Source organism: Larus michahellis, chromosome Z (assembly GCF_964199755.1).
Source record: "Larus michahellis chromosome Z, bLarMic1.1, whole genome shotgun sequence".
NCBI lineage: Eukaryota > Metazoa > Chordata > Aves > Charadriiformes > Laridae > Larus > Larus michahellis.
The window spans coordinates 38,851,721-38,923,500 of NC_133930.1; the positions used below are offsets into that span (position 1 = coordinate 38,851,721).

General features: G+C 41.5%; 2 protein-coding genes across 5 annotated transcripts; one reads left to right on the forward strand and one right to left on the reverse strand.

Annotated features, from left to right (window-relative positions):
- The first annotated feature begins 1,813 nt into the window (after positions 1-1,813).
- GDA (guanine deaminase) lies at positions 1,814-30,439 on the forward strand. 3 transcript variants are annotated; one of them, XM_074569653.1, is made up of 14 exons: positions 1,814-2,072; positions 7,388-7,476; positions 9,125-9,296; positions 11,100-11,187; positions 12,448-12,553; positions 15,724-15,751; positions 17,172-17,279; positions 18,308-18,415; positions 20,526-20,623; positions 21,437-21,504; positions 22,056-22,202; positions 24,557-24,675; positions 25,791-25,818; positions 26,842-30,439. In XM_074569653.1, the coding sequence occupies exons 1-14, from the start codon at positions 1,950-1,952 to the stop codon at positions 26,910-26,912; spliced, it is 1,353 nt and encodes a 450-aa protein (XP_074425754.1). In that variant the 5' UTR covers positions 1,814-1,949; the 3' UTR covers positions 26,913-30,439. The 3 variants fall into 3 exon arrangements, with proteins under 3 accessions (XP_074425754.1, XP_074425753.1, XP_074425755.1); XM_074569652.1 differs by having other exon boundaries at positions 28,371-30,439; XM_074569654.1 differs by lacking the exon at positions 26,842-30,439 and adding an exon at positions 26,178-26,812.
- Positions 30,440-51,193: 20,754 nt separating this feature from the next.
- On the reverse strand, positions 51,194-67,784 carry ZFAND5 (zinc finger AN1-type containing 5). Of its 2 annotated transcripts, none has more exons than XM_074569914.1 (6): positions 67,515-67,784; positions 63,870-64,027; positions 63,356-63,467; positions 62,837-62,934; positions 54,077-54,202; positions 51,194-53,819 (listed from the first exon to the last, which is right to left on the reverse strand). In XM_074569914.1, the coding sequence occupies exons 2-6, from the start codon at positions 64,018-64,020 to the stop codon at positions 53,671-53,673; spliced, it is 636 nt and encodes a 211-aa protein (XP_074426015.1). In that variant the 5' UTR covers positions 64,021-64,027; positions 67,515-67,784; the 3' UTR covers positions 51,194-53,670. The 2 variants fall into 2 exon arrangements, with proteins under 2 accessions (XP_074426015.1, XP_074426016.1); XM_074569915.1 differs by lacking the exon at positions 67,515-67,784 and adding an exon at positions 65,877-66,023.
- Between the last annotated feature and the right edge of the window lie 3,996 nt (positions 67,785-71,780).

The window sequence follows — 71,780 nt, forward strand, 5'->3', positions numbered from 1 at the left end:
AGCAAAAGACAATTCTCCTTGCCTGGGGTCACAGCTTGGAATACAGCTCATTCCAGTTGCAGCCTTAATAAACACAGCAGTATCACCCTCAGAAACATCTTTGTAAAAGGGCTTTTGCGAGCGCTAATTTAAAAAAGAGTCTTGGTGCTATTTTTTTTAAATTTATTACCTTGCTGTTCAAGGAAGCAGGAAGTACTACTGTGTTGTAAGCAAACTGAATTGTGTGAAAGAGTCTCATGCCACTTTCTTCTCCAAACTAGATTAACCTGAAAGACCAACCTGTGTTTTGTTTTGTTTGCTAGATTCTCATGTCAAAGATATTAGAAATACAATTAAAAAAAAGTCTTAAAAATCCATTTTATCTCATTGGGAGTCTTCTTAAACTACAAGATACACAAGACGCACATTTCTCTCACAAGAAATTACCGATATCAGCACGTAACAGTCACTTTCAGATGTCCGCATTACTTTGTACATTCTTTATGGCCTGACTAGATTGATAGCAAAGTCAAGGTAAGATCTTTCAGTTGAAATCAGTAAGTCCTCTGTTTTTTAAACTTGCTTCACAGTAACCTAAAGCATTCGTATGCAAAGAAGGCAAGAAACAGGCCGATGACATGCCCATAGCAGACCAAAATTAAACTCATTCTGTGCTTTCCCACTGTGTTTTTCTCTCCTCCCACCATTGATCTGGAGAGCCTGTAGGAAAGATAATCTGCTATGCATTTGTATAGTGTCAGCACAGTGGGAAGTGCAAAGGTCTTTTAATGATAAACTACATAACAACAAATTTCGCAATCCAGCTTTGAGAAGGACAGAGTCAGTGCCCTTGCTGCCAAGTTCATTCTTCGCTTGACAACCTGATGAAGACAGGTGTCGTCAAACGAAAATTTAGAGGACAGTTGTCATGTTATCCTTGGTGTATATCATTCTGTCCCCATGAAGCCTTATCCTAGTATTTTTAATAGCAACCCTCTTAGCATGTGTTCATGATGTACTTTGACTTAGGTTGTTGGAGCAGAATATGGTTCTGGAAGTGCAGTTCTTTGGGTTAACAAAATTCACTTTTGTCTGCCTTTCATTTTCCGGAGGCTGTTCTCTTTCTTTTTTTTTTCTGTAGACCTTCTCCACCGCACGAGGCATTTGGCTGCCTACTGCCGGTAGTTCTGGTACCTCAGGTGGCATCTATTTTCTACTCCTATACCCTACAAATGTGCAGTACGGGGGCTGAGGACTGAGGAGACAGTCTGAGAGATCAGTACTGGAGCACTGAGTACAACAGAATAGGTGAAACAAAGCAGTAACTGACACCTCAAAATAGATATTTAAGGTTTATAACATTTTAAAATTAGGTCTGTTTTTCTGAAAACATCCAATAAACTTCCTAGTGCTCCCGCCACAGACCAACAGGTTCCAAGATGCTGGCCGTTTGTGGCAGAGGAAGCTTACGGACTCAAACATTTGTAAATGAAACTCTTGAAAGTGGTTGCAGCCTTCAGTTTGGTTGCAAAAGTTAGTTGCTGGACATCGTAAAGCATGGCCAGACACCTGGTGGGAAGTAACTGGCACCCCCACGACCCACCGGGCGTTGCTCCAGGCTTTTGAGCCTCTTACGCGGCAGAGGACCCATCCCTGCAGGGTCCTGGGGATGGGTCCGACGGTAGGGGTGGCTGACGGTTTAGGTGAGGGAGGGGGTCACCCCTCGCACCTCCCGGCCGCCCGCGGTCACCTCCTGCCTCCCGGGGCGCCGGGGGAAGGGGGCGGCCCGGCCTCCCGCCCTCCCTCCGCCGAAACCACTCCCCGAAGAGAAAGTCACCAGGGGGTGGGGAAATGGTGACAGCTCCAGGAAGCCGTCGCCGGCACCGGGAGACACCGAGGGGCGGTAGCCCGCTGTGTGGAAGCTCCCAGCCGCCTCCGCCACGGCGAAGCCAGCCCCGCCGCCGGCCGCCATGGGCTCCCCACAGCGCCCGCCGCTCGCCCACGTCTTCAGGGGGACCTTCGTGCACTCCAGCGCCTCCGCGCCCATGGAGATCCTCCATGGACACCTGCTGGGGGTGGACGACAGCGGGACGGTGAGCGCGGGGGGCGAGGGAAGGGGTGTTGCGGGGGCGGCGGGTGCGGACGGCCGGGGGAGGAGCGGGGCCGCCGCCCCGGCGGGACGGTGGTCTCCAGGTGTCCCGCTCTCCCCCGGCGTCCCCCTGTCTCGCAGTGGAAAATGACCCTTTTGGGTCCCGAGTCCCGGTCCGGGGGTGGTGAGGGGCAGGGCCGTCTCCGCCGGTCCGTAGGGTGGAGGTGGAAAATTTCGGCGCTCGAAGTAGTCGGAGACTGTCGGCAAGAGGAGGGACCCGCGGGGACGGGATTTCACGCCAGTGTGGTCTCCAGTCCAGAAGGGAACTGGAGATAACTGGGATGGCACGTTACCTCCTTGGAACGACTCTGCAGGCAACCTAAATCTGTTTTTTGAAGTGTGCTTAATGTTTCCGAAGCAGCGGCGTGCCTGGACCAGGCACTCTTCCAGATTCTCTCATTTTTCTTTCAGTTTCACAAGTGGGTTTTTCATTCTCTAAGCGTCAAATCATGATTGTGAGTAGTTGCAGTGTACCCCCTGTACTCATGCACAGCCTTCTGAGGGACTTTTTTTTTTTTCTTCCTTTCTTGTCACAAGAAAAATCATGGCATATACCCACATAGAGTTACGAAGACGATGTTGGGGGATGTTGGGCATGTTAGTGGTACGAGCCAAGTTTAAAGTTGCACTTACTGATAACACAAGATTGATTCTGGCAGGAAAGCTGTATCATTCTCTTAATAGTATCACAGGTGAAACTCAGTTGTACAGTGCATGTTGTGCAGGTAGACTGGTAATTTCTTATAGACTCAATAGTATACATATAGGTACCCTATTTATGATAAAAAGAAGGTCATTTTCTTTCTTGCTGCTAAAGAACAGGCTTCAGCATGTCAGGCTTCAGTACAATTCAAAACCACACTTTGAGCCCTTACGGTGTTTATTTTATCTGTTCATACAGGACCATGAGGGTGTGTTTCAGGACAGCCTCCTTACAGCTCTTGAGGAGTCTGGTGCAAGGGATAGCAAAGTCTATGCTGTATTTTGATGTATGGGAGGACAATAAAAACCTGCATAACTATGTATTGGCTGGTGTCAACTAAAAACAACAGAGCTGAATAAAAAAAGGGTTTGGTTTGTGTAACTTGGGCGCAGGAGGGAGAAGCTCATACCCCATCCTGCTCTGTGTACTGGCAATTTCCGGAAAAGGGTCCCTATTCAGCATCCTCAGGAAATCAAGACCTTTAAGTGATTTTCTTGAAAAACAGGTGCCTTAGTAAGCTATACCTAGGGATTTGTGCTCTCAGTCACTCTCTTCCCTTCTCCTAGTGAACAAGAATTCACTGGATGCTGTTTTCCGTGCATAAATTGGCATATTCCCATGCAGTTGTTTTAAAAAGAAATATTTTCCAGTAGAACACTGTAGTCCAAAAATAAAATTCCCACCAGAGTACCGTAACAAGGACTTTCATTTTCTTCTCTTTTTAATACAAATTCTTGTCATTTTACTATTCCACGGTGTGATACAGAGAGTTTTGGTACCCTTTAGCCTATTACTCATAATTTAACCTCATGGGGAACTTCCACTGGAATCATGGAAGAGTTGGCTTTTCAAGGAGAACATGACAGTTAGAAAATTGCTTGCCTTTATTGTCCAAGTTTACACCAAAACTGTTTCAGTATTACTCCCAAAGAAGTAAGTTTAAGTAAATATTCGCCTCATGTTACTGACTCCATCATGGAAGAATCTTGGCGTGGTCTCTGATGGGGTGAACAGACTTTGTGAACAGCCAGGTCCTGTTCTCCAGAGTGAGTCCCTGTCCGAGGGGCAGGAGCATACAACCTGCGCCACAGAAACACTGCCCAGACCCCCACTGCATGTGGGGATACTTGGCTGGTAAATCCTACAGGTGAAATGTCAGCTCCGTGCTTTGCCTGTAGATGAAAAGGGAGCTTTATCAAGGAAAATGCTGCTGTCAGGTATGATGACTCAAGTTATTTTTAAGTTAGTGAAATAAGGACTGTGTTTAACTGAGTGGTTTGCAGAGCAGTGTGGTGCTGGTTTTGAGGAACAGCAAATAGAAAGAGTAGTATTCCTCAGAGTAAAGAAAATAGAGACAGGTACAAAATGTGAGTTGAAATATTGGTGTAATTAACTTAGCTGAGTAGCATATTAAGTAAATAGAACAAGTATTAAGCTAAAAGCTCCTGTTGAAGGCATGAAAAGAGCAAGAGTTGTGGAATAAGAGTTAACATTATTAAGTACCGCCAAACATGGGTGTTTGACTTAAGCCAGCTGGGAGAGCAAGTGATGCGTGTTAGCTATACAAGGAGGAAGGTACCAAGGCACTAACATCCATCTGGAGTTCGTTGCTTAGACTTTCTCAGTAGATTGGGCCGTTCGTTCAGGAGCTGGGTCTAATAAGTGCTCCTGCCTCTTATCCAACTTCACATGCCAGTTTTGGGAACTAGGCAAGCAATAGGCATCGTGTCTCTAATTGCAAAAGTCAGCTAATTGTTGTGGGAAGAGGGAAGGAAGAGAAGCATGTGGGAGGGGAGGAAGAGGGAAGGAAGAGAAGCATGTGGGAGGGGAAAGAAGGATGGACCCCTTACTCATGTTCATCTATGAATGTCATAGAAAAGAAGTAACCCAGGCATTGTTGGATCAAAAAAACCTGTGTTCCTTCAGCCAGTATCATTCACTTCCCATTCTTTTGTAGAAAAGCAACATGCACTGTGGTGCTTGGAGGCAGGCGGGATTTACTGCATCAGGGTTGATGCATAGTTTAGTGGACCAGCTATGTGTTGATGGAGGAGCTTTGGGCATCTCTTGGAATAAAAAAAAGGCCTGAGCTAGGCACCAGAGTAGGGAGGTCTCAGCTCCTCATCTTTGGATCCTTTAGCCCCATTACATGGGTGACACATCAGAACTGATCAAAGTGTTTGGGCAGTGGTGGTAGCAGCTGTTGATCCTGCCTTTTGTGAGACACCTTTCCCAAAGTGGTGGTTATCGTCCTTGACTTCCTTCTTTACAAGCTGAAGGTCTTTGTCTTGTCTGTGCACTTCTTTTGACTCTGTAATGACTCTGTCATAGAGTTTTTCCTTGCTTTTACAGTGTTATAGTCCAGAACTAATTTAATGGACCAGTGCGAGCGAATGTCCAAGCCTGGGACCTCAAAGACCTTAAAGCATTCAGTGTTAGAAAGGTGGCCAGTGCAAATGCATCCTAAAGCAATGGGGAGCATCTCTTGGGTTACCAAGGAGTTCTGTTGGGAAGTTTGTCTGAAAATAGTATAGTTGTCTTGCTGATTCATCCATAGCTGCATTCAACAGTAATTGACCAGGTGTGAGGTTTAGGGTTGATTTCACGTGTCCAGCTCCCTTGAAATATATTTTCTTCGTTCTTCTGCGATTTAAGTGTTTTATTTATCTGCACCCTAACAGTATATAATAGCCACTTCTTTTCCATGGCAACGCCTGTTTCCAGAATTTGCCATCTGGTATTTCATGTTTCTCTCTCTCTTCCCTTTTCTCTTTTTTTTTTTTTTTTTTCAGCAGCTCTAACATTACTCATTCTGCATCCATTTTGACTTCAGCATCTGAGTGACATTTTCTTTATTGCTCATCTGAAATTTCAGTAGGTCTGTATTCTAAGCCTTCTGCAGATATATAGCTAATTAAGCTGGCTATATTCCTCTTTAGAAGGAGAGAGATGCTGCTTCATGTGAAGTATTAATGGACTACAATATTCTTGCAGCTTTTGCTAGGGTGGTATTTATTTATATGATATGACTTTAATACGTTTTTTTTCTGATTAAAATTTTAAAACATCTGATCTTTAGACAGTGTAAATCATATAAGCCATATGTGCATTTAAAAGACTAGGCAGTCCAAAACTTCTTGTCTACAGTTTAGCAGCCTTTGCTTATTTTTCACTATAGAAAAAATACAAAATTCAAAAGGTAGTGTCACACACATAAAAATGGGCGTGCAAATAACTGCTAAACAGTGCTCTTTTGGTCCTCTTGATCTTCCTCCTAAGTTACTTCCTATTGCCTTTTTACAGCTATTTGATCTTGCCTTTACATGTTTATTTAATTGCTGCCTCAGAAACTGCTGTCATGAGGGTGATGCAGGCCCTCAGTGTGGGAATCTTCACAGGAGCAGAAGGATGCTGATAGCAGTAAGATTGTTCCCTTGAACTTAAAGGAATGAGCTCTTATACCAAGGGAGTTAGAACACCATGAGCTGGTTCCTGGCAGAAGCTGTGGTTCGGCAAGAACTTCTGAAAGCCCAGGAGAGCCAGCCTTTGTCTGGCGCAGGCAGCAGGGTCCTCTTACTGTGTCAAGTGTTGCAGAAACCCAAATCATAGAATCATAGAATGATAGAATGGTTTGGGTTAGAAGGGACCTTAAAGATCACCTAGTTCCAACCCCCTGCCGTGGGCAGGGAATCCCGTCTGGAGCCTGTAGTGGGCATTGCGGTTCCTAGACCCTCTGCTCTTTGTTTCTTGGGAGAGTCGTCACTCCTGTTATTGCCATACCCTAGAATTAAAGAACTGAGAACTAAGCTGCCAAGAGTCATGTTGTAGATTAAAATGCCATACAACTCAAAAATAAACAGAAAATGTGCTAAAATTCTGACTTGGCAACAGTAACTCAGCAGCGGTAGAGTTGATGTCCTCTAGGAGTCAAGTGGGTCTGAGTTAGGCTCCAGATAGCAGTTTTATTGAAATAAACAAAGATCTTAGTCATGCTTTTAGTCTGTTCTGGAAAATAAAAACATTATCTGCATTTTTTCCCTCAATTTCTTTTCTCTTCCTCAGCACTTAAAAAAAACCCAAACCCCCAACATAAGTGACATGAGCAGAAAATTAGAAAATGCTTAGCTCCCTTCCAGTCAGTCCTAGGCAAAGCAGTTAATTTGACCCCTCTGGTTTTGAATACTGTAATTGCATTCCCATAAGGCTGTTGCACACCTCCACAATGAACATAATGACTGACTGTACTGCTGGCGTGCCAGTATATTGCAGGAATGCGAGTGGACACTCAAGTCTGTGTGGTTCTGCCCGTGTATTGCTTGAGAAGGAATTAACTGTTTTCTTACAAGTTACGAAAAGGGTGCGGTTATTCACTGGATTGTGAGTAGGTATTTCAAAATCATGCTTGATAGTCAGGAGGAGCAAGTATTTCAATGCAAACCTATCACCTTTGCAGTAAGCGTGTAAAATCTGTTTCAAGATACGCCTCGTTTTGCCTTCATGTAAAGTTGATGTGGGATACAGGTTTAAAGTATCTAACTATGTTTTCTTTCTTTTAGATTGTGTTTTTGGAAAAAGCTGATCAGCAAGAGCAGCTGGCTAAGAAGTGGGGGTTCAAAACATCTGACATACGAGAACTGAGTAACCAGTATGTGTTTTGTTTAGATTAATTTCAGCAAATGCAGTTTATTCTCTGACTGAAGTAATGTGAGTTGCCGTGAATACGTTTTGATAGGGAGCACATTAACCTCAATCTCATGGGCAAAACTCCCTTTCAGCTCCGTGAGAGTTCTTAACTCAAGAGCTGCCTGTGTCCTGGATGGGACTGGAAGGGTTGGACAGTCCATGTGATTTTTGCATTCCTTGGTTTGGGACTGGAGCCATGGCTGAATTGTGCGGGCTGATTTACACTGCGCAGGACAAAATGCCATATTTAGCTTTCATACAGCACCTCTTCTTACAGAAGTAGTAAATGATGTTTTTTCTTGAGATTACATTTTATATCCATTTGGTTAGCAGAGGGCTATGCCCAGCTAGCTCCAAATTCTAGACTTAGTAAATGTAGGCAACACTAACACTGCAAATGTAAAGCCCTAATAAAATGAGAAAATCTGAATCTTCTAAACACAGAGCCTTGGATTTATAACTGTATTGCAGCCAGAGCATTCCTTTTTTCTTCAGGCAATGAAATCTTCCACCTTTCTGGTGAAGTGAAATGGTTTTGGATTGCACCTACTATGCTTTGCATGTAGCAGCACAACTGTAAATGACTTTTGGCTTAGAATCTAGGGCTGAATCATTGTTTTAGTGTTCAGTTGTTAGAAAATCTGTATGCTTTGTTGGATGGCTAATTATACAGAATATATGAGTCATCAGATGTTTTCTTCACTTGAAACAGCCTAAGGAAAATGGAAGGTGGTGGGAATATGGGTCAGATTGGGAAAGATCTTTCAGCATTTCTAGCATGCAGGAAAGCAGGAAGAAGGGGAACTACAAATCACTGTTCTTTCAATAGTCAGGGAGAAGGGAAGAAGAGTGAGAGAAATTTTAAACTGTATGTAATTCCAGCACAAAACAAAATAATTATAACAACTTCCTGGTAATGTTGGCATATTCATCCCTGTTATTTCATGAACACTACATGACAGCAAACTGTTACAGTTCCATTGTAAATATGTCTTCCCTGTCAAGATATGAGCAGAGTTTTTTTCACCAGTGTCTGTGTCTGCATTTGTAGAAGCAGTGGCAGTTCTTCCGTTAAACCTTAAAATTCATTGATTGAAAAGAAAAAAAAGCTTATATACACATATATGATGTAGAGGAAAACTGGAATATAGAAAGTTACAGTTTTGTGAATGTAATGTTCTGGCAGCTAGAGGCATTGCAAATATATCCATACTAGGAAGCAAGACTGTGCCCAAATCTTTTCTTTTTCAGGTTTATTCTATGGAGGAGTAGTTTTAGTTACTGTGAAGTCAGTTTTGCTTTATTTGTTGGTATTTAGTTTGGGTAAATATTAAAGATAATTGGATTCATCATGGTCTTATGTTGTTTTTCTTTCAGGTAGCTATATATAAGTCTGTGCAAAAGTTATTATTCAACTACTTCATACCCATACGTAAAAGGAGTATGGGTAGAGGTACAGTAGCTAATGCTGAAAGAGGAAGGTTAATCTGTATTGGCCATTTACTCTGGTGGATTTTGGTCAAACATAGTGTTTAAAGCAAAACTACTTACTGTGGAAAATTTTGTGACATTTTGTGACAAAATTTGACAATTTTCTTTTCTTTCCCTAGTGAATTCTTCATGCCAGGAATGGTTGATACACACATTCATGCCCCTCAATATTCATTTGCTGGCACAAGAGTAGATCTACCTCTTTTGCAGTGGTTGACTACCTACACATTCCCAACAGAAGCCAAATACAAAGACAGTGATTTTGCAGAAGAAGTGTACACCAGAGTTGTTGTAAGTACTGCAAATGTCATTTACTTACTGTGAAATATATGTATGTTTTCAGAAGGTCATCAGAAATAGTGAAGCATGTTTCAATGTCATGAAAACCAGATAAAAACAACGGTATAGGCACTGTTCTAATTGCCATCCAAGATTGTCCCCTACTAGTTCCAGTCTTGTTCTCTTGTTGCTGATACGATAGTTCATTTAATCTCATGGTTAACAGTGAACTTGTTTATCATCTTTTCTGATATCTGACACTATTAGTGTCTTCAGTTCAGACAGGGTGACATCCGCACAACTGAAGTGCTCACTGTGCAGGGTGTTTAATAACACCACCTGGAAAAAAACTGCCAGTGAGAGGTGGAAGTTAGTTGCAGGAGCTTCAACACAATGGTTATGCTCTCACCATGTGTGTCAAATAGGACAAGGTTAGGAAAATGTCTTCACCCCAAAATGCTGCAGAATACCAGTTGCTCTGCCCCATATTTGATGGGGCTGATGATAACATTCAACTGTTAGAAACAGAACTAAACCTGTGGGGAGCAGATACTGTTTCATATGGATCTTGGAACTTTTGGAGTTGTAATGAAAGCACAGTGAATTTTTTCAAATCAAAATTGTGTTTCCAATAAACACTTTCTATACTTGTAAAAGAAACAAATTAGGTAAAATATGCCAGATCTTAGCTGGAATCTCGTCTGGTATCTCAAATTTTAGGAAAGTCAATTCCTCATGCTGATGTTTTGGGAACAGAATGTTTTTAGATTCCATTAAAAAGTGATAGGAATCCAGAAGCAGAGAATTCTGGGGGTATAGAAGCTGAGAAAGACAAAGGTAGTTTGTCTTAGTAATAACATTGTTATTTTTGAGGCTCATTTTAGGAACCCTTAAAGACATATTTTTAACTATTGGCTTTAATTTGAATATTGTATGGAAAAGACAGAGCTTGGCTTCCTGTTTGTCAAATAATTAGTTCTAGCCATTCTCAAAAGTTGCATTTGATGTCCCACCTTCTATCTCATTAAAAATATAAAATACAATTCTCAAGTTACATTGTAGAGAGAATCCAAAAATGTAATTTAAACCTGTGTGTTGGATGGGTAGTCAATATAGTATGCATTAATCCCAAGATCAAGTGAAGCTATAAATTTCACCATGACTTAATGTAACTTTAAATGGCTCTTCATTTACTGTTATGTCCTCCAAATATAATATGAAGAGGTATTAACCACCCTCTTCTTTCAAATGGTATAATTAAATAAATAATTAAATTACACTCTGAGCAGTTGTTCTTGGTTTACTTTTACCTTGAAGTTTGCTTTTTATTCAGGGATAACAAAGGGGTTTTATACATGAAAGCCTGGCTATTTTTCCCAGCCACATCAGGTGGCCAAATGAAAACCACTACTTTTTCCCAAAAGCCTTGCTTTGCTAACATTAGGTAAACAGTGCTTCATTGTGAAAACTGGAGAGCCTTTCAAAACTAAGAAATAGTATAAATGACTGGTTGTTTGTATTTCTAAATACAGTCAGAATTTATTTCCAGTTTAAGTGAAGGAAATATAGACTAGTTTCTATGGTTTTAGCCATTGTTAAAATCCTGTATGGATTTAGAAGAGGAATTTTTGTATTTATTAACACTCAAAAAAAAGCTATTATGAAATTAAAAATCTATATTTTACCTTTCCACTTCACTGCACAATTTCACAATAACTGAATGTTCTCACAGTTTGAAATCAGACTGCCTGTTCTGCGTTTTGGCAGCTTGACTATTTTTTTTCCCAGACAGTTGAAACTGATTTCTTTTTATAGAGACGAACTCTAAAGAATGGAACGACTACAGCTTGCTACTTTGCAACGATTTACACAGATACTTCTCTTCTTCTTGCTGAAATTATAGGTAAGGCTAACAGTGAGTTTTAAAGGATGTTGTGCAGGCTGTGTTAGTTGAAGGAAACAGACACTAGGAGTTTTAGACTAGGTAGGGATCTATCTTTCTACTAATTTGTTTTTTATTCATTGTATCTGTCATACTGTGTCCCCCAAATCCACCCTAGTTACCCTTGTTCACTTAACCACCTCTGTCCTGTTATTTCTGCCAGTCTCTTCATTCCCAAATCAGCTGCTGGCTGAGCTTGAATGAGGTCTGCTGGAGTTGCGCTTCATCTGCCGTTCTCTTCTCTTTCTGGCCTTTTGCTATTTGAGGATTAAAGGGCTGAGTGACAAGAGGTGCAGTCAATGTGTTAATTTCCTGGTACTCTGAAGTTTCAGTTGAGAATCAACATCAAAAATCTCTACACACCCTCTGAAAACACAACAGTGGGACTTGTGTCAGGATCTCACCCCTCCCTTCTGTTCACTGTTGCAAATGCCTGATGTTTGAAAGTGTTGTGATTATTGCAGGATTTCTCAAGGCTCATCCAGTTCCTAAAGCAGAGCAAGTTAATGAGAGTCTCGCTTTCCATCAAAAATTCCCTAGTCTTTCTGATTTTCTAGGAAAACCTAAAACTTTGAAGCTGTTGTATTCAACAACTCAGAAAAAGTGGACAAAAGACATCTAATTCAGAGACACAATTGAAAGCTTAGAATTGAATATTATATGCATTCCTTTTAAGTCTTACACATATGTTCTCAGTCCTAGCATGGGTAAATCTCAAGAGAGATGCTCGAAGTAGCTCTGGTAATTTTCTCCATTGAACTGCATGTGGGAGGCATGTTAGGAACCCCATTCCTTTCTCTTAAGGAGAGATGGTTTGCTGACATCTTTGTGCCTTTTCTCCACTCAGGGTAATCATCTGTTACAGCTACTGTACTTTGAAGCTTGTGCTTCTTATCCTCTACTTCACAGTGATCTTCTTCCTATACTACTATTATGAATTGTGGTTGTGGTTAAGCTACAGTAATAGAGTCTTCAATTATAGCATTTTTAAAGTTGGGTACTAATGTGGAAAAGAAAAACTATTTAAATTTTTTTTTCTCTTTCCTTTTTAGCCTTAAAAGTCACATGCATTGTCACAACTTAAGAAAAGAGTATAAATTCTGTTCATCTTAAATTAAGCTGGCTGGGGTGGAATTTGCTGTTTTGATTTCAGTACAGGCTTTGGTAACAGTTTTTGAGAACGAGTGATTCTGAGTTTTATATTCTTATGCATCTCAACAGATAAATTTGGTCAAAGAGCATTTGTTGGAAAAGTCTGCATGGATATGAATGACACTGTGCCACAATACAAAGAGAATACTGCTGACTCTGTCCAAGAGACAGAAAGGTAAGGTGATTAAATTTATGGCACAACCTTTAGAAATAAGGCTTTTTCATACATCTGGAAAGTGAATGTGAAGCTGACTGAGAACTTACAAGTTTAAATTTATTAGGAACAGGTTTTTTTTCTTCCGACAGTATTGTTTCCTACAGTTCTGGCAATTCCTACATACCCAGTTGCTGCACAGCCCAAGCAGTTTCTCTCTAGCTTTTCCAAAGGGGGAAAGCTACAGCTCTAGGCTTTGGAGACAATATGTGTATGTTGTTGTCTGTTTTCTTTGTCTTTTCCCGTCACAGCTCTGAGTGTGGAGTTGATGTGACCTGACATGGGATGGTGGGGTGGCAATCAGTTCCTTTGCCCTTCTGAGGTATTTTCTTCCCTCATTTAGGATAAAGATATATTCAAGTTGCAGGAGTCAGCTTTCATATACCCCATTTTAAACATGCTGTGGTTCTCCTCTCCTCCAGCATAGCACCAGTGAAATTACTCTGAACTTGCAGCTGAGAGAATGAAGGGGAATCCAATCAAGGCAATGTACATGTCGGAGGGGACCCAAGACTGGAGTATGGCAGCCTGCTGTCTTAGGTTTCTCTTGTCTTGCACATCCATGCTCAGGAAATGCTTAAGTAGACATACAGCTTTTCTCAGGGGACTACTTGTTCACCTGTATAAATGTTTCAAATATCATGCTGAAAGAGAAAATGCCTGACAGTAATATAAACATCTTACAGCACTTGTGTGAAGTTGCTACCTTATTTTTGCAAATCATTCTAGAAGAATGCCAGTAAAAGTTAGAAATGTCATGGATTTCTAACCGTGTTTATATTTAAAGACATTTTTAAAACTTGTAGCACTCTACTACCATTTGTTTTCCTTCACGTAAATCCCTAATTTTCATAATACAGCATGAGTCCTGCTGAATGGCCTGGAAAGTGGCAGAGCTTCCAGCTCTGATATTTTTTAAAACTTCTGAATGTTCTAAATAGCTTTCTTTTAAATACCTATCGTGTGCCCCCAACTCGCTTCTCATGATTGCGTTAATAACAAATGTTCCTCAGCTTTGGATGAGACTGTGCCACATGTCCTCCACAGCTGTCTAGAGAAGAGGGCTTTGTTCTTGTTGGCGTGAATCAGGAGTATTTACCTCATCAGTACAATTGCAGAAGGATGAAAAAGCTCTTCCTTTAAGCGGGCAACCTTTTTTTTTTTTTTTTTAAAGAACCTAAGAAACATAGAATCATAGAATTGTTGAGGTTGGAAGGGACCTTTAAGATCATCGAGTCCAACCTTTAGCCTACCCTGACAAGAGCCACTTCTAAACCGTGTCCCTCAGTGCCCCATCTACCCTTTTTTTAAACACCTCCAGAGATGGTGAATCCACCACCTCCCTGGGCAGCCTATTCCAATGTTTAATAACCCTTTCAGTGAAAAAATGTCTCCTAATATCTAATCTAAACCTCCCCTGACGTAACTTGAACCCGTTTCCCCTCGTCCTATCACTTGTCACCAGGGAGAAGAGGTCAGCCCCCATCTCTCTACAACCTCCTTTCAGGTAGTTGTAGAGGGTGATAAGGTCTCCCCTCAGCCTCCTCTTCTCCAGGCTAAACAACCCCAGCTCCCTCAGTCGTTCTTCATAAGGTTGTCTGTCACACTGTCAGAAAATGTGTTACACTGATTTCAGCTCTTTACAGTTGAACTCCAGAAATATTTCTATTGTATGCATGGAAATAATATACAATTCCAAGTGCTTCATGTACTAAATCTAAATTCAAGTCAAGAATTTGAATCTACCCTTCTCCTGCAAAGAGGGTTGAATAAAACGTTAGGGAGCTGAAATCTAGAATATGTAATATGCTTCTAGTAGTAGTAGTCATCTGGAAAGACGAAGACAGATGTTCAAATCTGTTCTTCTGATATAGAAGACAATGGTTTGAACCTGAGTTTCTTTCTTCATAGAGAAGTACCTAAGCCAACAAAGTATAGGGTATTTCAGTTTTGAAACAATGGTGACACTGTTCAAAGAATGTGAAAAAAAATAAAAACAGTCATCTGGAGGTTTTGGATTATCACCTGAGAGTTACACTTGAGTTGAGTTTCTGCTCCACTGAATATTTTATTATTGTATTGGGTGAATCAGTAAGAGGAGACAGGCGATATCTAATTCACATTGCATTTTGGCTCTCAAAGTTAGACAATGGTGGGCTCAAACTCCTTTGGTCATTGCAGACGTTTAATTTAGGTCTCTCACTTCTAGCAGGTGATCTAGCACCAGCTGCAATGTTGTGAATCTAGCCTCTGGCGTTATTTTCTTTTCCATCTGAAGATATTTGACAAATTTAATTCAATGTTTGTTGTCACCAAAATTACGTGTTTTTCTGAATATAAACTATGATGTAAAAATTCACCGAGATCCTGTCCAGAACCCATCTCAAAGCAGCTTTTGCAAATTATTTGCATACGCTGTGCATTTGGGTTTTCAAAGACTTTCTTCCCTTCAAAGTCAGAGGAGGTTTTATTTGCTCCTCTGCATTACCTATATTGACTGCTTGGGGTCTTTTCGTAGAGGTCCCTGGGGTACCATCTTTTGTTTAACACAGCAGGCAAATCTATACTATATTTTCCATAAGGTAGATAATCTATACACTAACATTAATATAAGCATCAGAAAATAAAGGGTCCTTTAAGTGAATGGAGACGTAAGTAACTACTGTAAGTGAGGTATGGAATGTTGTGGCATCTTTTAAAAATAGGATTTTAAACAATAGAATATATTTAATGCTGTAATTTAAATTCATGGACAAATTTAAGTATTTTTTTTCTCTAATGTTGCATCTGTAGCTTATAATTATGTTTTCAATGAATTTAATGTAACATGTATTTGGTTTTCAGTGAGAACTCAGAGTAATTACCACGTGTCTAATGTTAATTATTGCAAATTAAAAAAATTCTGCATGTTCAGGGTCAAATTCACAACTAGCATAATTTGAGGTAATTACCTTGACTTCATTGTGTTGCTTCTTTTTATTTAATCTGAGAATCTGGCCCAACTTTCTGTAAAAAATTAATCTGGGTCTGAAATACTTAATAGTGTATCTAAGTAAATATTTTCTAAATTTTTTGTAATTTATAACACAGGTGACAGATTTATAACAAATTTTTTTTCTACCCTTTTTCAGGTTTGTTAAAGAACTACTGGAAAGGAAGGTGAGTAGATTTCTCCTTTGTATTCGCTTCTGTATTTAGAAGATGCTGTGTGAATATATGAAATAGTTAATCCCACCGACAAACTGCTGGCTTAGTGACAAATCAATAAATGCACATCTTTCTGTGTAGTATACAGATATCATCAGTCTGAAAAATGTTCTGCTAGCCATGTTGCTGAGAAATGGACTTGTAGCAGTGTAAATTCAGTCTCGTGCTCAGAGCACAGCAGAGTAGTGTTCTGTGCATGTTCTCTATTGACTTTAAAATACTCCGCTTCCTAGAAAGGACAACTTTCTGTTAAGAAGGTGGAAGTCAGTCAATCACTCTGTGGTATATAAATAGACTGGTAAAAGAAGTTCTCATCAGCAGAAGCCAGTGTCTTTACAGTACAGTTACTAATCCATTACCAAATTAGTATTTTGGGTCAGCACATGTCTTCCAGTGTGTTTCTAAAGAAATTCAGGTTTACACTCCCGAGGTAAAGGCAATGGTGTACACTCCGATATTACAAGCAGTTATACTTTTCTTATCAGCTTTTTGTCTTCAGTGGCTTAATTTGTTGACGTTTGTACCTCAAAACATTCAAAACATTCAAGAACAGATGCCTAGACTTTAATGCCTAAATCATATGTATTAGTAGAGTAAATCGGCTAATCTGAAGAAGTTCTGAGCTTCTTGTATTTGGGAGATGGTATAAGAAACTGCAAACCAAGTTATCATATACTGTCTTCTAGTGGTGTCACGTGCACAACTATTGCCTGTGTCTGAAGGCAGAGTTGTAATGCCATTGTCTATTTTTATGACAATTTTAATTGAGAAGTGCAAGGTGTAAAGCAAACATCTGTATCTGTAGTCTTGGTGTCTTCTCCACTGTTTCCTACTGCATATCTGGTGTTACCACTCATCTTCCTGTCTAGGGAGTATAGGGACAGTTTGTTGCTATCATGAGTGGAGAAAACTGAACAATATAAAGGCTTTGGTTTTACAGAACTCTGCAGTTTTGCGTGATTACACGTTTGATATTCACAGAAGCAGGGGTCAGAAAAACATCTGGTCATTCATTTGACTTACTCCTCATAATGCATACTGGACTGTCAGCAAATATGAAAAAGCATCCAGTGCTTCTCCTGAAGTCTGGTAAAATCTCAGTGGCTTGATGAAGGACTTCTAATAAGAATAACTTCTTTACTAAGGTTCATTAAAACTGTTTTGAAAATAAATATAAATTGATTCTCTATTTCTCTGGTAAAATTTCTAATAAAAATTAGGAAATGACTATATGGTTTAATCTGAGTTGGCAAGGATGCCATAAGCAATGAGTGATGGAGACAAAATGTAATTGCTGTGTAAATGCTTGTCTTAATTATGGTTACTGATATATAGACATAGAATCCCACGCATGTCTTTTTAATATTTTCAGTATCCAAGGGTACAGCCTGTAATAACCCCCCGCTTTGGCCCTTCTTGCACAGAGGATTTGCTGTCTGCACTTGGCGATTTAGCACAGGCTCGTGATCTCCACGTACAGGTAAGCTCTGAGAGCTCCACGTACAATTTAAATAGTTTGGATAGATAGCATACAGACCAGGGAGTTTTCATAATTTCAGCAAAACACTTAAACCACATTGTTTCTTACCTTGGAGGCTGTGTTTTCAATTCCTCTGAAATTACCAGTGGTACTCTGAAAGAACACTGTGACCTGCACAGGAAATGAGAAGGCTCATGGCTGGAAGGATGTGCAATTTAGCAAGCCCCGGTGCATGGTTAGAGCGACCCTTGAGTTGCTAAAGGTTGCGCTCCCTAGTACAAGGTTGTTACGTCTGTCTCTCTGCCTTCTGCTCTTTCTGTACAGAGCAGATTTCAGTAGATAAAAGAATTACTCATCTTCGTATCTTATTTAACATTGTTAGCATAACTGTAAGATTTCCGGTATGATGAAGTTTCTGTGTTTAAAAAAGACATATTTTAAAGCTTACGGGACTGTTGAAACTTTGAGATGTTTCTCTTTTGGTTACACTGTTCTAAGCATATACTGTTACAAAGCTACGCTACATTAGGATTTTTTGCCATTATGAAGTAGGCATTTGAAAATATATGCTCCAATGGGAGTACAGGAGGATCAGATTTTTATCTGAGACCAGGAATTAATCAGCCCATCTGAAGATACGTGGAGCAGCTAGGTAGCTGTGGCCCTGACCAAAGGGTCCCCTCTGTGGTAGGCTGGTTCTCTTTTACCTCCCAGTCGTATGTATTATTTTATTTATTATTTTAACATTTGCCAAATACCAAGTGGGCCATTATGTCACCAAACTACTGGGATGGACCATCCAGGCATACCATCTCATATCGCTTTTATAGGAACAAATGGAGCTACTCTTTTCGGTCCCAGGGACCTCTCCAATGAAAAGAGAAACCCAAGGACTAGATCTAACTATAGGCTTTCCAAACACTAGTTTCTGTCATTATAACTTTAGCACCAGTATGTTGCTCAGAAAGTTGTAATGTCAGGCTTAATGCTATTTAAAACACTCATTGCTATGTATTTTCTTTTTGCAGAGTCACATAAGTGAGAATGAAGAAGAAGTCAAACTTGTGGAGAACATGTTTCCTGCCTACCAGAATTACACTGAATTGTATGATAAAAACAAGCTGCTTACTAGCAAGGTAGCTGCATAAAAACCTGCACAGTATAGCCTGCATTTATCCCCATAGAGAATATGATGGTTAACTGTAGTTACCTGAAAAGTAGGTATTGTTTTGTCCAGGTTAGTGACATCTAGGGGAAAGTAAGTTGGTTTTATGTTCTCTATTGCACAGGTGTTGGTCAAGATATTGGACCTTTAGACAAGCCCACACTTTTCCTAAGCATTTTAGGGAACATGAACAATTAAGGTACTTTATGCTCCCTGATCCATTTTCCAAGGGCTCCAAAGAGTATTGGGGCAGTGGGATCAGAAAGAGACGGAGTAAAGCTGGTATTGTAGGACCTGGTAACGCTTGGGCAGTACCCAATTACCCTTGTATTACGGTGTTCTTGCACGCTGGTTTTGCCTGGAGATTTGTTCTATGACATTATGGTAGGACCAACTTCATTTTTTGGCAGTTTCCTACAGAAAAGGAGCTTGTCCTGTTGTGTTCTGTGCGTCAACCTCACATACAGACAGGTATGCTTTACTGTTCTGACTACCCAAAAGCACTCTCACATCATTAGCTGATTTTACCAAGTATTGAGAGGCACGGTGGCCTGAAGCTTTATGCTGGCAAGACAAATACAAGCAGATCTGATACCAGGCCACACTCAGCACAGGTTGGAATGCCAGGGTTTACCTTATTAGATAGCAGAGACCCCATGCGAGAGTGAGTATGAACAGCCTAGTTACGGTCAGAGTGCTTAAGCACCGGTCAAATTGATTTAAAATTCTAGGCACAAAGGACAGCTGGGAACTCCTTGGGAATTAGCTATTGAACTCCCGTTTCTGTCTTCAAAAATGTACCCCAGTAAATTATTTATTTACAGTCCTTTTTACCTGAGAAATCAATATGGACTACTTAAGTATGTACACAGTATTAAATTTTGTTCTCTTGCACAGTCCTATGCACAATGATTTGTTGCATCAGTGTACCAAAGAGAATATTGGTGCTGCAAAAACATATGTCTTAATTCTGTCAGGCTTTTATATGCACAGCGCTGAAAAAGGTTGCTGAAAATCAGGGTTACGGGTGCTTTCTGGTACCAGGCTTCTGGTTGGTTGGGGAAGCATTCTATGAAAGACAAGCATAACAAAACCACAGACATTGCCCCCTCCCCAACCACCAAAACTAAGACACCATTATTTTTTTTAATGTTTTAAAAGTATGTTTTTCAGAGCTGTGGCTGAAATATTTCCTTCTTTTTAAAAAGAAGTACACATCAGTAGAGATATGGTTCGACAGCTACCATATGTATGTCCTTAACTTAAAATGTGGCTGTTGTCATTGCAGTTTCAGTTACATTTGAGCTTGATTAGTAAGGATGGCAAGGGTACAGTGCTATTAGGAAATGCTCAGTGGAAACAGTCCCTGTGCTGTTCTCATTTTTATCAGCAGATTGCAAGGCCTGAAAGAGCTCTTGCTCTTCTCTTTGAGTGGTCATTTGGCATATAAGGTAATTCCAAGTAGATTTGTCTGGGAATAATTGGTTTATGTGCTATTAAATGATACTATCCTATACTTCTATGTTTTGTGTATACTGCTTGTGAACTTATTTTTAAAATCAGCTATGTAGGCCAAGAAAGAAATGTCATTAAACAGTTGCATAACAAATTAGATTATTTTAATTAATGGATATTCCATATATATATCTCTACCTGGTTCAAACCTTTAGAGGGACAATGGGAAATGTGCTAAGAGTACATATATCTTCCATTGTATCTGACATACTCCTAGCCCCAGTACTTAATCTCTGTATTAGCTAGAAAATATAAATCATAAGGTTACTACAGTGCTAGGGCAACTGGGGAATTCTTGCCTTTGTTCCTTGAAGCACTTAGGTCACAGCAGTCACTGCAAGAGGCAGCACCCTATCTTCGTTAATAAATGAAAAAAAAGCTGAGAGGCACACTGAAGTTAATGAGAGTTTCTCCCCTGTTGATTTCAAGGGTGTCATTCAAGAAGTGCTTTAATTTTCCTTGATGGTAACAGGTGTCCTTTTGGATATTAGAAGTAGTGCAGCAAAAATCACAGGTACTGACGTAAATGCAATGTTGAGTAAATTGGTGATTCTGTTTTTCTTTAGACAGTGATGGCTCATGCCTGTTATCTTTCTGAAGAAGAGCTGAAACTTTTTAGTCTTCGTGGAGCTGCAATTTCACATTGCCCCAATTCTAATTTTTCGTAAGTTAAAAAGAAAAAAAAAAAAGGAAAAAAAGAATGGTGTACAATTAAATAAAGCTGTTGTTCATATAGTACCCTGAATCCAACCTATCATTACAAGGCTATGTATGTGATACCCCAGAAGTGACATATTGGATTGAGAATGACCATTCATGCTCTGCTTCTGCATGGTACGCTCTGGACTGACTTGTGGTCTTTCAGTATAGTCATGTATGTATGTATGTATGTAGCTATCTGTCTACCTAGATATAGGTATACGAATTGATTTTTTTAAACTTTATTTCTTTTGACTATTGTATCAATGGCAGATTCAGGCCATGTCCCTTCCCCTCAAAGTATGCATATGTTTTGGGGAAGTGGGAATGGGCTATATAGTCTTCTTTTTATTATGCAGAAATAAGATACTGTATGGTATCCACATGGGATACTGTACTAAATGTTGACAGTCATTTTGCCTTTAACATAACCGATATCTTGTTTGTGATGACTTACTACTGCTCTTGAAATGACCTCCTATCTTCTGGAATATACTTTACCTCATATTTGGATTTTTTCACAGATAATATTGAGAGCTCATTTTCAGCAGATAACTATAAAACTATGGGAGTTTTTAACTGAGAAAAATCGCCTTTATTTTTAGTGATTAAACCCCATCTTTCAGATGTATGAATGCAAATGCTCCATCCCAGTTTGATAAACCGAATCTATTGCAAATGTTCTGAGAACCTTTCTCATGAAACGGCTCTGCAGCTCTGCTCTTCCTGAACTTTCTCTGCACGTATCACACAGAACACATTTCTTCTTCCAATCCAGGTTGCGCAGCGGTGTCTTAAATGTGCAAAAGGTCCTGAAACACAATGTGAAGCTTGGCCTTGGCACAGGTTAGTGGTGCGTTGTAAAAACGGTTACTTTTAGAAACCGTTGGGACATACAAAAACATGCCTACTTGTTTGTATTTAGAAGTCAGCATGTCTCCAGCCTATGGACCTGCTTGTTTTTCCCAACTACTTCTAGAGTAGTGAAGTCTAAAGTACTGAAATCTAGAGCAGGTATTTAAAGTATTTAAATTTATTTAAATACTTTAATTAAATTATTTAAAAGTATTTTAGAAGTATTTAAAAATATTTTAAAAAGAAAGTATTTAAAAAGAAAACCAAAACTGAATGAAGACAATTTTGTTCCTGTTGTGAGAGTAAACAGGGCTTGAATAACAACTTTGAAGGTTTCTGTTATTCTGTGTTATGTTCTATTTAGCCTAAGTTGTATGTCAGAGTGCCTTTATTAGGAATTATACATCCAGGGACAGCACTTAGCGGTAAAACTTTTTGTGTTTACAACGTCTGCCCCTTTGTAACATTTAATTAAAGCTCATAGAAGTTTAACCCAGAGAATTATTCCCAAAGCTTGTTTCTAAGAGCCTGATCCCTTCTAGATGTTGCGGGTGGATATTCAGCTTCTATGCTTGATGCCATCAGGAAAACAATGATGGCATCTAATAGCCTTCAGATCAATAAAGTGAACGAAACAGGACTAACTCTTGAAGAAGCTTTTCAACTAGCCACTCTAGGAGGAAGCCAAGGTAAGAAGAAATTTCTTTAGGATGTAGACAGAGAACTACATCTCTTTTTGGTGTTTTATCTCCCTGTCTTTAAATGGTGGCTGAATTAACAGATTTTCTGGTGCCAGATGAAGTTTAAAATGGTATCTGCTGGGCTGAGATATCCTTCAGTCTCTCATATCTTTACTAGGCTCATTACAGAAAAGTAGTCATATCGATATTGAGAGTTTATTAATAGAATCTTAATGATTTTTCAGGGTTGTACATTTTCTCTGCAAAGTTCCTCGGACTTCTTAGTCATTAGTGCGTGTATATTTATCACACCAATTCTCAGCAACCAACATTTAGAGAGAAAGCTGTGCAATTACTATAACATCATGCATCCTGTTTGTCATCAGTTTCTAATTTTGTTTCTGCTTTTTGAGCTCTCAGTGAAGCAGTTTGCCACTGCCTTTCCAGCAAATCAAAACATCATACAAATCACTCCTCAGACAGAGAAAAGCACAGACTTTAAACAGTTATGCACCATAGCTGTTTAAGACACATTTGCATCTGCAGAATATAGTCATGTAGTGTATCGGTTATTCTGGTTCACTGGGATGTTTTGCCATGATCAGTATGCACACACTGATTTGTACAATTAGCAAAGTTTTAGTGGAACTTGTATGATTTAGCAGAGAGCAAATCCGCACGTAAGTAAAAATTTACTACTATTTCAGGTAGCAGAATTGAGCTCGCTGCCTGCTGAAGATGTGGTAGTGTAACATTTTTGTAGCTGTCAGAAAACCCCATTGTGAAATATTGATGGAAGTTTGAAAGATGTAATGAAAATGTCATCAAACAGATCTTCTCAGGACTGTATTTGAATTTTGGGAGGGTGCAATGGGGAAATAGAGAAGGCAGAAAATGGGCAGGGAACAAAAAAGGAGAGGTCTTTTCCCCCACCATACACAGAGAATAATTAGCTCAGATACAGACAGGAAAACTTATAAAAATCCCAAACTCGTATATGGTTTGCCTTCCTAGCTACTCTTTTACTTGTTTTGCCTGAGTTCTTAGAATTACTTAGCAATATCTTTATTGTGTATACTGGTTTTGAACTGTTTTATCCTTACTGAATCACTTTCAAGGGTAGAAAATAAATTACTCATACAACCTTTCAGTAACCTGGACAAGTAGTTTGCGGAAATTTAAATGAGTGATTCTTCACTGCAATAATTTGCTTTGCTGAGACTCCTAAACTCTTGTCACCCTCTTGTGTTTAATCTAAAAATTGCATTCTGCTTATAAACCTGAAAGAATACGAGATCATTTTAGTTGGAACTGGTAGGTAGTCAAAATATCTTTGTGAAAGTATTGTGAAGTTCACTGAAGGCTGAAGTTCTTTTGTCAGACTGGAGCAATCTGAAAACAAGTGAAAAGGTTATTTTCAGATATTATTCCCTTTGATAACATAGTTTAACTCCGAAGTATTGGAAAACTTGGTTTAATACACAGATACATTGTACAACTTAAAACTATCCCAAATCATTTCCAAGGAGACACAAAGACCTCTCTTTAGGTATTCTAAGCACTCACAAGCACCCAGTTGCTGAAGATGAAACTGTAAGTTTTCAGTGCTTGTGGATCTGAGAACCAGAAGTTGTAATGAAGCTTTGAAATAACAAAGCTAAATGATAGACCCCAAGACAAGCCTTACAGGTGGGTATGAGATCTTCAGATCTGGCTGTGATTTTTTTTCCACACCATATTGTTCTTTGTTCCTGCTAATTACCCTCAGTTATCCGTTATCCTCTCTGCACACCTGTTTTATTATTGTATTATTATATATGTCACTCTCATAATAAGTCTATACAACCTGTTAAAGTTGCTTAAACTGTTTAAACAATTAAATCTAATACTGCCTTAGCAAAGTGAGTATTATTATATACTTTACCATTTCTCTGACTCCATTTCATTGCCCCTTTTGGAGCTTTAATGTTTTTGCAATGTAAACGATTATTATTCCACTTTAAACAGTTAGTGGCCTATACACCAGATCTGCAGTGACACAAAATCAAAGGATAACATTCAAAGAACGAAAATCAAAACAGGGCTTCAAACTTTCTCACGTTTCGTTTACCCTTAACAGATGGAGTACCAGAACCCTAACCCTTCAGAAATTCACCAAAATATACATGTCTTTACTGAGAAGTTGCGTAAGAACTCAGATGCTACAATACTCAGTGTTGAATTTGCTGTCATATTTTTCCATGTGGTCACCTAAATTCTTGTAGTTTTTCTTATGAACATCTCAAGTAAGTTGCCAGGTGCTTCCAGATGGTGGAAGCTGGCTTGCTTTGAAGAGCTGTTTGTGAGCTTATTTTCTTCCTCAGCTCTAGGACTAGATGATGTGATTGGAAACTTTGAGGTCGGCAAAGAATTTGATGCACTGCTAATCAACACGAAGGCTTCAGACAGCCCTTTTGACTTGTTCTCTGCTGATAATTTTGAGGTAATTGGAACAGGATTAATGATCAAAAAAATTACTGGAAATTATGTGGGGAAGGTCCAAGATACAGCCAGAATAAGTCTTTTGAGAGTTACTCCAGTAACAGGAGTCGAGGGTACTACACCACCGGTCTCTGTGTTTCAGCCCAAGAGGTTTGTTTGGTGATTGGGTTTTTGTAGAGTCTTGCTGTCCTTAGTGACAGTCCCCATATCCCCGTGAGCAAAAATGCATGTAACATTTTTTAATGTGTGTTTTATTATCCCAAGCTGACAATTAGAGTTAGCCTTTGCAGTGACAAATGGCAGCCAAGAAAAAGCAATTCCGTTTTCATTAACACCTTGACTTCAAACTCAAAAATGGCAACCGGTTCCCAGGTAAAGACTAGGTTGCCTTGACTGTACTGCCACTGCCAAATTCAAGCAAGAACTCAAGACAACTAATTTGAGTTGAAAGCACAGTTTTCATGCACGCAAATAAGCAATATTGGCATTATGCAATGGGCACACCTTCTCATACAAAACTCTTTTAGGATTAAAAAAAGGTAATGAACAACGGTTACTTGAATTTACTGATGTGGCCAGCCCATCTATTGCCATCTCTGTTCTGAATACCACCATTTACTTAGAAATGTGGGTATAAATGGTGAGGTAATTTTTCCTTAATCTGTTTCAGACACAATAATCTGGATTAGATTAAATTCTTTAATTTTTAAATCTTTTTCCTAATTCAAATAATTCTGGAAAAAATATTTTCCAGGTTAAGTCTAAACCTTTTCAGCTAAGTTAGCAGTTCTTAGGACTTTAAAAATGCTTACAATCTTGTCCGATTTTTCAATAAGTAAATGAATTTGAGCACTCTAAAAAAGAGGAAGGGGAAGTATTCTGTTTTAGGCATATATTTGTTTGTACTGTCAAACTTGTGCAGTTTTCTTCCTAAAACATACAGCCTCCTTACTGAAAGTTATTTATTAGAAAATGTGCAAATTAAGTTTGGATTTTACTGTTAGTAGGAATATTTGGGAAAACTATTTCTATTATTTCTTTCAAGCTTCAAATAATTAGGATCTGGGATAACAGATGCTGCTTTCTGAATTTGATTTTCTCCTGGTTTTTTTATAGGACACTCTGCAGAAGTTCCTGTATCTAGGTACGTTCTGATTCTCAACCTACATTCTCTTGCTGTTTTGTACATCCAAAATTGCCTAAATTAATGTGGAGGTTAATAGTAAATTTATTGATACATAATTAAATGTACACGTGTTTAATGTAATTATATTGATTTAAATTGTCTATAGACATGAATATCTCACTATTGAGTAATATTAGTATTTATTTACATTAATTAAATATGCATTTACTTTCATTTATTGATATTTATTTATAAATACTGAGTAATAATTAAGTGGTTTAACTGTTGTTCTTTGGGACATAGTTAAATAGTCAGTTTAACACTGCCAGATGCACGAAGTTTGCCAGATTTATTCCCACTCCTATCTTTATCTACAGTATGAGCTAAATCATATTTCACGGTAAGGCAACACTGACATGCTGATCACCCGTTCAGAACCAGTTCGGCTCAGAAGGACTTCTGCAGACCAGTTGCCGTTGTGTTTTTTTCACTCCCAAACAAAAAATGAGGCCTTTAAAAGGAACAAAGTCCAACACAACCCATCCTACCCCCCTAAGAGAACAGATACTCTTTATAGGGCATCGTCTGGACTAAGAGCTGTGTTGCCCGTTATGTTGTTCTGTAGAGGCAACTGTTGTTGTGGCCACATTTGTGTCATTCTCTAATTAGGTTTTTGCCTTTTGGAGATGGTGGCTGAGGCAAATCAGCTTTACTGCTGCTTGGTGCAACAATATGCTTTCTGTACTGATATGTAGCATTTTCAGCTTTTGAATCTACCAAATATATAGAAAACCCATGACACCATTGCAGCAGCTGAATGCTATGTTTATTTCTTAAAAAAAAAACATGGGTAATTTAAATATCCATTGATCTTTGTGGTAGCCCTGACTTTTTCTCTCCAAAACAACTTTCTCAGTCCTAGGAAAGGGTCGCTGCAAATGATGTATTCCAAAACTGATTTTGTGGTTTGCATAGTTTTTCATTCATTAAATCAGTGCATGGATTTATGTGCAAATTTCTGTTTTGACCATGTTATTTCAGGTGACGATCGGAATATTTCTGAAGTTTATGTGGCTGGAAAGCAAGTTGTTCCTTTTTCAAGTTCAGTATAAATCCATTTCCCTTTGCAAAATACTCCGCTGATCATTCTGCATCTGATTTGGAAAAGATTGATTGAGCACAGTGCCTGGTCATCAGGAATGACACCTCATTTTTGTTTAATGCTTTAAAACTTGCAAACATTAGCAATTTTGTTAGACCTGTCAAGAATTACTTTACCAAATTTGTCACAGTTCTAGAGGAAACGGATATTTAAATTCTGCTGTAAAAATAGCATGTGTGCATTGATAAGGGATTTGGTAAATACCTTAATTAAAGGGGACACCTGCAGTTCCTTTAAGTAATAGTGTAGGAATCATTATGAAGAGCAGTGAGACTCTCATTGTCTATAATACATCTGAATTTAAAAAAAAGCCAGTGCTAGTAAATTGATTTTGCAGATAATGAGTATCACAGAAGAATGCAATTTTGATAATATTGTCACCAAGTATGGAGAAATCAGTGATGTTTTGGGGCATTTAGAACATTTTTTGGTTTTCTTTTGGAGCTTTTTTTTTAAAAAATAATTATTTAATTTAAAACATTATTTTTTTAAGAGAAATTAGATAAGAAATGTTTATTTATAAATAAATAAGGGTCCTTATTATCAAAGAATTTAGATTTGTCGTTTGTAGTAGGACAGAAGCAAACTGGTGGAAGAACCAAATAAGAAACAGGGCGTTAGACACAGGGAGCCGGGCTGGGAGAGCGCGAAGGGCTGCATCGTTCCGTGATGCTGCCAGCTGAAACTGCGTTTCCGCAGATTTTGTTCCCAAATCTAGAAGTGGTCAGCCTCATCTCCCACCCACTCTGTTGAATTACCTTCAGCTGAGCGACAGCTGAAGGAAACTTGTGATAAATTAGGAGCAGGCACTAAGATATCTGAGCAGGGTACTCAGTGACAAACAAATGAAAGAGGCTTTTCTGTGCTAGAAGGAGTGCTTCATCTGGCTCAGATTCCAGCAGAACCTTCCCAAGCTCTTTGCTCCTGACTCTTCAGACAGGGTGATAGTATGTCCCTTCTCCTTTCTGCAAGGAAAGGGAATGGACTTTAAAAAAATCCAAGAGAAACAGGCTATTTATGGCCATTAGCACCTTTGACTTGAGGTGGAAGTCATCACTGGAAAAAGCAGCTCAGCTTTAACGTGCTCTTTTGTGTCTTTCAACTTGGCAACCATAATTCCAGCCCTGTTCAATTCCAGAAGAAATTGGAAATCTGTGCAATTTCCTTTCTTAAAAAACATATTTCCCTACTTTTTATCGGAGACCTTTTTTTCTTTTTTTTTTTTGAAATCAGTTTGAAGAGGGAGTTGCTTCTTTGTTTCTTTATTATGTTTTTGCAACACAAAGGATATAACCTTTAATTTCAGTGTCAACAGAGACAATATTGTATTGAGTTACTATAAATCTGTGTTGAATAGGATTTTCAGGCCTGCTTGAAAATCCTCTGATTTCACTGAGCTTTGTTTCAGACTCTCACCTCGCTGCCTGGCGATGTAAAGGCACAGGACTTCCCTCTGTTCACAACACAAGGGAGGTCGCTGCACCGAAGTCTCACTTCATGTCTGCTTCGGAGAGAGTGCTCGGCCCAACGTCACTGATAACTTTCTGATTTTAAAGTCATTTTTGGAGCTGACGTACTATTATGGTTGCTCCTATATGAGGATGCTCCTATATGGTTGCTCCACTATGAGACACTGTAGTGTCCAATCAAAGTGTAAAAGCTAGCTTGGGCACTTAAAGCAGTACAGTCTTTTCAGTGTGGTTGTTTTGTTTTTGTTTTTTTTCCAAAGCTGAGTAGCCCTACTGAGCAGCAGGGGATATTGGCTTGCACTTGAGTGCAGCTACGTGGCTTGCTCATGGAGAGCTACCTCAGGTATCTTCACAGGGCACTGCGCTGTGGCGTCGGCTTGCGGAGGTACAGCCTTCCCATCCATTATGTCCAGTGATTCCTAAGGTTTTAGGGGTCAAGATTTAAGAAGTAAGATTTCCACAGTCCATCAGGGTGTTTTCTTAACCGTTTTGTTTTTCCTGTGTCCCAATCACCTACACAGTAGCACACTTGCTTGGCAAATACAATCTTCAGCTCTTTAACTTGGTTTCCTGATTCAGGGAGCATTTTTCCTCATGAATTTTGACATGAATTTAATTGACCAAATTTCATGTTCCAAAACCAAAGATCTGTGAGACACCTGTTTTAATTCTCCCAGTTACTGTTTGAAACTATTTTTAGGGAGTTGCATGATTTTCAGCTTTGGCTTTCCTGCAAGAATGTTTTTTGGGATGGAGAAAGATTACACAGCCTAGTGGACAATGTATGTTTGTGCCCTACTACTTCGCTTCCAGAGCTATGAATTATATCAGCGCTTTTATTTTAGTGGTAGCCTTAACTGTCTCTGACTTCTTTGTTTTCACACTATTTTGTAGTGTTGTTAAGAATGGGATTCAGCATTTAATCTTAAAAGATTTACGGGGGAGAAGGGGTTGCATATTTGCCAACTGGGAATACGCTTATAAATACTGAAAGGGTATGTATCAGGAGGATGGGGCCAGGCTCTTTTCAGTGGTGCCCAGCAACAGGACAAGAGGTAACGGGCACAAACTTGAGCATAGGAAGTTCCACCTAAACATGAGGAGGAACTTCTTTACTCTGAGGGTGGCAGAGCACAGGAACAGGCTGCCCAGAGAGGTAGTGGAGTCTCCGTCTCTGGAGACATTCAAAACCCGCCTGGACGCGTTCCTGTGCAACCTGCTCTGGGTGACCCTGCTCTGGCAGGGGGGTTGTACCAGATGATCTCCAGAGGTCCCTTCCAACCCTGACCATTCTGTGATTCTGTGACAGGCTTGTTCAGTGGAAGACAGCATAAGCACAGAAATCTTAATGTTTTAGGAGACACAGAGGATATAGTAGCCACACTTCTCTGAAGCAATTTTGGGAAAGTCCCTGAGGATCCCATTGTGAAGTTGTTTCGATACTTAGGACTCTGGCTCTGCGTAGATTGCCAAGATGATACTTGGTGCAGTAGGGGAGGATCAGTCAGTGAAAGCTGAGACTCATACATCTACACTATATGCAGCTTAAGACTACATATAGTCTTTTTCCTTGGCTAAATATCCCCACTGCATATGCAGTTTGAAGCAGGCCAAATAATTGGTTCAGGCTCGTAATATCTCTTTTAGAGGCTGGACTACATTTGGCATACAGCTGGGCCTGCAGTGTGGTTTCCTCCAAAATAAACTTAATCCTTGTGTACCAAAACCACTCCGCAAAGTGAACCAAGGTTCAATAAGGGAAGATGGTTGGGAATTCACTTCATAACAGCACTACTGTCTCAAACCAAAATGCTAATAGAGGCTAGGACTGGGACTATTCCCCCTCCATCCTCATTGTCGCAGAATTTAGTGGCTGAAGACAAATTAAAGCAACCTCCTTGATCTCCCTCCCTCTTCCAAAAAAAAAAAAAAAAAGAAAAAAAAAAAGTAAAAATTAAAAATTAGGCAACCAGACAAAGGGGAGATGAGTAAGTGGAAGAAAAGAAAAGGGATCATTTTCAGTTCGTACCAATCGACACAGTGCTACTGACTTCAGATAAAACCTCTGAAAAAATGTACATGCAACTCTTTGCGGATATCACTCCCCATTAGTGCACTTGGCAGATTGTGGATGGGATCTTTGTTTCTTAATGTGTCTTTGTGTTCAACGTTAGCACACCATTCAAAGAAAAAAAAAAAAGGTAGTTTGTGGAAAGCTTGCTTGTTGGGATAATATGCTTAATGTGTTCTATGTTCAGACGAGCACTTATTTATTATAAATGGAATGTATTTGAATTACTGTTATATGTTGATCTCATTGTGTCACTTTGGATTTTGATTATTAATGGAATGCTAGTAAGTATCGCCTATGCATTATGCAGCGTTATTTGAATTATTCATGTGTGGCAAGTGGAGTTCTGCACTTTAAATTGTTGCCTTGGCCTAATGTTTATATTTATGCTGTGGTTTTTGTGCGATCAGAAAGCTTTGTAGGAGAAAAAAAAAGTGTATTTGTTCACCGAACTGAACATTTTCAGTATTGTAAGTGGACTTCCTGTTAGAAAAAGAAATGTTAAAATGACCCCGTTTAAAGGTCTGTGCCTGACTATACACTCATGAAAGAAAAAAAATTATGATGGTTTTATGAAAGCCTACATGAATAGTAATGTTTTAATTTAAAAATATTTACAGAGAAATTTATTTTTTTTAAATTTTAATAGTGATTATGCAATGCAAATTAGCAAAAGCTAGTAATTCTTGATAAATACCTACTGTTCTACCGAGCAAAGGAGAATGTATCTATTCTTGATTATACGTTCAAAAAGAATATGCAAGTCTTGAAAAATAAAAAGCGCAAGTTCTTTCAAAGAATATCGCGGCTTTAAAAGGAAAAGATATTAACAACATTGCTCAGACAAGCTGTTTAAAAATATTGCTTTAAGCATTTCCAGGAACAATCCATAACAGATGGTAAGGTGGACAGCTTTTAAAATACTGGATTTGTACGGGTAAGCAGACTGCCTTATCTGCAGTCCTGGATGTAGCAATGGTCAGCTCATCTCTGAAATGACAGTATACATGTAGACGGTATTTAAAAAAAAAAAAGCCAAGGGATTTTGAAAATTTGAGAAAGGACTGGGAAAAAAATGAATTTGAGATGAGATTTGGAAAAGGTGTTAGCAGAATACAGAACAATGCAAAGTAGAAAGAAGCTAGACGAGAGGATCTCATAAAAGCAAGATGACATGTCAGTGAAGTTTTATGTGGGAAACACTCAGGAAAGAGGATACCTTTTCAGGTAATGTTCTCTTAAATCATGGACCTCGTTCCTTCTGAAAGTCACTGAGGCCCTACAGCTGAGCAGATCTACTTACATGCTTAATAATACAAACCCAAATAATAGCAGCTATTCGTAGCATAATTGTATAATGCTTTTCAACTTCTCAACCTCTACTTCAAGATTTAAGTCAAAATTACCTGTAACAACTCCAGAAGAAACGTGATGCAAGGGCACGTTATGCTTTACCTCCACGTGTCCTTTGAAACATTTGGTATTGGCCAGGTCAGAGACTGAACTAGTCTGGTCACGGGGAAGAATCTCTGCTCCTGTGTGCCCCAGACGTCATCCCCTGTCATGTGCCTGGTGGCACAGTGATGACTGAGTCCGAGACAGGCAGACAGGCAGCTGGTGTGACTAGAGTCAGTGAAAATAAACTGGTTTAAAAATCATGTTGTTTTGAAGTTAAGCACACTGCAGAGAGCACAGCACGTCTGAAATTACACAAGCATATACCTAGTAGTGAATTTCTAGGTACTAGGAACTTTGGCTTAAAGTTAGGGGTTTTTTTTAAGCCCTTGTTACTGTATGTGCAACAGCTCATACTTGTCTCAACAGAGCAGCCAACAAATGACATCTGCAAGGCTCTCTGTACTAAAACCAGCAGCAACAGCAACAAAAACAATTCTTGGGAAGTCAAAAGGACATCAGCAATATCAACAACAATCTGTTGTGTAAAGTTAATAGGACTGCTAGTTTTTCTCAAAAGGCTGAGCAATGTTGTTGGAGGGCAGTTTCCTGGAAATTTCAGTGGAAATTCTTTCTTGGAAAATGCCCTGAATCAGAGCGTGCTCCAACCAATGGGGTCCCCTGTGGCTTCTACGGAGGCAGTCACTTCTGTAGAGTGAATGCAATAGTCATGCCTAGACTCACACTTCCTCCCCGGTCAGGAGTCAGACGTGTGTATTCGCTTTAATTCTGGCATCAGTTTGTGGTTTCTCATACTCTCGGTTTTAGTTTGAAAACAACTATGCTGAATGACTGGAGTCGAGAGAAGGATAAGCCTTAAAGGCAATCTTACACCCACCTGCCTAACACTTCATCTCAAAAGTACTGTCCCATCAGGTAGATGTTATTATGTTTGCACAGCTCTTAGACTCTGTGATTTGGCTTAATGACTTGAGTCAGCTGGTAACAATTAAACCCAGACAAAACCAGGACATAAACTGTGAGCAGCTGACAAAAACATACAAATCTTTTACCTTGATCTGCACTAAAGGCTTTGCTTGGCCAAGTGCTCCAAGGAGCATTTAGGTACAAAAACTCCCTGGAGATAAGCCTTCAGTAGAAGGGACCAGTGTTAGTGATAACTGAAGGCTTTTACCTTTGTGTCCTGTCTGGCCTTGTGGCTTCGGAGCTGGATTGTGTGTTCCTTTAACAGCTTTTGCTGATTAAGCTTTTAAAAAGTGGTTGCACAAACTCCTTAGCTGAGGAAGTTTACAGCCCTTGCTTCAAGACGAACCTTCTTTCCCCAAAGGAGAGTTCACATCTCACTGGAGTAAGCTTTTCTGATCCTGGTCCTTGGTTTTGTCTGCTTGTTGCCTGTTGTGCGTAGAGGATCTGGTTCTTTCGTTTGTGAAGAATGCCTAACTGGAGTTAATGTTGAATTTATCCTTCCTGTTGTACTCGTGTAGTTTCAAGAAGGAGCAATGTATTAGGAAAAACGGTATATAAGATTTCTGCTGTTCTGCTTGGTTTTGATCATGCTAAATGGGAAGTCATATACTGTCGAAACAAAATAAAGAGGCCTTGTGTTTACAACAACCCTCATCTCTTTCTGTGTTTGACTTTGGAGGAGAGAGAGAAAGGTGGCAGGCTGATTGATGAAGATTTACGGTGAAAACCGTAATACACAGCAAAGTGTTGGAGATGCACAGAACTTACCTGTTCCCTGGGGAACTCAGGCACACCCATCATAGGGGTTTGCAAACTCTGCTTAGTATGCATAACTTTATTTTAGGGGATCTGTTTCCAGATTCAAAACTCTTACAGCTTTTGATGCATCTTTATTACCAGATTTGTTGGCTTGATAAATCAAAGCCAGGGCTTCGGTAACCTTTGTATTACTTTGTGTATAAGTAGAATATCCTGAAATGCTCTCTTCTTGTACCTGGCAGCAAGCACACAGAGTCACATCTCCTTTCATGTGTTTTTCTTCACTTTCTTACTTTTCAAAACATAGGCATAAAAATGTCCCCAGTCTAAGCAGCCCTGAAACTCACCAGAAGTGGATTTCCTTAAAACAAAAACTACCATAGGAGAACCACTAATTACACACTGAGGAGTTGTATGCTGAAAATTTGAGAATTATGTGCAAGTTATTACCAACTTACGCAAAATTATGTTCACAAGAAATAAAGCTGTTCCATATTTTCATCAACCAATTTATCAGCAGGTCAAGCACACTACAGAGAAAAGACAAATGAAAGAAAGCTTCTTTATATACTACTTTCTTAATAGAAGAGCCCATTTAGGCTTTCAGCATGGGAATTCAGCTACTTAACATTTTATTTTGGAAAATAGCGGTAAGAAATGCTTTTGTGACATTTTGCTAGAGTACTATGTTGAGACTTACCTATTTAAAGCAGTATAAACCCCAGATGTGAGCACAGTGGTTACGCTATAGAGGGTTTGTGAAAATATGAGAGCCTTTGGGTACGTTGTCAGTAAATCTCAGGCTACAATAACATGTTTCACTACAATGAGTTGATGCAGGCGCAGCGTGCATAAGTGAACACAGAATTTGCAAGCTTATAGAAGAGCCACTGAATAATCATGAACACATTACTGGTTTGATTTTCATCAGTCTTCTCCCATGGCTATTAAGAATACAAAGACCCTTCTTGGTTTGGGATCAGATGCTGAATCATTTATAACTGAGCTTAATAGGTCTATAGTTCATGAGTTAAGAGCATAGTTAAAATGCAAAATGAAGGTTGCTTGCCCTATGCTTGTACTCTGTAATTAGCTGTCTTCCTTCCAAGTAATGAGTTTGTGACTGCATTCTTGCATTAATTCTGATTAAAACTGTCCTTCAGGAGTTAACCTAAATATATGGCCAGAAATGCCATGAAATCCAGATGAAATATGTGTGGTGCCTTTTCCCTTCATATTTTGTTCTAGAGGTACCGTCTCATAATATAAAAGGTATTTTGCTTTCTAGAACCTGGAAGTATTAAAAAGGTAGCTAAAGTTTAATCTCAGCCGCTACTTAAACAAATCTCAACCTCCCAGCACACTGGTGAAGGTTCATAGCTGTGAGAAGCCCAACTCCTCTGATAAATCATACAGAATATCAATTCCAGCTAGCTGTGGGCAGTGCTAATGCTCATTGTATGAACTCAGCGGTGCAAGAATTGTTCCCTGAGCTTTTATTTTTGAGGAGGTGTCAACGTTGTAGTATTTTTACTGCCTGTGAAACAGCAAACAGATGAGCCAAACAAGAACAGTGCTGTCTCGCAGCACTCACCAGGCAGCGCTTAGCAATCCTCCCTACCCCGGCTGAGGGGCTGCATGTGTTGGGGGCATTTCCAGCACAGTTATACAAAGATTCGCATGCTCCGAGGGATAATTGAGGGAAAAGAGAAGAGTCTGAACTGCGTGCAGAAGATGCTGTTGCAGAAAGAGAGATTCACAGATTTAGATTAAGCCTAAACCTATAAAGAAACGAACTGTTGTAATCCTCTGCTCTGACCCCTCCAGGCCCTCAGGGCGGGGTGACCCACATGCTAAACACTCGCCACCTCGGTTTATTATGGGGGCTTGTTACATGGTGCTGTGCTGAACGCTGCGCTAGCGGTCTGGGAGGTTGTTTGACAGCCCATTGCTCAGCCAGCCTACACGAGCAGCCCAAACTCTCACCGGAGGCCTGTCAGAGAGCAGGCACCTGAGCAGAGTTTCCTGCACTCCTCGGCTGGTGTCCCCATCGCTAAGGCATCCTCACCTCAACCCCATCTCGGGCATCCTCACCGCAACACAAACTGTCAACAACAAAATTAAATTCAAAATTATATACTTGCACTTTTCCTGCTACAAAAGCCATCTCAAAGCGGTTCACGTGCACAGAGACCTCTTGGCTGTACCTTTGCCCTGTAGCAGCTGCCATGTCTGGCTGCAGGTGCTGATGTGGGACTGAGACAAGGTGAGGCACTGTGAGGTGGGACATGGCAGGAGAAACCATCATATACCCTTGCACTTCTAGTTTTTTCTCTCTTTAAAAAGAACACGGGCTTGTAATTTTACCCCTGCTTTTTAAAACCCTTTAAGGAGTTGCAGAAGAAAGAGAAAGGGAAAGGAAGAAAATAAGAGAGAAAAAGGAAAGCAAGAACAAAAGAAATAATGAAAAGAAGAGCAGGAGAGAAAAAAAAATGGAAGAAACAAGTCTTTCCTCCTGCTTTTCCCTACTGCATTTTTGAGGCTTTATCTTATAGAGGTGTTTTGGGTCAGTGAGAGCAGCCCAGGTAGAGATGACGGGGAGGAGGCTGTGAGGGGAGAGTTGTACCCACCTGCGCTGCTCTGCCCCTAGTCCTGCACAGCCCCTCTTCCTCTTCTTCTGGAGCTTCGCTCCTCAAGGCTGGCCTGCCAGGGCATCTACAGTCTTCCTAGTCCCCTGGTGAGCCGCAGCACTCTGATAATGCCCGCTCACAGTATCACATGCCATCACTTTTTGTGAGCATCTCTACAACTTCAACGTACAATGCACCACCTAGAGAAGCAACTGCTTGCAAGAAATATAGAGCCATTGCCCTACACGCTTACTGCCATTTCACACTTTTTACTCCAGTGACATATAAACCTTACATTAAAAAAGTCTGACCCATACAGATAGTTGGAGTAATAGAAGGAATCCAGGGTAGGCAGAGGTATGAGCGTCTTAGGTGCTACACTGTCTCAACAGCAGCGTTGAGATCTGCACTGGAGAAGAGGACACAATGTGCCCAAAGGAATGCTCAGTTTCTTGGTGTATAGGTCATGAAATTTGCATTTCAATGAACACCACTGGAATAACAACAACAAAAAAACAGTAATGTGGACCCTCTAGGATTGTGGAGTTACCTGATCGTTATTGTCCAAAGAGTAGAGGCTACACAGGCTGCAATGCTGAAGGCTGCAGCCTGTGAAAGCACAAAATAAGTGCTAAACCCATGAGTGTGCAAGTCACCAGCACCATCATATGTGTGGGGCTGCAGGATCAATGCCAGGCTTTACAGTTGAGCTTCCCTACAGGACACGTAGCAGTAGGCTCCGGTGTGCTTGGAGCTGGCCCTCTTCATTATTTTCTAGGTCTTTCCTGCAAAAATGTGTTTTAATTTAAAGTGCCTGGAATTGGTTTGGTAACCTTTCCCCACAAAGAGAGATGCTGCTGGGTGAGAAGAAAGTGGATACAACTTTAAGGTGATGAGAAAAGAAGCAAGCAGTAAGAGCTGTGGGATAGGAGAAGGAATGATAAAGCCCATTCTACCTTTCATCTTCCTCCTGTTCCCCACCTGTACACATCATAAGTACAGTTGTCACAGATGGAGTGATGCACTTCACTTGTAGACAGAAGCAGCAATACATTTATTGATACAAACCAGGAATTTAACTAAGTTTGATAGTAAATGTGGCAGTGTTTTAACAAGATTCAGTGGCAAGGCACACTTGGTTATTTACTGCATAGAGGGCAGGGTCAGACAGAACTGTCAGGGAGACCTTCCTGTTGAGTAGAGGTTCAGAAAGGACACCTTTGCTTTCCAAAATCCTTCTCAGAGAAGAGTCTGGGTGCATCAGTATCCAATCCAAGTCCCAGACTTGGTCAATGGCTTATGTCTAAAGGACATGCAATCAATCCTTTATATCACTTACCTAAGATTTCAAGATTTAGCATGCTGTTAGTGACTTCCCGAGGATCTGTTGTGGCAAGGAATCTCTGAATCTCAAGAAGTGACCTTGAGACATCTCCCTACTCAAGGGGAGATCCTGGCGTGCAGCCCACTGCTATGCAGGAGAGCTCAAAGGGCTTTTGGACTGTTCACTATTTATGGGGGTAAGATGATTGACTTATATTTGCGTAGCAACCAAAGTAGCAGTGATGTGATTAGGTGGGAGCATTGCTTAAGTTAGCCCATAGCTATTGGGCTATGAGTTATCTGTCTCCCTGAAACCATGTTGAGCCAGATGCAGCCATCGTGACCAGATGCATCCATGATGACCACCATGGGTTGGTATCGGGTTGTGGGAAATAAAGGTCATATTGGCCATGGAGCACCCTGTCACAAGAGTTCACCTTTAATGCAGCCTGAGGGAATCTTGTTCTAGATTACTTTTTCCTTGAAAGAGTGCTTAATGACAACCTGTGAGCTCAAGGAAGTCCTTTACAGGGTCACAGTAGCACCAGGCTGATAGCAATAACTCCCTCACAAATTAGTCCCTTTCAGAAAAGTTATTGTAGTGGATTTCGAAGAGTAAAACCAAGAATGAACTTCAATGCAAGCAGCTAAGAGTGTGGAAATACAACCAGGTAGAAAATCTCCTTCGAAGAGATGGCCCTGTTGGGCTGGAGCCTGCCCAGCCTCTAGTCCCATGCGCTGGCAGTTCCCCTGCCGCAGCTGCCTCTTGGGGGCTGGTGGGACACCTCAGTGTCACTGCCCAGGTAAGAACGACATGACCTCCACGAGAAAGGGATGGTGTTCTCCCTCTGTGAAGGGAAAGCTTAAGGAAGATGACCAAACCTGGTATAAATGCTAGTTTTCCTCATGGGAGGAAAGGTCAACCAGCTCTTCTCATTTTATTCAGTGCAACTGTGGTCTCCAAGAAGGGCTATTTTTATAGTAATGCTCCAGCATTTTTGCTCCCTTTTAACTCCAAACAAGAAAGATAAGGTCAAACAGGAAGAGTTAATTACAATGGATTTTATTTTATATATGCTTTTAGGAGCATTTTTAATCCTTGCTTGAGTAAAGAGCATCTGTTGTTAATGCTGGCAGGGGTGGCTTTGGTTTCTAGCCAGGATGGTAAACTATAATGAGAGCTGCAAGTATTCAGGAACAACTGACTCTTCAGAAAGAACAAGGCACACTATTCATACAGTAAAAACTAAAACTTTGTCAAACAAAGGAAAGTAAACGGTGTTAAATTATTATCATTTCACCTCATTAAACTGATGGGTGATTTCAGGTACATGCCACCATGAAGGCAGCATGTAAACTACTGGAACTGTGGGGTCCAGGGCACCCTACCTGCTCCTCATCTGGGCACAGGCTGGGCTTGGGGTAACCTAAAATGATGGTGGGGATTTGCAGAGGGAATGCCCTCCGGGGAGACATCACTGCAGAAATTGATCAGTTCCCCATCAAACACATGGCCACATACCCCTGGCTACCCTAAACACAAACAGTGAAAAGTGCGAAATTATTCTTCCTCACAGTCAGCAACATCAACTCAGCTTTTCTCCACAGAAAGAGCCAGGTGATTGCCCTGCTAGTAACATTCAGCACACAGCTGCTTATGAAATTTGATGTGAAACATTTTCTGGTGGAAAAATGTCTTTTGGCAAAAGTGTTGTTTCATCAGTTTCAATATTTCATCAGTTCTTGTGGAATTTAACTATAATTTAGGTACAATGCTCTTCAGTAGGAATTTTTTCAACTGGCAAGATGGATCCAGCAAGGGCTTCAAGTGAAATACTTCACATCTCTGAGCAATCAAGTGATATAAGTGCTCAGCTGACAGATCTTGGGAGCAGTGCTTTTCTGTGTCCCTGTGTCAGTCTGGAATCATCTTTCTGGGATGCTGAAAAACAGCTGCTCCTATAATTAGTTCATGAAGTGTCACTTCTAGGGTATCCACTAAATCCAGTTTAGGCTGCCATCAGCAGAAAGATGCTGCAAGCTCATGGTTGTTTAGTGGCCTCTGCTAACCAAAATGCAACTAAACAAAAAGAAAAAATACAGAAAAAAAGAAGAAAAAAAAGAAGAAAGCAAGTAAAATTTCACCCATTGCAAACAGAATTAACTTTCTCTTGACAAACATTATCTGTAAATCCTGTTGGGCATATTGGGGTGTTGTGAGGCTAACTGGGCATCGAGGCAGCTCGAACAACTTTTCTTCCTACGCAGTACCTCTTCTGTGAATCCACGGAGGACTTCAGCTGTCACACCAATGACCCTGGCTCTTACATCCTCAGATCAAAAAAACCCCATCCCTTTCTCATTTTTTTAAAATTTGAAAAAAAGTATAGCAAACGGGAGTGGGCTCAGGAACCCCAGAGCTGTTGACAGTTTTACGTTCTTCATGTGGAGAACGGGTATATCCTCAGTGGCACACCAGACAGTGCTCGCTGCGTCTGTCCTCCCACAGGGATAACTGAGTGCTTCCTTACACAAAGATGTAAAAAGGACTGAGCTGGGTCATACCAAAGGTTTATTTAGCACAACTGTCCTATTTCTAGTAAGGTTGATAAACGTGAACGTGCAGGTGAACAGCAGGACACAGCACAAGCCTTCCCTCATAGCATCCCCTGCTTTCAGACAGGAATTCTTAGAAATTTAGAGCCATCAAGGAAATTTGATTTAGCTCCTTAATTTGTCTAATCCCTTTCTGAAACATTTCTATTTTTGCTCTCTGTAACTTCCAGTTGACTGTTTGTCATACCTGTTCATTATGTGTTAGGTTGTAGAATCGTTTCTTCCTTTTTTGTTTTTGGTTGGTTTTTTGCCCTTTTTTTTTTTTTTTAAACTGCCTGCATAAATACGTCACTGCTTCTCAGACTGCAAGCTATAGTGAATAATATGTTGTCACCCTTTCCATTAGCATCACTGTCCTTAAAATCGGTTTCATGGGAAAGTAGGAATATTTTGTTCTTCTTATAATAGAAGTAGGGTTTGATATATTAAAGCTGCAAACTAATTGAAGTTGGGGCTTAATATATTAGAACTGTAAATTAGAGTAGAAGCTTAATTTGGAGACTGGGCTCCTTAAGGCTGTACAAAGAGCAGATGCAACAGTTGTAGTACTAAGTGTCAGAACTTATCTCCTATTTTTTAAGAAAGAATGGTATAGGACAATATAACCTTCTAGTAGAAGTTTATCTCTCAAAACAAGGGGCCCAGGGTTGCTGAGGAATGCAGAGACTAGTCAAAGCTAACACGTTTGATGTGCCAGCAAGAATAAAGGAGTAGAGGCCTGCAGTTCACCCAGAAGTCACAACGATGAAGAGGAGTCTGAAGACCACCAGGAGACTCTAGTGCGCATGTGGGAGTGGGCAGTAACCTGTAATAATGAGTTAATGAATAAGTAATCATTTCTTGGAAAGCTAGTGAACATGTAGACGTAAAATGTATTCAAACTGTACATCTAAATCAGTTGGCATGCACGTTAGGTGGACCAATCCCCTGTGCGCCCGGCGCTGCAATAAAGAATACCTGCTTAATAGTCACCAAGGCTACCGAGTCTTAACTTCAGCGTTTCACCGCATCACAATTTTAACTCAGATTTATCAAAAGGGTGTTTTCATGTATTTATTTTGTGATTTGGTTTGACAGAGAAAGCTTAGGGCTGGGCAGCAAATTATATGTGAAGAAGACCGGGCTGGTTTCACAGAAAGAATGGAGCAACAGCCCATTTCCATATCCCCCAAACAAAACTGACCATTTCATAGACCTGGAAGCAGCAGAACGTTATGTACATGTTGTGCAAGGGACAAACAGCTTGGGATTTTCCTGCCACCACGGAAATGTCTGGTCTCCCTGTGCCAAGGCTGAGAGACATGTTGAGTTGGGCGTTGATGAAGAACGGTGTCAGATGCAGGGTTGGACAGACTTCAGAAAAAGTATTTTACAGCTAATGTCTTTCTCTTGATCCAAGGCTGATTAACAGTATCAAGTGTCCACAGTTTCTTCCTCCCTGTACAAACATGGTGTGTGGCATGAGAACCGCTATGAAGAAGAGAACAGTAATTGTATGCCAGGGCAGGGAAAGAGGGGACAGAGGCAAGAGGAGGATATTTCCTTCCTCTCCACTGGCCCTTACTTCCATAAAACCTAATACTTAAAAGAAGTGCTTTCTAACAGAAAAGGACTACAATAAAAACACTGTTGTTTTACCCTCCTAATAAGGACACAAGAGGAACAGGCACTGCGGGCTGGCAGCAGTGTCACCCTTCACAACTCCTTTCAGAGATGTTTTATGAGTTCCTGCTGATGTGCAGTCTGTGAGCACTACCAAAACATTATGTTCTGGGACAAGCTTAAAAATCTGCGTCAAAATACAGACATACTTGATCTCTGACCTCAGCAAATTCAAAGTCAAAATAGCTTGACTGCAAATAGACGCACAAAGTGCAAAATGTCCCTTTGGATCATTATTCATACTCACTTCTGTTATTCACATGAGCGCTCAGAACAATTACATTTTGTTTTCTAAATTGCCCTCCAAGTACAACTACAACTAGGTAAATATTCAGATACTGAGGTGACAAATTGTGGGACAGATGGATAACTGCATGATATTACTATACAGCAAGGATAAGTGTTTGTAACTTTGCCATAACAGAGTTGGGGTTGTTCAGCCTGCAGAAGTGAAGGCTCCAGGGACACCTTATAGCAGCCTTCCACTGTCTGAAGGGGGCCTACAAGGAAGCTGGAGAGGGACTACTTATAAGGGCATGTAGTGATAGGACAACGGGTAATGGTTTCAAACTGGAAGAGGGTAGATTTAGACTAGATATCAGGAAGAAAGTTTTCACTGTGAGGGTAGTGAGACACAGGCTGCCAAGAGAAGTTGTGGATGCCCCATCCCTGGAAGCGTTCAAGGCCAGGCTGGATGAGGCTTTGAGCAGCCTGGTCTAGTGGGAGGTGTCCCTGCCCACAGCAGGGGGGTTGGAACTAGGTGATCTTTAAGGTCCCTTCCAACCTAAACCATTCTATGATTTTATGTTCTATGCAACCTCAACATTCTCATAGATGCAAAGACCATGAAAATTTAATTTGGTCTTCTCTTGTGGAAGATGGTTACAAAAGCAAGGTCTAAGACATTGCCAAAAATTACTTTGTAATAACCACAACAGCTCTTTAATGAGACTTACTCATCCTTTTATACTAGAGGGCAAGAAAATCATCATGGCCCCATTGCTTTTTCTGCCTTTGGCAGAGCCCAGAAAAGACCAGCTGAATGCTGCTGCTTCTCTGCCAAGAGAGAGGATACAATGATGTGCAACCATCTCCCTTGGCCTCAAGGATTCACCTGCCAGCTCTGCCCCTCTCTGGAGAAAAGAAAGCCACCACTGACTGCTTACAAAGGTCTAAGCAACCAGTCTGAGAGGCAGTGAAAGACTGACTCATTTTGCTCCCCTCTGTAATGTTTGTGCTGCATTGGGTGAGTTAGTTAAACTTTTCTGCAGGCATAATTTTACCAACTACTTCCAGCCTCAACAGCATGGGCAGATGCTTATAAAAAGGACTCTTGCCTGTTCAGCAAAGAATGCTGCACCTTAGTTACTAATAACACCTAAATAATTGCTTTGGGTGGTTCTGTTATTTAGCCAGGCTTATGAAGTGATAATTGTATATGTGATAGTAGGGCTAAATGCACTGAACTGTCTTTCGCATTTGCTGAGAGGGTGACTCACTGAGTTCACTAAATCTCTGCATGTTTAACTCCAAAATATGGGGGTTGAGCTAATGGATTTCAAAGAGGTATTTAATAAGCAGATTCCTCCACTGCCCACACAAATGCATGCTAATAATCAGACAAAATTAAGTATGAGCATGATTTGTGTGGTGTCTCTCACTGGCATAAATAGCTCCCACACTCCCCTCTGCATTTCCTTTGGACCGTTTACGGTGCAGTGATCACTTGTAGGGAACCGTTGTCCTTTCAGTACTAAAATAACTATGCTGGAGGGGCACGGGCAGCCCCAGCCGGACTGCGGAGAGGAACGGCAGCTGGGACACCCGCTCGCATGGGGGTGGCAGTGCCAGGGCTCAACCCGCAGCAGACAGACCCTGCCGGGCTGTCCTGGCCACCCTTTCTCTCTGGCAGCTTCTGTGAAGTGCCGGGACCTCCGGACATCGCTTCCAGCGGGGAGACAAAGCACAGGGAATACTGTGGTTAGTCACAGGTTATTTTAAGCTGAATCGAACTCCTGAGCCGGTTGCACTACCTTTGTGGGCTGAGAATGGCTCTTTCCTTGAAGTAGGAAACAAAAAAAGCTATACACTGCGCTCGTGGCTGTAACCCTGCATGCACAAAAGGTTTTAAAAAAGCAAAAGCATTTTAGAAAAGCAAAAGCGTGCATCTGATCTCTGAGAAACGCAAGGCTTCGCTTGCCTACACGCAGCACTCGGACAACTCAGGTGGGAGAGCGAGGGGCAGGGATTTTCAGATCCAGTGCTCGTCTAGGACAGAGCTGCGCACCACAGAGGTGTGTTTGAACAACAGGCTTTTAAAAACACACAATGACCAGGTTTGGGAGAACACAGGGATTTCATACAATCCCTCTGACTGTACTCCACCTAACTAAATTATAGTTGGTTAAAAAAATAAACAGAAGCCAGCAACTTAACTGATGCAACTGAAAGATGCCCTAAAAAAAGGCATAGTTAGCAGAAAAGAAGTGGAAGTTACCCTGACTGCCAGTCAGGGTAGTGACATTTTGTCAGCTTTTTTTTAAAAAAGCTCTCTATTTGTAGCCCAAAACAGCATACTACTTATACTCAAAAGCAGGCTGCACATATATTAACTTCCTTTCTCCAGTACTAATAAACTCTGCAAAGATATGTCCTTGGCATAACCTTTTACCGCGATTAGTTAAAAAATAACCCCCACCCCACCCTCGACACCAGAAGCTTTTCAAATTACATGAACAGCTTTAAGAAAATCACAGACAGCTTTGCTTCAAACTGTCAAAGTGCTGCCAGGAGGAGAGGAGGATGAAATGAAAGAGGAAAGCAAAGGCCAGCTGAAGCTGCTGTAGGAGTTAGTGACGGAGTAAGGGTGTTTCTGAGGTCTGGGAGCAGAAGCGTAACAGAGTAAGGGTATTCTTGCCTATCGCTGCTTTTATTGTTTGTCGTGGGTGTGACACGGTTGCTTCCTGAGCTGAAGTGCCAGCAATTGAATATTTTTAATAGCCTGACCGAGGAAAAAGCATGGTGGTGGGTGGATTATTAGCCTCCATAGAAGCAGACTGGAGTACATAGATATTTTGTGTTAGTGTTTACTGTAAGGTAAAAGCAGGAACGGTTACCTCGTGGCTTCATCTGCTTTTTCCCGCCAGCACAACATGATGTGATGGACGTGTGGCTCATGCAGTGCCTGCTCAGGGCCTGGCCAAAGGGCTGCTGCACCTCCCCTGGCCCTCCCTGCCCTCGGGGAGGGGGAGAAGGTGTTGCCACCCCAGAGCCTGGGTGGGGAAGCAGGGAGGAGGCACCCTTGAAGAAGCAAGGAGAGGTGGGTCTGGAGCCTGGCGCTGTCACTGCTGCTTTATGCAGCCAGGGGCAGTTTACGGCACGGATGTTGTGCTCCTCTCGGTTTGGTCTGCACTTGGGGCACCCCCAGATGTTGTACCTCTGTTCCTGGCAGCGTAACTCACCCTCGCCCTCCCTGTGATCCATGCTATTACTCTTTAAAATGTGTCTTTTTAACTTGGATTACTTGGGCAAAAACAAATCAGGGAGCAATTGCATATTTGAAGGCAGAGGGGGTGAAAAACCAGGGCTGTAGGCAGGTCAAGAAGCTGGTGGCAGCAGCTTGGTAATATGGCTCAGCTGGAGGCAGGACCGGAGGGTTTTGTCCTCGCTGACACCTTCCACGCTCCATCCTCACCTCTGTGCGTTGGGGACAGCACGTAAAGGGCTCTGGGAAACAAAGAGTAAGAGGGATGTAAAAGTCCTAATGTTATTATTCACTGATATAACCTTTGGTCTCCAGCAGCTATTTGCAGATGAGTGTTAAATGCCTCTATTTACTGAAGGCTGGTCGACACTGAGAAATGACTCTGTGCTGACCTGTGATTCAACCTCACCAGATGACAAACCGTTAAACACAACAATCTCTGTTTACGTGAAACTCTGAGTAAATCAACTCGTCCCTCCAGGCCATTTCCTAACATAATACAATTTCCAAACTCTGGCTTAGAAAATATTGCTGAGGAGCCAGTGAACTATTCCTGCTGTTGGTCCTTTATTTATTGCCAGGTGCCTACACATAAGAGACTAAATTACAATTATCAGCAAAAATATCACCTTAAATCAAATGTAAACCTATTTCTGCAACCTGCAGGTTAAGGGCTCCGACTTAGCTAGCAAACCTGGAAGCCACGATGGCAAATGCCAGCCTTTGCATCACTGCTGACATGCTTGAAGCTACCAGCCAACTTGTCTTGGCACCGAGACTGAAACTGCAATTCCTCCACAGCCCATGCAAACCCACGTGTGGTTTTCTCACCTCTCCTGCCTTGTCCCTGCCTCCTCCTTGCACTAAATCCGGTACGCAGTTAACTTTCCACGAGCTGTTGTGGTGACTGAACTGGCAGCAAAACATCCAAGTCTTTGGCCCTACAAGGTCAGTCGGAAGGTGAGCTTCTAGTAGAAATGCACAATTCCGTACAGATGTTACCCATCAGAGGAGCCCAGTACAGCAATCAAAGGAACCAGCTCAGTCTCACTCTGAAGACTGTAACCAGACTGAAAGGGATCAAGATTTTTCCAGGGTCATAAACCTACTTTCCCCTCACAAATCCCATGCTACTTAAAATACAACTAAGGAAAATCTACTTTAGCCTAATCCTGTTTAAACCTAGTCTGACCTGGTCTCCCAGAAGCATTATCAAAGTCAAAAGGTCCTGCACATGAACGGTTTCACAGGCTCCCTTGGGAACTCAGGGCATATTCATCATGTGCCCAACTTCTTGCCAACCTACTAAAGTAAACTTCAATCACATGTACAGTAAAAATGCTGTCTGCTCAAGGAAAATCCTCATCAGCAAATGAGGCAGGTTGGGTGGGTTTTAAACAACATAAATATAAATGTACTCTCTGGTAAAGAGCAGATAAACAGGAATGAGGAACAGTGAATTAAATTGCTTTGCTTTTCCTCAGATCTGTACCACAAACTAGGTGATATTACACGTGAAGATTCACAGTGGGACTTTATCCTGTCTCGCTATTTTGCAAAATCACCAATTAGGCAAAAATATTAGAGAGGGGCACTGTAGGTCTCTGAAGATGAAAGGCCTGAGCTGGAGGGAGCATTTCCCCACCTACGTGTTTGCCACGCAGTAGCTTGGCAAACACCTTGTGCTTCTAACACCTCTCTCACGAGAGAGTACACCGACAAACTGATGAACATCACCACCAAAATGCTTTCAGAAAATAAAATACATTAACTACACGTAAAGACTGCTGTAAATGAAATGTGAAAATAAAATCAACCAATAAAGAGAAGTCCACATACACATCGCTATATATGCCCAGCTAGCATTTAATGACACATTTCAGGCACTGGATAAAAGGACTGAGATATGTATGGTTGCAGTGGGAAAATGAAGCTGAAAGAAAAGTTCTGCTGTGAGCAGGGCCCCATACCGAGTCATGGCTTCAGTTTATCCTTTAGGTGGTGTTGCCTTCATCTATATTGATTTCATTATTGCACCACCAGAAGGAGTTACAGGAAGAACCTGTAAGCACATGAACCAGGAAGAGCAGGTTAAAAGTGACTTACCACCAGCGGTGCTCACAGCCTTATCAAAACAACCTCAAAAAAAAACCCTAACAAAACTCCCAACCGAAGCATTTTAAAACTGCGGATTTTTCCCTAACAGCAAACCAAACCATGGTGAGGCTGGCTGGCTGTGGGTATGGAGGAGAGTAAAACCAATTCAGGTGCAGCTGCATTTTAAAGTAGCTTAGCAAGTGATGCAGTGGGCAGCTAAGGTGTCTTCAGTCCAGTTAGGTAAGTACATTTGGCTATTACACAGCCAGCGACTCTAACTCTTTCCTTTGATTTAAACATTTTTCATGAGCAACGCAGCCTTGGTGGTTCATTTAGCAAACATGGCCCTGGTCCATCATTAGGGATGGTCATCTTACGCTGATATTCAAGCTGGTCTTATACAGAGACAGTCATTTGATAACTATGGTATATGTAGGTACCGTACGGTACAAACATCAGGCTTGTGTTCAGTTGAATCCTTCGAGATACGGAATGTTAACTCGAGGAAAAATGAAAAAGATGAAGGCACTGCATATTTTAAATACAAAATTCCTTGATACACACACAACCCCCTATACATATTTGCAAAAATAATACAGGCACAACAATTAGAAAAGGCAACAAAACAAAGTAAGAACTTGCTCCACAGCCACAGTAACATAATTGAGAAGTTGCTGCCTGTGTATGGATTAAAGACGGCATCTCACACTGCTATCTTAGCCATCTAGCATGTGAGGCAACCCGTCGGGAACTCGGGAGGAGGACAGGGGCTCTGGGAATGGCACGAGCAGTGGGTGATCTCTCTGCGAAATGCCTGCAGAGAGGGAGGCACTTCACCCTACAACCCTCTCAGGTGCCCTTACGGTCGGTTAAGTGCAAGACTTAACCTGCCTTGGGCCAGGACTAATTACACAGGCATGCTTGTACTCAGCTGCAGGAGTAGATAAAATGATCCTATTTATTTTTTATTTTCTCTCCATAATAAATAAACCTCAGTTTGTGATAACCAGGCTTATTGCAACTCGGGAATAAACGCTGTGAGCTGGTTGTACATACAGGGAGAAAAAGGCTAGGACCACAAGGAGGTTTAGTAAAGGTAGAGGTATCTTAGTTAGGGTGCTTGAGCCAAAGTAACGTACACACAAGAAACCCAACTTCCAACAGTATTACAACACTGGCCATGGAGAGGAACACACACAGAGAAATGAAATTAGCATAAAAAAAAAATAAAATCTGTCATCTACATCTTAACATTTAGTACAAAAGGCAAGAGTGAAACACAGCTTCTTCAGGAAGCTGTGACTCCAGTCATTTCAATAATCAACATTTTCTTTTTTTTTTTTAAATGGTACAGATTTGTATCTACACAAATAAGGAGTCAAACCAGAGTGTTTTGGGTTGCTGTTTTAGGTGTTGATTCTTGCATTTATTTCAGTACTGCCATCTTTAACAGTTTTACACCTCTATTTTAATTTCATTTAAATCACTGGCTGCTGATACTCTGCTATTTGCATCCCACATGCCAAGACTTGCTTCTTCCGCTGAATTCGATCGTTTATACGAGTCAGAAATCTGGTCCTTTGTTTGGCTTCATTGTGCTGATGTGCCCTTTCAAGCAGAAACAGTCTCTGTACTTCCATAGTCTAGTAAAAAAACCAAAACAACCCAACCCTGTTTCTTCTTTGGCCATCACTAAATTACTACTACAATGGGCAATTTAAAGGCCGAAGCACATTCTGCTCAAGCGTTTACAGTAGATTAAGGGGTAACTCAGGGCTGTGAAATGGTATTTAAAACTCTCTTCTGTTAGATATTGACCTGGCTGTGGTGATAACTAATCCTCACTGCACTCAAGAGAGAACTTGGCTCCTGGACTATGTTTTAACGTTTCCATAACTCTCATTATTTTTCCAGCTCAGGTTTTCTAACTGTTCCCCTCCGTTAACTGTTTGGGTTTGTCATTTATTAATTCCAATGGCATCCAGGTACTTTCAGGTGTATTTTGTGTCTCCTGAATCAGACCTCAGTCCATCAAATTTCCTGGGTGTTCTATTACAAAAAAGATTAAGGGAGTCACCAATAGGTCATTTGTGACAAAATGCATTTTCATTGTTTGGTTGGCTGACAAAACTAATAAAAGGAACATAAAAATCTCACACCCATACACGGAGCAAAGTTCCTTTTCTTACTGAATCATTGCTACTTAACACTCCTGGATACCCGAAATAAACCAATTTCCTTATTTGCTGCGCATTTCCTCCTTCAAGCATACTCATCAGGTGATACTGTAGAGCTGCTTAGGAATGCCAAGAAACTGACATGCATTTTGACTCATTATAGATACCAGACAAGAGCTAAATCCTTATTAAGTACCTTTTGAGTGACTGAGACATGACAAATACAAGTAAGTGTCTAAGACATGCCCTTGCACTTGTAAACAATGACCTTCCAAAACACCTCACAGAGTAACTGATTATCCAAGGGCTAAGTACCAGGAAGACAGTCAGGGCTTCTCGACTCCACGGCATCCTTATGCACCACAACCAACCAAGCCATCTGGCAGCAACAGGTTGGAAACACCACAGGAAGATCGTCATTGTACTCCAAATTTCAGGTTTAACATTACCAGCTGTCAGAAAGTTTGCACAGAATCCTGTGGAACACAGTATTATTGCCCAGTCATAACACCAGCTAGGCAAGTATTTCACAGACTGAAGATTACCAGTTTTTCGTCACCTAGCTGCTTTTACTTACTCATTTGTTTGTGTGTTCCTTTTTGTTTCCCAAGTATAAAAAGTCCCCATCATCTGGTAAACTTGTTTGGGACAGAAGACGACTCTTCCCAAATGGTGTGTTTATACACAGGTTAAGAACACCTCAGTCTAAGAGCCAAATGTTAAATGAGGATCAGTGTCATGTGAAGTGATCACGTTTCTTTCTTGGAAGAAGGGTATACTATTCATAGCTGTTTGTCACTTTAAACTGAAATGACAGCACCTTTATGAATGGCTTATGTTTAGATATTATAGAAGAGGGACTCTTTTTCTCAAAGGATTTTAATACCACTGTATTAAAACTGACTGTGACTGACAGTGCTGTGGGAGTTAACCATTTATTTTAGGAATATATATACCATTCTCCCAAGTCGGGCGGTAGGGAGTGGGATCTGAAAGACTCTGCACCTACATTCTTACTCTTTGCCAAGGAAGGTGCCACAGTCTTTACACTGAAGTTTAAATACTACCCCCACGCACACTTCATCAATACCTGCTCTTTTAAACCATCTTCCCCTTCTTTGAGTCTTTAGTAAGCCTCAACAGAATTAGGGCTCCTGAATGATTACAGACACTGTATAAATTATTAAAAGAACAAAGCTCAAGGAAGCTTGAAGACTTACTTTTGAGTACAGGTTCACACCCCATTTGTGGGCAATTTACATGAGATACAGTTCATGATTTTACAAGACAATGAGGAATTTTTCCATTCCGTATTTTCCTCCACGGATCTACTAAAAGCAATTATTTCAGCAAGTCTTCTTAAGTACAGCCATTTTTTTCAGATGAAAAAGCAGACAGTGAGATTGATACCACCACAATCATTAACATTGGTATCAGTACTACTACCTGCCCTACAACACTCTAGCCATGACAGTATTGAAAACAACAATTCTCCTCAAACATCCAGTTACAAGTTCAAAAGAAAAGGGAAAAAAAAAAAGAAAAGCATTTTATGCTGCAGTGGAGTAGCTGATTTTGCTTTAATACAAAAGGTAGAAAAATGATAATTTTGATATTTCAGTTCCAAGTCATAAAATTCATCCTGGAAAATGAAATCCCAGAGTATGCCCGTGTTCCCTTATTGGAGGTATATACAGTAGCTGCAGTAGTAATTTATCACACGAGTATCATCTGACTGGTGGGATGCACATTATCCATTTCTGAAATAAGCAGTTTTTATGCATTATCCAGCCGCGTAGATGTCGTCCTCCAAGGCAACACGTGCTGTGTGTCCTGTCCTTCTTCGCACCAGGAAGGATAAATCTGGCATATTTAACATCTGTATTTGGATGCTGACACTGACAATAACTCTGCCCAGGTCTGCTGGCGAAGATGTGGACAGAATGGCATAGTCAGTGTACTGTCTCTGTTAGGCTCTATTAGAACAGATCCACTGGAAATAAGTTTTGTAGGCAAAAGAAAAAAAACAACTTTGAAGTTCATTGCTAATGCTTTCCTTTGCTCCTTTTTTAAGCACATTGTTGTTTGTTGGCATTTCTGTAGGGTCATCAAGTAGTTATCTGTATTCCAGCTGCTCATGCAAGTTATCTTAAAAGAAGCTGGTATATCCAAATAAGAAATAAGGTCATCGGCAGGCTTAAGCATAAAGATGGATCTATTAAGAACTTAGTACTAACTTTGCACCTCAACCTCTACAAGGTCATCTTCTGTTTACAGCAATAACTAAACCCAATGAACTATCACAAAAGGAAGTATTTCCTTCTGTACATGATTTTTATTATTTACATAATACAATATAGCATAGATGCTGGGTAGCATGATTATGTGCAATACATAAATATGAAATATCTGTACATGTTTGCATATCTAATAACTCAGAGGAACAAAGCTAGAAGCAAAAACCTGATGCTTTTAATAGTGAAGTAAAAACTAAGACTGAACACTGCAATAAAAATCGGAAGTTCAGGAGTAGCGTCTTGTGTACATACATAACTATTTACAGATGAGAACAGGCATTACCACAACACTAGTCTAAACTGTACTTGTTTATATAAAAAACACAAGTTTCATACATCACAAAAAACCTTCCATTATAACACAGAAGTGATATTACCAGACAAGCATCAGTGAAGTATACTGCCTTTTCTAGAGTTGTTATTGTACAATGCTGTAGATAATGCAGCCCATGCAATACACCCAAGAACACTACAGTCCTACACCCAAGTACAATTAAAAATGATAAAGCAGCCCTCCAAGAGTGGTTCCAGCTACCACTTAAGTCTACAGCAGCCATGTTGGGTATGGTTTTCCATGCAGAATGGTGCAACTGTTACATTTAAAACTAGAAAAAATTAACTCCTAATATTCTTTCGAACTCAGAACACACAGAACATAAGTAGTATATGAATAATAAACTGCTCTAATACTTCAGCAACTTACTCATCAGACATGTGTTGCTTGATAGAGCTGCTGTGGTATGTCTGAAAACATATGTAACTTTTTTTTTGTAAACCAATCTTACAATATTGTGCTACACAACATTTTTTGCTACGCAAGGAAAAGCAGACAACTCTGTTGCAGGCCAGTACGTAAGTTCCTAGCAGGACGTTTCCTTTGGGAACCTATTTTACAGAATCACACAGAATGGTAGGGGTTGGAAGGGACCTCTGGAGACCACCTAGTCCAACCCCCCTGCCAGAGCACATCCACCTACCGCAAGCTGGACAGGAACACGTCCAGGCAGGTTTTGAATGTGTCCAGAGAAGGGGACTCCACCACCTCTCTGGGCGGCTTGTTCTAGTGCTCTGGCACCTTTAAAATAGAGAAGTTTTTCCTCATTTTCATGATTCTAAAGTTAACATCATCTTTTCCAAAACAGTTTTCTTTTCATACGTATCTGATTTTTTCCGTTTTTCTCAGTGCAATTGGTAAGTGACTTTCTTAAACATGGCACCAACACTCATCTTACTGGGATAGCGGACCCCTCTACGTAACTTACATTCTGCTGGAAAACAATGGGAGTGTGGAAACTAAAATTAGAATGATGTTTTAAATGATAGAAGTAGACTGCCAACCTTTTTGATGTATCCTTCTCCAAAACAGGCACGTAACACTAGTCAAAGATTACGTACCTCAAACGCATCTCAAAAGGCAGATCTGCTGCAAACATGCAGATAGCATACATCTGTTTGGCACATGTGAACTAGAGAGTCTGTCCTCTGTGCATGTGTATTCCTACTACGCAGGTTTCTGATCATCCAATTATATTCTGGGGAGGGCATATATATTTTCAAGGGCTGTATCTATCCAATTCTGCCTGTAACAAACACCCAAACATTCTGAAATATCGTTAAGAAGACAAGACTAAAAGTAAAACTTTGCAGAACAGAGGAAAATGGCCATGCACCTGCTCTTTTGTGTTTTCCTAGGATATATTAAAAACAAAAAGTCAGTCAGTCTGTTCACAAGCAGGTTAATCTATATTCTCTGGATTTTTTCAGCCACCACAACTGGATTCTCTTTTCTGATTTTTGCTGCAGCTTCTGCTTTATAATCATACGGGCAGTTATGCTTGTCAGAGTAACGGTGAAGTCCACAAAATAAGTTCCCACATCGGCAGTCAAATCCTGTACATAGAAAAAAGAAACAACATCACTAAGATGCCTCATATTTAATTAAGTTGTAAATTAAGGGCTTAGTCACTACAACGGTGGTACGCTGTCCTACTCTGACACACAGAGTAAGACAAATGAACAGCTGTACTAAATTGTTTGGATTCCGAAGAAGCAAGTAAGTTTAATGGTACAGATATTTCAGCAAGTTTAATTTAGCAAGGGACAACTAATCATATAGATCTGTTAAAAATGGACAAGTGTTCTCATACCTGTAAGGCCAACCTTCTTTCTGCACATGAAACATCTGTTCTTCTTTGGTTTGGGCAGCTCAGGAGCTCTCTCTTCACTCTGCGAAGTACTAGGCTGAGAAACTGACGGGCTTGGTTGAGTAACAACTGTTAAAGCAAGCAACAGAAATAAAGGTTAAATGTCCTTTTCTTGATTTCACTATCATGCCTGTATTCCTTAAGGATTAATTCCCCCTATTAACACCCTGATGTTCGCTGTCTAAAGTACTACATAGACTAGTCTACAAAAACGTAAATCAGGAATAGGGATTTTTTAGGTACTCTATTCTTCTATTCTATTTTGGCTCTACACAAGACAGTCAAGATTTTCCCCACGCTTCCATCAACTGGAAAATACAAGGTACTTATCTGTTACACCTATACAGGTGTATACAGGTATTAAGGACTTACAAAACAGTCCAGAGGTTCCATTTAATATTTTAAAAAGTCACATAATCAAGTAACATTTAATACAAAAGAATAACAATATCATCACGACTAAAGCTGATGAACAGAGGGGATACCTGTAGAGAATATAACTAATAGGAATATATTTTAGAAACAAATGAAATTCAGTAATGTGTTACTATCAGAGTACTGGGTTACTCTGCTACTACGCTTGCGAAGTCAGGTTCCTATAACAGTTCACCAAGACAGCATCTAGCAAGCCACTGATTCTGTGACGGATCCAGAACACAGCTACAAAACACACACACACACACACACACACACCAAAAGAGTCCTCCCATTTGACACATTCAGTAACTTAAAGAACAAAATGCAGATTTACATTGAATATCTGTATTTTTGTACCATATTCAGCTTTAGTGTTCAATCAGGTATAGTCAAAGTGAGTCATTTTTCAATTGCCTCTGTCATGAACACCTTCAGACAAATTTCAGTCACATTTAACTTTTCTGAAGGATAAAAATTTGTCCTTTTGTTAACTTTTGTGAATCTATTAATTTTGTTTAAAAAAGTATTTTTTTTTTTCAATCACTCAAACTGTTTTGTGGGGTTTTTTTGCTGTTGTTGTGGCTTTTTTGTTTATCTCTCTTTTTTTTTTATTTTTTTAATATCCTCTTTCTTTCTAAACTACAACAAAGGAAAGCAGAGAGGTGTGTTTGTACACAACTTTAATACCTGTTCCTGGTACAGTTTTCCTGAACACTCCCAGCTGTATGATGACATCTATTGTTGTAAAATAGAACAAATTGCAGAAGGCATTCCAGAATAAATGGAGTATATCAGCTTTAAGAACTTATTTGTAATCACCTTTATGCACACAAATAGGATTTGTTAGTTGGGATTCTTTTGGATCAGTAAGTGTTGTATCCTGTAAGAAGGGCTTTTTTTCCAGACATAAAGAAACAGTTCTGTTGATTGTTTTTCTCTTTACTCTTTATACTTGTTTTTTAAAAGTTTTGTTTGCATTACCATGTTCATAGGCATTTTAGAAACCAGCTCACTATTACCTCTAACACCTAGAAAGCCTCACAATTCACTGTGCAAGACAGCCCCTAGTCAGGACTTCATAATCTAAACAAGATTTAAAAGTGACAAGCTCTCAGAGGTAACAAGGAACCTTCAGTTCCCATCACCAAGAAATTTCATGCAGTAGAAAAATGCTTTATACTTTACTTATACATTATATATACTATACTTATACATTATAGCAACAGGCCTAACTAAGGCCACTTACTGTCTTTATTTTTTGTCACCTTACATAGATCTTTTTCTAAAAAATTTGGGAAGTTCAGTTGTCAGTGCTATTTTGCCAAGTCTGAGGGATAAGAAAACTATTACAGCAATAGCAGTACAATCATTAGTGCTATTGTTACTTTTTTGAGTAATTTCTCAACAAACCAAAAGCAGCAGCAGAAAACAATTTCTTTGTCTTGATGATTAAGAACATTTTCTAGATGAACAGATATGATCTTCTGAACTTGTTTTTAAATCCCAAGGAAAGCAGTGTTCAGTATCCGTTAATCTACTTGAGAGCCTGTGACCAAAAACCACGTTAAAAACCCAGCATTATCACAGTGCAAACCTGTTGGATACTATGCACCTTGGCTAACAGCCATCAGCTATGGCCTTAAAAAAAAAAAAAAAAGGTCAAACACCTCCCCAAAAGCATGGTCAACTTCCTTTTAGATTTGTTATATTGCTAATTTGTTTAAAAATGAAATGCTAATCCTATGCCATGGCAGATGAGAAAGAGGAACCAGAAATGCTCACACACTTTGCAATCTAGTGGATAGCTAGCCAGGGGTAAGCTTCATCTGCATCAGAACCAGCTTATAAATACGCGCCCTGGGAGAATGCTGTTTCAATCAGATACAAAAGAAAATGCAGAAGGGGCAAACCAACAGTGACCTAAATAATTAAAAGTCAGTCACAACATGCGTTAAGAGAAAATGAGAACAAGAGGAGCAACCTTTATCACCGCCTAACGTGCCAACAAGGAAGCAAAAGTTGAAATAGCAACTTCCCAGGAATCAGCAAAGCAAAGAGATAGCCTAGTAGGTCAGTCTACCACAAAATAAAGACACGAAGAACAAGTCCATCTAAGAGAAAGTGCTACCAACTACTACAGGTAAAACTCGTCGTTTGCATGAAGAAACCGTGACAACTGGCAGCTCAGGAACTGGAAAATGATGAAAGCAATCCTAAGAAACTGTAGAGGCACAGTTCCTGAAAGGGCTGCTGAACAGGATCCTCCCCCCACAACTAAAAGGTTCCAAGAAGGAAGAGCAGTACACAACATGCAGTAATGGCCACTAGAAGGTCCCAAGACAAGATGGGACATAAGCCCCTAAATCCAAATTAAAACGTTCAATTTATTACTCTCCATGAATAAAGGATTCTCCTATTCTTTTATGCCAGCAAAGTTAAGTCTGATTATGAGATTTTATCATGTTAAACCTTCATAACTGTGCTTCTGAGTAATGGCTAGGACAGAGGCAAAGCTGCCTACACCCTGCCCCTTACTTAAAGCTCAGAACAAAAATCCTTTTTCATCAACCTGTGGCTCAGTCAAAAAAAATACTGTAAATTGTAGTTGTTCTGCCACGACATCAGTATTGAATATAAATTCAGATACTATCCTGACAACTGCTTGTCACAAAAGGCTTCCTTTAGCACAGAAGCCAAATCTAACTGGGCAAGTACAATTACAGTTCTCAAGATATTAAATTCATTTTATGCCAGAAATCACTGCGTTAATCAAAGTGCTCTAAATGACTGTATGATTCCCATGGAATAAATAACTGAGGAAATGCTGAAAGTTAGAAAATAGTGGTTACTGGTACCTGTAGACCTGCTTCCTCAGTAACAAGCATTCAGATGAAGCAAACCCCTCGCCACTAAAACAGGATTTATCACTTGAATAGAGTTTCTGTTGGCATACACCCCTCTCCATCACCTTGGTCACTTCACTTCCCAACCTTTAGCTTAAGAGGTTACCTGATTACGTTTATGTCACCTGAATTTTACCAGACCACCTCCCTATTACAAGGCAAAAAACCCCACAACTTAGAAGCAACAGATTTTCAGGACCAGGCACGCCTTAATTAATTATTGTTTTGGCCTGAAATTATCTGCAGGCACTGTAAGATGCATTATCATCATGCACTGATCTGCTAGGATAATACAGACTAACATAATCCTAGTATTGGAGAGGTACCTGAAAAAAACCCAAACAAATACAGGCATTGCATTATGAATTTGGGAAAACTTCCTTCACAGGTAGTCTGAAGATAAGACGCATCTTTGCAAAAGCTCAGAACAGCCAGGCCACTGATGAGAGCAGTTAGTCACATGCCACAACATGACAGCTACTCAATCTATACATAGAAAGGTCCTATAAACTGGACACCAAAGCTCTTCTCAGCTGCCAAAGTATTATGCCACAGTGACTATGTGGGAGATTCAGAATTAAAAACCACTCTACGAACGGGATTTTCAAAACTGACTGTAGTTTCCTTACATAAACAAGTATGGCTGCTGCAAAAGAGCGTGCCTGCTTGAGCATTCAGACACCATTCAAGGAGCTGCACACACACCACCCGAGTCTTTCACTGCTAAGACCAGAGTCCCTTCACAAAGGGGTCACTCACGCATCAGATTTTATAAAAATAAGTAATTTAATTGAACAGTACAGTAGCAAGGTCAGCCCAGGCTGGGTGCCTCCAAGAAGGGAGGGACCTCGAACAAAGAAATCCCTGGGCAATTAGACCCTTGAGATGCGTACAGCCACCCCTCATGCTCTTCACGTGTCTTTTAGTCCAACAGTGATTTTTGGTCTGGGGTCTTCTAACACATTATTGGATTCTTTTTCGGTGTCCAGGCAGACAGGTCATTGACCACTCTTATTTTTTGATTTGCAGTCTCTGCTGAGGGTTGTAGCCTCCTTATCTTCTAGTTTACGCTTCTTGTGTGCCTGTGCTCACTGGCAGAACATGGGGAACTGAAAAGTCCCAGACTTGGGGAAAACACTATCAAAACATCAGTGTGTTATGGACAGTTTCTTCATACTAAAACATTAAACACAGTGCTGTACTCCATGGTGGCCTAAAGGCTTCAGCAAATCTAGCTACTCATGCTAAGCTAAGCAAACAGCATAAATCCCACCATATGATAACCCTCAGTAATTTATTCTAATTAAAACTTACTAAAGCTAATCAACTAATATCTCTCAGCAACAATTGGGTCCCCAGTCTTATTTTCCAAGGTGAATAGCTTCAGGGTTTAAAAGACACTACTGGTTCCATTTCAGAATTGTTTCAATTAGGGGTATCTACAGCAGACATGGGAAACATGAAGACAAGCTAGTTATTTTCAACACAAGACAGAGTTTTTACATCAGACAATTTTACCAACAGCCACAAAGGAACTGCCTACACGTAGCAACATAGTTAAAATACTATAGCCATGTGTGAAAACAAATCAGAATTAACGAGACACTCATTACAACAAGGTCTAAGGAATATCATGTATTTACCATCTTGAGTCTACCATATCTCATAAGCTAGCTGTCTACCCCGCATCTTCCTCACAACATTACCTGCAACACACTCTACACATCATAGATAAAACAAACATTGTTCTATCTACAATATAAGTGAGGACAAGCCATAGCAGGGTCTTAAGCTGAACACAAGACAGCTGCAAAAATTGACTTGGTAGAAAGCCAAGAGACAAGTGAACCAACCACCACTGCCTGCTATCTTCTGAAGCTAATTCAAGAACAGAAAGGGTAAGCTACAACATGGATGGAATTATACAGTAAGTTAAGAGCACTTAGGTATTTTTTTAAAATATGTAATTTACACAAGACCACAATCAGTTCAATTTCTGGTTTACTTTCTATAAAGTGCTGCTCTGCAGTTGTGGCTTCACAAAGTGATAGCTAATCAGACTACTCCTTAAAATAGAGCTACTACAGGGTAAAAAAAAAAAACAAAAAACAAACAGACAACAAATTAACAAAAAATGCCCCACAAACAACAAAAAATCCCACCAACCCAAGCCTCTGATATACCTGCTGATAGTAATTACATCTGGAAATACTGACAAACCTGACTGGAGTCTCATCATTCAGCAAGGTAATTACCCACAGAAGTGCAATAAAATACTAAAAATATGCTGTAACTTGAAACAATATGATTGTATAAACATACTTGTTTTCAAAACAGTTTATTTTTAGCAGTTACTATGTAACTCAATTCTCTCTTGTACAGATCTTTTATTTCCATTTGAATACTTGCTGCAAACACCCCCAGATTTCTTAAGGAAGGGCTCCACTCACCAACTTGGTAGACAGATTGCTCTGATAGTGTAAGGAAAGGAAAGGAGTTCACAAGGTTTTGCATGTAATTCCTGCAACTCAGCGCAGCAAAAAAAGCTAGAATGCATTGGGTATAGTCTGACTTTGGTGAAGACTGTATTAGAATTCAATCCTTAAAGAGAAGCATAAAAGCTTATCAAAATCCTATAAAAAGTATTTTGCAAGTAGTGCCCACTTTTAAATTTGAATTTGGACATATAAGCCTTCAGATCTCTCTGACTTATGAGCAGTTCAGATACACAACTGCACCGAACACATGCCACTGCTCAATTATAGAACTGCAACAAGCAAGTATGTGGAACTAAGAAGTTACAAGAAAACACAGCACATTAGACATCTAAATTACAACCAATTAGGATTGGTTGCGTCCATCATGCCTTTCTTCCTTCAAATGTTAAGACACAATTAATTGTCTTAGCACAGGATTTGTTCTGAATGAGAATCCAGGTTGCAACCTCAACCTGTGCAAAGGAAAAAAAAAAACCACAACACACCCAAAATCCCAAGAAAAATAAGCCTGTTAAGTTTCATTGTTCTCAACTTCACCACCTTCTCAAATCAGTTCCTTCAATTACAACAGCAAACAAGTATAATTTTATGCTACAGACTGCTAAGAAAAAAATAAAAATCAGTTGACCAGATGCAAGTCTATTTTTAACTGTCTGGCCTGTAAGGGAAATACCCAAAACTTCATTTGCTAATGAAAATCTGGCAGAAGAGAATGTGACTTCATACTGTTGGAGACATTAAGAGGAGAGCAAGCTACTTTGCTTGAAGGCTATATTTTTTGTTCATCATCTGTTCATAACCATTCAGCAGCTAGGGTCAGACTGCGCTTACGACTAGACTGTGTTTTCATTAACAACACCATGACTGTGGCATTAGTTTAGAGAATTACACCTCATAGAAAGTATTAGCCTTGTTGTTATGAGGTGATATGAATTATTCACCGTGGTTTCAGTTCCTCCTTGAGAGGTCAGACCAGCACATATTGGAGGCTGCTGGAAAAAGGAAGAGAAGAAAAATGCAGGTAGTCCAGACACGACAGGTATTTTTATAAAAATAAGTCTAGGCCAGCTTCTCTTGCCTGCAAGACAGAGATCAATGTAGCACTGAATAAAGCTAACACTCTGTATTTTAGATGTCCCGCAAACCCTAAGAATAATATATAAGGACACTATGCTACGCTGCCTACAATTGGTGACAAACTGTAACACTTAAAAGGGAACCTAGGCATTACAGCAGCTGAGGCTGTCTCACGAATTTACAGGTAAGCACTTAGGAAGGCAGTTTTGTTCCACAAGTTTTTTTCCAGACACATTTAAGCTCTGTGGCAGTTTTTCCAGTGATCTCTACAGAAGACTGTGACAGCTTTTACTAGTTTCAACCTGCGAGATTACTTACAATAATACACAAGTATCTTGAGCTGCCTTTGGGTTCTTTCCCCTATTCTAATCAATAAAGTGCAGTGTGACACTACCTATCATATAGCTGACCCACATTACCTGTTTTTCAGGTACTATGTCAGCAGTAACTGAAGATCATCCTTTACACCTAGGAAAATTACAAAATTCTTACTGGCAGTTCTAACAAGAGTAACGTCCCTATTACTTCACCACTGCTACCATTTTATGTATTCCTCTTTCCTGCTTGCCACATTTCAGGTAGGTATTCATAACAACACAAGATGGGCTTGTAAATATTGTAGCAAAGTCTAAATTATTTCTCAGTTACATACAGAAAGCTGCTTCAGATGACATCAGTTACAAGAAGTTAATAGTTGCAAAAATCTCCTCTCAATCCATACATTAACAAAAACCCCAATATACTGTGTAACTGTACTTTAGTTCGTGTCACATAATTTTGACTTTCATGACATATTATGGCAAAATCCTCTGCAGAAATACCAGCTGATTAAATACCAGGTGTTAGAGCAGTCTTTGCTGGCAAATATATACCTAGATAAAAATCACTTTTACACAGTACTGAGTAGCATCTTCTGCAATTTTCATCTCACTGACTTCAAAAATGAAAAAAGTTAATTTTATCTTCAGCTTGAGTGAACAGGCTTCCTACTAAACATCAGCTTTTAGTGTTTTAAGACTGTTTCAGACCTGTTAAGTTTCTTTTAAAAAGTGTGAATATGTGTAAGCATGGAACAAGTGTGTTAAGATATCCATTCATCCAAATTGATACGAATTTAATCACTCACTATTTGTAGGTAAGAAAGATGCCCCTCCCTGCCTCCCTTCAAAAAATAGTTTACTACTACAGCTATGACCTTCCAGTACAAAAATAAAACTTTTAAATTGACAATTCACACACAGCAATTAAGGCTGCAAGTATCCTACATCCACAGAACAACGCTTTGGTTGTATCTATTGATTATTCAATTAGTTCAAGAAGCTAAACAGCTTTTGTTAGTATTTTTAAACAACATATTCCCTTCCCCTCCCTTCACTCCTCTGTAGAATGGAATTTATTAAGAACTCCATTCTCCAAATGCAACAAGCCATTTTGACTGCCATGAGTCAGCAGGAATTGTACTGCTAGATAATACACAAAAACCTCAACAGTTTGACTGCAAAACTGAACGCTTTGCCCACGTGCAATTTTAGAGTGCCTTACTTTTAAAAACGAAGGTTTGGGAGGCAAAATCACCCTCACCAGCATCAATTTTTTTACTAACATTGAACATGCATCTTAGTACTGTATTGTGGCACTAGTCTTTTTTCTTGATGCTGACAAGAGATTACTCAAAAAGCACCCTTAACAATCACCTTTACAGTTCCTCAAAAACATCACCACAACAGGAGATGCCTACTTAGAAAGTAAACAAACTGTCAGCTTCTGTTAAGTCACCAGTTATACCCAGTGCTACTCTGCCAACATACCTGGCTCAGTCTCTGTTTTCGGTGTTACTTTTTCCTCTCTTGAAATGCTCATTTCTGTCATTTGCTGCGTTACAGGCAAAGCGGCAACAGGCACATTTCTGTTTAAGTATAGTGAAATGCATAAATTACATTAGTTTTGCATTCATAATAAAAGCTTAAACTGTCCAGACCTGTTAATAAACTGTCTATTCAATTACTGCCTACTACATTCCTGACCTCTGCTTTTACTATCTTCAAAACACGTTTTTTTTACTCAATTTTAGCTTCCCTAGGAGAAAACAGGCAAAACCTGTAGCAAATATTTCTCCAGATAAATCAAACCCATCCTTTTAAATGTAAGAGTCCAACAGTAAATATTTTAATCACTTCTCATTTACACAGATTCATAAAGGACTGACAGGTAGACCGTTCTTTTTTCCTATGGAGAAGCTCACTGCAATAAGGCAGGATTGCTGCAGGCCTTCAACTTGCTGCACACTCGCAGCTCATTCAGACCCGAAAGTAATACCTTCATCTTACCTTGATTTTTCAGATGTGCTGCCAGCAGCACCTTCACAGTTGTTTAAGCTAGTGTCTGCTCTCTGTACAGATGCAGAGTCTGAGGTAGGACTGTTTGAACCACTGGCTGTTCCTATATAACAAGAATTTGACAAGTTAGTTATGGACACATTGTAGAATATATGCTAGGCAAATAGTCTTGTACACAGCTGTGAACTGTCTGCATACAATATTCACTGCTACTGCTTATTACTCCTATTTAAAGGCAGGCTATACTGTTAATAACCAAAGTACACAGATTATGTAAGAATATGCTAACAGAGGAGGCTAAGTGGGAAAGCAAGTTATGGCTGAATGCCAAGCAGATCAGAACACATTGCACAGAAATGTATTTTTATCTTTACTGTGATTTAAAGTAGCATCCTCTTTGATATTCATTGTTTTAGTACACAGCTTTCGGAAGTTCACCTGAAAAATCTTCTGTATATTTTATTGTAAAAGAAGTAAAAACCCCAAAACAATCACACACCCTTACCCATTGGGCTGATTCTACCACTATTCTGTTGCCGCTGAAGATGCTCTTTGTAGCAAACAGAACACATCCCATTTGTCCTAGGATTTCCATAAAATCCACATCCTGTACTACACAGCATGGGCCCTGGGGTCTGGTTTGTCTCCTGAGTCATCTCGATGCTGCAAATAAAACCAAGAACTGCATTAGGAACTGGCATGTCACCAAAATCAATTACAGGGTTATAAAATTAAAGCATATCTGCTCACCCTACCCCCCCCAAAAGTGATATCAGCATGCTTAAAGAGGGTTATATGGATGTTAATATGCCATTCAATACTGCAATTGTACTGCTAAGTAACATCATTATGAACCTTTAGGAGAAGAAAAAGTGTCATCATACTACTACTGAAAAATAACGTACTTGTTGGGAACCGAGCTACATATGAAGGTTATGACTAAATTCAAACTGGCAGTCAAAAAAAAGCACTTTATTACATTACTAACCTCTATGCACTAACAGGGATATGCAGAATAAGCAAGATCAAGTTCACATCTACCAAACAGTTCTGGCAAACAACATAGCTTGTTTTCTCCCCAACTCCAGCCCCGCTTTTCCAGTAATGTTATTTTACATCATTTCAATGATAATTCCACTATTAGCAGTTCCTACTCTCACAATGCATTTGTCAAACAGAACAATAAAAATCGTTCAAGTGTTGGCCACAGCCATTTGAAGTCTGTATTCCTATCTTTAGAAGGAGTTTCTAAAACAAGGCTGTGAACACTGCTTAGATTGTGTATGAAACCGGATACCGAGCACTCAAACTGGCAACAACGTGGTATAAACTGGCCCTTCAACTGAGAACCAAAAGACCATTTCTGAAATAAGTCTAGCCCAGGTCTTATTCCTCCAAGAGAAATAAAACCAACAACTTTAAACTCTTGAATAAGTTCTATTACACAGCCTACGCATTAAAATAATAAAAAAAGCGCCAGTTAAATCCTTTGTCTTAATAAAGTTAAGTTAATAAAGACCTCCAAGCCTCCCAAAGGCAGACAATGGTAACTCTGCCATGAACTGCAGAAGTTAGGAATAAAAATACTTCACCTTCACTGCTGGTTAACCTCTGCAGATCAAGGTTAGTAGAAAAACTGAACAGAAACCAAATCCTTGATTCCCAAGGGCAATAAAACTGGAACACAGTAATCAAGCAATCTGCCACAAATTGAGGACATGTAAGAATATTGCACTTGTCCTCCCAAAATTTAAGTTTAGTAGAAGCACTGTACATGGCACCTGGAGACATTTTAGTGTAATTTCTAGATTACTGTCTTCCTATTCAGGAACAGTCACAGTAAGAGATATTTGACTGCTGATGCTTGTGAGCAGTCAAAAACACCGAGTGAATTCATTACAGTGTGTAGAGAAATACTTCCTTTAATTAAGAAATCCCACACTGCAAGTAGTAAACTTATGTTCCACTGGTACGACAACTGCAACTGACAGCTGCCTTTGTCTAGTTCAACTAAGTTGCTGGGATCAAAGCAAACCAAGAGCAGGAGAAAGTAAACAAGCAAAATTCATCTGCTTGCCAGCTGGTGGTCATGGGACCTCATTTTCCAGGTATAAAGAGTTGTATTATCTATGCCTTATTTAGACCTTCCAGGTACAAACAACTTCCTCTCAGGACTACAGAACAGCTTCACGCTTACTCTGATACAGTTTTACAGCCACACACACCAGGGAGTTAAAAGAAACCGAAACCATGACAACACCTAGAGAAATCTAAAAAAAAAAAAATAAATTAAAAAAATCACGTTGTCTATGTTGTAGGCTTATGCCTACACGGTACAAATAAAGGCTGTACTTCTGCCCTTCTATCACGCAGGTGAGCTCAAAGTGCTGTTAAACACGCTGCCACCACACCACCAACCTCAAGACTCGCTCGGCTGCCAGGCTAGCGAGCGGCGATCGCCCTTCACCGCGCACGAAGCCTAGCTGCAGGTGCTCACGCTTGTGACATTCACCTGCGACAAACGAGAGCCTCGGCTGCTCCTTTGCCACCGCGTTCCTCCGCCACCTCAAAGGTCGCTCCGGGGCCCTTCAGAAGCCGTGCTTTCCCCGGGCGGACCCTGCCAGGCCGCTCACCCGGCCTGACCCCGCTCCTGCCGCTTTCCCCCCGCCCCGCCTCCCGGCAGTTAAACCCTCCCTTCCCGGTTCGCTCCCGCTCTCCGGCGGCGCAGCCCCCCCGCGGCCCGGCCCAGCGCCGGGTCACGTGGGGCAGGGCCTGCGCTTCCGCCTGTCAGCCGGCTCCGCCGCCGCCATCGGGCCCCGCTTCCCCACGGCCGGCGGGTCGTCGGCCCCCCGCGCCACCCCCGCCGGCAGCCGGGCCGCCAAACGCCATGACCTCCGGGGCTCCTTCCCGAGGGGGGTGGGTGGGGGGTGTTGGGGTGGGGTGTGGGTTGGGAGCGGGGAGCGCGGGTGCTGAAATCCCGCACGCAAGAAAATGCAGCATCACCAAGCAGCCCCTCCGCTCCCAACAGACATTTTCGCGGGCGGCGGGGCGCGATTCCCCGACCCACAGGTGCGCCCCACAACCTTGGTGAGGGTGGTGAAACCCGACTGTTCCCCTTGGGCGGCGGAAGAGGGGGGAAAAAAAGAGGTAATACAAAAAGGTCTCGTTCCACCACCTCCAGGAGCGGCTCCTGACCTCTGGGATGCTCCTGGGACCTCCCGACACCGACGCGAGCCCTTCGGGCCAGCAGCGATTCGCGCCGCCCGTCCCCGGCGAAACGCAGAGGGGAACGCTAACGCCGCCAGCCACCCCGGCCCCCCGCACCCCGGGGCGATGGCCGGGCCACCCGGCTCCCTCCCGCCGGCCGATCCCTCCTTCTGGCCTAACGGCGGAAATACCGATCCCCACCGGGCACCGACACCAACCCTAAAACCGGGCAACGGCGCCGGCCGTGGGCCTGATGACCTCAACACCTATTGATCTCAACATCCTCCTCTCCAAGTGTGAGTGTGTGTGGGGACCACAATTAAGCAAGAGAAACAGGGAAACAAACCGAACGGTGGGTGGTTCACCAAGCATGCTCGCCCCTGCGCGGCCGCGTTCGGGGGAAGCGGGGCGGAGGGCTCGGTACGGAAGAAGGAGGACCGACACCGGTCCCTACCCGCGGAGGGTGAAGCCTGGCTGGGCGAGTCAGACAAAAGGGGAGCCGCTGCCAAGCGCCCGCAGCGCGGTACGGCTTAATTACACCCCCCCCTCCCCGCTCTCCTCACCGCCTCCTCCGCCGAGGACACCGGAACACAAAAGGCCCGGAGGCTGCCGTGGCTCAGGAGCAGCGACGGCGAGCGGGGATGCCCAGACAGGGCCGCTCCTCCCAAACCCCTGAGTCACGCCCGGCCCGGCCGCCACCAGGCCCCGCGCCGCTGCCGGCCCCCACGGCCCCGCCGCCGGCCAGGAAAACCTCATTGTCTCGCCGCCGGCGCTGCCCCGCACCGGCCCGGCCGGCGGCCTCCCACTGCGCCGGGGGCTGGGCGGGAGGAGGCCGCCGGGAGAGGCGACGGGGTCGTCCGCGGGGAGGCCCAGGCACTCCCCGCCGCCGTGAGGGCCCCCCGGAACCGAACCCCATCCCAGCCCGCCGCCGCCCCCCACCTACCTGTTCCCAGCGGGGGCCAGAAACCCCGCGTCGGGTGTCGGAGAAGGCGCCGCGGGCGGCTCCGGGTGGCTGGCGGGAGAGGAGTGGACAGGGGGACGCGGGGCTGGCGGCACCACCGCCGCCGCCGCTTCCCTCCTTTGTTCCCGCAGCAGCAGCGGCGGCCGTGTCGGCGGCGGCGCGGGGCGAGAGGCGCCGTGCGCGGGGGGCGGGCGGCGGGAAGGCGCAGGAGGGAGGGATGCGGGGAGGAGGAGGGGGAGGAGGAGGAAGGGGCCGTGCCCACCCGCCGCCGGCCCCGCCCCCGCCTCCTCCCCGCCGCCGCTGGCCGCCGGGACATGCGCGCTGCCGCCCGGGGGCGCGCGAGGCGAGGCGGGGGCGCGCTCGCCGCCGGCACGCCGTGCCACTGCCTCCCGCGGGAGGCGTGGTGTGCAGGGGGATGGCGACGTTCCGGGTGACGTCACGTAACTACGTCACAGAACTACGTCCGCCCCGCCCAGGTGTGCTGCAGTGAGGCGGCCGGGGGTTTCCCGCGGGTTTCCCGCGGGTGGGCGGAGCGGGCAGCCACCGCTGGGTTTCCAAAGCGGCCCCGGGAGCGTTTCGGGGGGATTGGGGCGCTCGCGGGCGCTGAACAGGCTCTTCCTGAGCGCCCCGGCCGGGCCCCTGCGCTCCCGCCCGCCCGCGGTGCTCGGCGCGTTCAGCCGTGCCCAGCGCACGGCACAGAAGCAGCGGGCAACGGCGCAGGGGCAGCCGCAGCCCACGCGTGGAGCCGTGGTTGGCAGAGCAGCCTGGGAGGCTGGGGGTGCCGGCCGCCAGGCTGGGTGGGGGTTTCCTTCTGCTAGATGGCAGCGCAGGGGGATCGGTCCTGCTGCTTGCGAGCTGTGCTGGTTGAAAATTAGGGATTTTTTTGTTTTTGTTTTGTTTGTGTTTGTAAGATGTACTCTGCAAAATAATCACAGTGGTATGCAAAGGGGTCAGCTTGAAACACATACGTTTCATAGAATTGTGAAATGGTTAGAGTTGGAAGGGACCTTAAAGATCACCCAGTTCCAACCCCCTGCCATGGGCAGGGACACCTCCCACTAGACCAGGCTGCTCAAAGCCCCATCCATCCTGGCCTTCAACACTTCCACGGATGGGGCATCCACAACTTCCCTGGGCAACCTGTTCCAGTGCCTCACCACCCTCAGAGTGAAAACTTTCTTCCTGATACCTAGTCTAAATCTACCTTCTTCCAGTATAAAACCGTTACCCCTCATTCTATCACTACTTGTAAAAGGTCACTCCCCGGCTTTCTTGTAGGCCCCCTTTAGATACTGGAGGGCCACTATAAGGTCTCCCCAGAGCCTTCTCTTCAGGCTGAACAGCCCCAACTCCCTCAGCCTATCTTCATAGGAGAGGTGCTCCAGCCTTTGGATCATCTTCGTGGCCCTCTGCTGGGCCCGCTCCAACAGATCCATGTCCTTCTTACACTTGGGGGCCCCAGAGGTGGATGCAGTACTGCAGGTGGGATCTCACCAGAGCAGAGTAGAGGGCTTTCAGGGCACTGTGATGGGCTGTGGCCCATACCCAGCAGACCCGTTCCGCCTCATGCCCTGGCCTGTCAGGGGCTTTGCTGCACTTCTCGTTGGCTCAGGTATTTTCTAACTGAAAACTCATTTTTTTGAGGGCTTGCTACCATCTATTGGCTGTCCCCATGTAGAAGCACAGGGAGGACTTGAAGACCAGACCTTGATTTGCATTCAGTTTTGCAAGTTTGTGGGTCATTGAACCTCAAGATTAAATATTTCTGTACTTCTGCATGCACAAACTGTGTTCGAAGATGGGATAGGTACAATAAATAGATTTCATGTCTACTGGATGTTGATGGAGCTATTATATTCAGAGGATGTGTCACTGACCTAGGTGGATAAGAGAGAAGGAAAGGTTGCATCACTGTGGAGAGAGGGAATGAGCAGGTCATGCAAGCCTGGATAGCATGGGAAGAGAAAGAAATCAAAGGGAAGTGAATAAAGCTTGTTATTTCAGACCTCCTGCTCACTCCAAGAGCAACACAAGGTACCTGATGCCTTCGAAACACTGCTAGCAGGCATAGAAAGACAATTAGTTGCTTTGTCATAGTAAACTAAGGACTTTTTTTTTTTTAGGCAGTGTTCCTGGGAAGTGGAAAATACATGGATTCATACGAGCATGGTATGTTTTTCTTAAGCATAGAACATCTTCAGCCGTAAAATTCAAAGTTGCTTTAGATAGGTGGAGTGATTAAACTTTTCTTAAATGCAGTTTCTTCCATGTTCTAGTGATATTCTAAGGAAAGAGTATATAGAGGCATATATTTATGGGCCTCTAAACCACTTAATCTGAATAAAAATGCTAGAATTGTAGCATATGGATCTATGGGAAATACACCACAGAAATCATTGGAAAGTCTTTTTTTCCCTGAAGTGTCTTCCAAAGCTCTTTTTCCTTCTTTGTCAGAGAGATGTCTCTTGAGACCCAAAAGCTTCAGGTGAATGGAATTGCACAGTGCTGCAAGTATAACACCCTCTGCAGATGCAAAGGGCACTCTGCTTGCTGCAGAAGGCTGCCGTTGTGCTGTGGAACTGGTGTTTGGAATAACGCCCTTGTCACCTGCAACATTTGGGCTGGTAGTTTCTAGTTGCTCATACAAAATAGTTGCAACTATTACAAGAAACCATTTAAGCACAGCTTTCTGATTTATCACGCAGAAGGGAAATCTTCTGAGAACACTACTCTCTAGATGCTCTCTGAGAGTTGAATAACTTTATCACTTTGAGGGGAAAACTGGAAAAAGAAGATGAAATGTGTCTTATTTTCCCCTTGTAGAGATTTTATGACCAGGACCAAAACGGAGGATGACAGTAAATCTCATTGTAAAAATAAAAGTTGGTCTACTAGTAGCCCTGGAGAGTAATTTTGACCTCGCTTACAATGGCAGGGCAGAGGATGATGACAGAACAGTTTCAACTGAAAGCCATTAGCCTTTCTGGTTTTTTCCAAGGTAAATCTCAAAGAGCAGAGTAATTTTTCAAGAGGTATGTCAACAGACAAAGTTTGTCTCAAAGATAAGGAGCTCCAGAGGAATGGGAAATGGGCAGAATTCCCTACTAAGATTCTTTGCCTACACATTCTTTTCATGGTTATTATTTTTTGTATATAAGCTGTTTTAGAAAGGCAGTATTTTCCCTGCAAGTCTCAGGCCAGGAGAGTGCAATAGTATGTAAGTGTATCACATTTTTTATGGGGTTCTGCAGAGCTAGGAAGCCCTCCAGTTTCCCAAGCCACAGAAAAATCGCCTTTGTGAGCCTAAGCCTATGCATATTCACCAGAGATTTACAACTTCAACTCAAAGACTTCCAGGACCGTCTGTTTGCCTTGGAATCATTGGGATACACTCCCACTACATAGTATCTTAGAGAAAATAAGTGGCCCTTAAAATATAATTTTCCTTTTTTTTTTTTTTCCTTTCTATTTGACCTAAATGTACCTACAAGATCCAGATGTCTTGTGAGATTAAAAGAAAAAATGCAGCATCATTAATCATAGAATCACAGAATGGTTCGGGTTGGAAGGGACCTTAAAGATCACCCAGTTCCAACCCCCTGCTGTGGGCAGGGACACCTCCCACTAGACCAGGCTGCTCAAAGCCCCATCCGGCCTGGCCTTGAACACTTGAGGGATGGGGCATCCACAACTTCCCTGGGCAACCTGTTCCAGTGCCTCACCACCCTCACAGAAAAGAATTTCTTCCTAATATCCAATCTAAATCTACCCTCTTTCAGTTTGAAACCATTACCCCCTGTCCTATCATTACACTCCCTGAAAAAGAGTCTCTTTCCACCTTTCCTGTAGGCCCCCTTCAGGTACTGGAAGGCTGCTATAAGGTCTCCCCGGAACCTTCTCTTCTCCAGGCTGAACAACCCCAACTCTCTCAGCTTGTCCTCATAGCACAGGTGCTCCAGCCCTCGGATCATCTTTGTGGTCCTCCGCTGAACCCATTCCAACCGGTTCCTGTCCTTGTGCTGAGGACTCCAGAGTTGAACGCAGTACTCCATGCGGGGTCTCAGCAGAGCAGAGTAGAGGGCCAGAATCACCTCCCTCGCCCTGCTGCCACGCTTCTTTTGATGCGGCCCAGGATGCGGTTAGCTTTCTGGGCTGCAAACGCGCATTGCCTGCTCATGTTGAGCTTCTCATCCACCAGCACGCTCAAGTCCTTCTCCTCAGGGCTGCTCTCAAGCCATTCTCCGCCCA

Excerpts from the sequence above, each read along its gene's own strand:
- GDA (XM_074569652.1), top strand. The coding sequence starts at position 1,950 with ATGGGCTCCCCACAGCGCCCGCCGCTCGCCCACGTCTTCAGGGGGACC. Across the intron at positions 2,073-7,387 it reads GGGTGGACGACAGCGGGACG|ATTGTGTTTTTGGAAAAAGC; the intron begins GTGAGCGCGGGG and ends TCTTTCTTTTAG. Across the intron at positions 20,624-21,436 it reads TGCCCCAATTCTAATTTTTC|GTTGCGCAGCGGTGTCTTAA; the intron begins GTAAGTTAAAAA and ends CTTCCAATCCAG.
- ZFAND5 (XM_074569914.1), bottom strand. The coding sequence starts at position 64,020 with ATGACTCAGGAGACAAACCAGACCCCAGGGCCCATGCTGTGTAGTACA. Across the intron at positions 63,468-63,869 it reads TGGTAGAATCAGCCCAATGG|GAACAGCCAGTGGTTCAAAC; the intron begins GTAAGGGTGTGT and ends CTTGTTATATAG. Across the intron at positions 53,820-54,076 it reads AAAGAAGGTTGGCCTTACAG|GATTTGACTGCCGATGTGGG; the intron begins GTATGAGAACAC and ends TTCTATGTACAG.